At 27.8% G+C, this 72,089-nt stretch overlaps 2 protein-coding genes across 4 annotated transcripts in view; both read right to left on the reverse strand.

Moving 5' to 3' along the window:
• Positions 1–14,451: 14,451 nt before the first annotated feature.
• On the reverse strand, positions 14,452–56,472 carry LOC111677686 (uncharacterized protein DDB_G0271670). Of its 2 annotated transcripts, none has more exons than XM_046949485.1 (7): positions 55,011–56,472; positions 34,678–35,819; positions 27,035–27,615; positions 19,242–19,464; positions 18,703–18,830; positions 16,811–16,979; positions 14,452–15,797 (listed from the first exon to the last, which is right to left on the reverse strand). In XM_046949485.1, the coding sequence occupies exons 2-7, from the start codon at positions 35,117–35,119 to the stop codon at positions 14,899–14,901; spliced, it is 2,442 nt and encodes an 813-aa protein (XP_046805441.1). In that variant the 5' UTR covers positions 35,120–35,819; positions 55,011–56,472; the 3' UTR covers positions 14,452–14,898. The 2 variants fall into 2 exon arrangements, with proteins under 2 accessions (XP_046805441.1, XP_046805442.1); XM_046949486.1 differs by having other exon boundaries at positions 15,468–15,775; positions 55,011–56,471.
• Positions 56,473–61,296: 4,824 nt separating this feature from the next.
• The window catches only part of LOC111677687 (protein fem-1 homolog CG6966), a 22,411-nt gene continuing 11,618 nt past the window's right edge, over positions 61,297–72,089 (reverse strand). The window contains exons 2-5 of one of the 2 annotated variants that reach the window (XR_006940515.1): positions 63,843–64,804; positions 62,948–63,773; positions 62,568–62,822; positions 61,297–61,985 (exon numbers count right to left, since the gene is read on the reverse strand). Coding sequence is in view for 1 of the 2 variants with exons in the window: in XM_023438851.2 (XP_023294619.2) it covers positions 62,640–62,822; positions 62,948–63,773; positions 63,843–64,804 (1,971 nt within the window). In the remaining variant the exon portion in view is untranslated. Of the gene's footprint in view, positions 62,823–62,947; positions 63,774–63,842; positions 64,805–72,089 lie in introns of both variants that reach the window. The other variant, XM_023438851.2, reaches the window with a different exon arrangement.

Genomic DNA, 72,089 nt, shown 5'->3' on the forward strand with positions numbered 1-72,089 from the left:
CTCGAATAATTTAGAAAGATTTAAATTTTTCTTCAACAAGTGTATTAAAAAAATAAAATTTCTCTTTGCAAAATATAAATACTAGGAATATTCTCGAAAAAAAACTTAAAAACTAAATAAACGATTTGTAACTACACTGAAAATAATCCATGCTCAACTTTACGAAAAAAAAATTCGTAAATTCTATTTTCGTAATATTTACAAAAATTTCGTGTATAATACGAAATATTATTTAATAAAACCCTTTTTCTACGAAACGAAAAAATAGTACGAAAACCTTTCGTAATATTTTTTTTCTTAAATTTTAGCGAAATTAAACATAATGATATTAATTATATTATGATTAAATAAAACTACAACATTTTCACAAAATTTAAGAAAAAGTATAATATTATTCACGAATTATTTTCATAAAAAATTGAAAATTCGTGTGGAGAATAATTTTAAACTAAAATTAGAAAATTTATTTTAAAACGAACAAAAATGTTTGAATAAATTAATTTTTCTTAAATTTTACCATATTTAACTTACATAACAATGTACGACATTTTTCGTATATAATAGGCATGGATTTTTTTCAGTGTATAAAAAAGATGAAAATTAGGAAAATAATACATCATACAAGATAATGAAGTCTTAGATGATCTAGTTAGAGAAAATTCGAGACATTACCTAACTGAAAGTGACAGAAGAGTTAATTATTTGATTTTTCATTATTATTGGTTTCGAAACACTAGTTAGTTAGTTTAAAAGAAGGACAAACCTAGGCCTCTATAGTACCTATAGTTTACTCCTTAACCAGTGCCTCAGGTGGAAATCGAATCCACCAGCTCTTGTCTACCAGACTAGAAGACTAACTACTAGCTTACCTGTGGCCTCCGGTGCCATTAAAAAATACTTTAAGTTTTAAAATAAATATGAATTTTTTTTATGAATCTTTTTAATGATCTCCTTTTTTACCATGAAATAACATTTTTTAATAAACACTTCAATTACATATTAAACAAAATTTGCAAAAATTTACTTATACACACATATTTATGTTTTGGTGTATTAACACTGCGAGAAAAATGTAATCAAATATGGTAACAACAAATATTCTAACATGTTTTCAAAGAAATTCAATAACTATTGTAATTACAGTGATAATAGTATAATTAAAATCATAACAATAAACTCATAATAATAAGTGCAACCATATTTAATCATAGCTTTTCTCTAAGTGTACAAATGCACAAAGTCATTTAGTTATAAAATATCAACAAGAGAAAAACATGAAAACTTTTTTTTTTGTTTGCAAATTGACTAAAATTACAATGGAATTACGAGTGTATAATAATTGTTATAGTCAATTTAGTACATTTAACTCATTAATTATAATTTTGTCAATGTATGTGTATTATTTGTTTTCATGTATATACGAGTATATGAAAATCATGTATAAATGTGATTTACTTAATAACAAATCGGCAACAATATGAATTAAACAGACCAAAAAAACAAAAAAAAGGCAAAGATAATAATAAAATTACATATTTACACCCTTATTCATAAACACAATTTTATTTTATAAATAATTTATAAATCATATAGAATTTTTCTTTAATAAACCATTTTATAAAATAAAATTATTCTATGAATAAGGATATTAATGTTTAACGTTAGATAATTTTTAGTTTATATACTATATAAATATTTATTTATAAATATGTATAAACATATATACATTATGTATGTAAATTTATGTATTTATAATGTGTATATAAGGTAAATAATTTATGAAAAAAAAACAACAACAAGCAAACATATCAGGGATGTTGACACTAATTTCCAAATAAATTATCTCAGTATAATAGAGAAATAGAAATAAATTGTTTTAATTCACTAGTAGATCATATTGTTATTTATTTTTAAGGATATCATGGAGTTTCTATCAAAAAAGGACTAAAAGATGGTTAAAAGGTTTTACAAATCATTTTATATATAATTTTTTTTATATATAAAATGATTTTTATATATTTTTATATATTGAAAGACATTTTTAAAACTCCTATAAATAAAATCGAAACTCTGTAGTTAATCTATTTGGTGTTTAGCACCTACACATTTTATTACATTCACTTAAATATATACACAAAACATACATACTTACATATTCTTGATTATACATTAAGTAATTAATATTAAGGTTATATCATTACTTAACCCTTTTCTTTTAATGAAAACAAAGTTCAATCAGTTTAAACTTTGAAACTGTAGCCATTTCTTTACCCAGAAAGCACTTTAAACAAAACTTTCTAGAATGCAAGGATAACAAATGAATATCGAATTGCTCTACGTGAATACCTTCCGTGTTGGTCTTATATCTCGGTAATCTTTTTCAGCTGGATGAGCTTTTGTGACTACTCGCCTCCACCCCATTGTGATTCATACGCACCGGTATCAATTTACTACTATACGTGCACTTTGCTAAAGTAATTAACTATCTAATCTCTGACCATTGCTGCTCCGTTGCTTAACTTTCAAGATGCAAAAAACATCAAAAACGCAGACGGGTTATATGATGCCTTTCATCCATCTTTTTATTTATCCAACTAAATCATTCTAGGTATGTGGGCTAACAAGACCCAGTATTTGTTGGGTTTAAACTACATCCACTACGTGGATCCTGCGGAAACTGACCACCCGTAATACCAGTATATGTAGTTTACTGGACTTCACCAGTTTTTAGTAACGACAGACTAGAAATACTGGTTGCCCCTCTTTTCCTCGAAATTTCAATAACAGCAAGGTCTTGCATCAAGGTAACATGACCTCGGAGGCGAATTAAGACTAAAAGTTTAATTGAAAATAACCCATTAATAAACACTCATCCATATCGCCAAAAAACAGTGAGCATCTGAAATTTCTCTCAATTTTATGTTCCGTAAACTAAAAAACTCCTACAAAAAGGTAAGAAATTGTTGACTTATTAAATATAATGATAAAATATTTCCATTGACATTTTTCTCAAGATAAAGGTTATTGTAGTTTTTTTCAGAAATCATTGTTTGCTTATAGAATAAAATTAGAAATTTTTGTAATCAAATTAATAACATTATAATAAAAATAAAAACTTTAAAAAATTTTCGAGAATATTCCAGGAGTAAATATTGGAAAGCAAGCAAAGCTCTACTACAAACAGACAAACAAAGAATAGCATTTCTTGTAAACAGCGTCATACAATCGAACAATCGAACTCCATTACGATTAAAATACAAACAACAATGTTTTATTTTAAAGATTTTCGAGAATATTCCTGGAATTCGTTTTCATATTTTAAAAGAAGGTAAACTAAAAGAAAATATGTTGCATACTTTTGGACATTTATACAAATTAAGTTATACAATTAAGAATATCCCACGATTTTTCATATAATGAAGCAAACAAAGCTCCCTTTCAAATAGACAAAATTAGAAAAGTTTAAATTTTTTGTACTGTGCTATAACAATTATACAATTTATTATTAAAATATAAATAATAAGTTTTAAATTTAAAAATTTTCGAGAATATTCCAGAAATTTATTTATACAAGAAAAAATGTTGCATAATTTTAGGCAGAAAATTTATTTATTTTGAAAAAAAATTAAATATTTAGACTATATATCTTTGTAATCTCTATATATATTAAGTAATTATCTGTATTATATACACTTTCACTAATAATCCATATATTTGTTAAAAGATTGCTTAACCTGCTATAAACAGATCACTAGACTTGAACGACGATTAGTTTATAGGCTATTCGATAGGCTAAACCATAGAATTGTTTATAGAAATGTCAGACAAATAGTCAATAGACGAGTTCTTATTCAATAGACAAGTTCTTCTGTCAAAAAAAATTGTCAATTTCAAAAGACTAGTAAACTGAACTGAAGTTTATAGCCTAGTACACAGAATTGTTAATAGACTTGACATTAGCTTTGTGCTAGTCTATAGGTTTATAAATTGACTTGTCGTTAGCCTTCTCCATAGACTTGTCTATTACTTGGATATGTCAGTAAACTATTAAAGCCAAAATTCTTAAGCGTACATGAACCATATGCTTAAAAATATAGCATAATTTAAGGCGTCTATCGGCTTAAAGAAAACTGTTTTTTTTTTTTTGAAATAGAAAAATTTCATATTTGTCACTTTACCTCAATATGTTTGCTTGTTCTTTTCTCTCATTTCCTTTACCTTTTTTTCTTAATTATATTTTATATACACACATACATACATAAATAATAAATATGAATTCTATCTATGTTTTTAGATCTCTTATAATTAATTAAATTACTGTCATCTCTTATTATTATAATAATATAAGTAATCTTAAATTATCATCTTGTCATGTCTTCATTTTACCATTTAATTTTTTTCTTTTATTTATTTATGGATTTTTCTTCTCTTTTTTTTACGTAACTTTTCGTTTTCATATTTGATCATTTTTATCTATTTAAGAAAATCTTATATTTTTATATCATTTATTATATTGTTTGCTGTTGCTGTTATAATTTATACATAAATCATTCCACAAAATAGTTGTTTTTTTTTTGTAACCTAAAAATAAACTCCCCAGTGCATTAAGGCAGTTGTTGCTCAACTAAAAATACTACTTTATACCTTTGGATATTAATGAAATCCTTTAGCGAAGACGCACAACCATTAACTAAACATAACATGAATTTATGACCTTTTTAGCGGTAATAAGCTAAAAATTCATATTTATAAATGTATTTGTTTAAGTAATGAATAAAAATATCTAATTACTTATTTTTATAAGTAAATTTTAAAAGAATACCAAGAAGTATACATATCTGTTTGTTAAGCATTTTTATGGTATTGCATATTTTTAGTTGCCTTTTTTACACTGGGGAATGTGTGTTTATGCATATATATGTATATTTATTTCATTTGAACTAAACTGACCTTTTAAATGAACTTTGTTTTAATTTTTTGTTTATTTTTCATATAATTTTTATTATTTATCTAAGTTTTTTTTTTTATTTCTATTTTCTATTATTTAACAAACATTAATGTAGCAGAGATTTTATGAGTCTATGTGTGTATTGGTTTTTTTTGGGATTTTAATTTTCATGTCTGTCTGTTTGTTTGTCAATTAAGTTATTTTGTTTTTTTTATATTTAGAGCTATTTATTTTTATTTGTTTTCTTTTTTTTGCGATTTATTTATTTAGTAATTTGGTTTTAGTTAATGGAGATTGTTTTATATATTTTCCGTTTTTATTTTTTAGTAAAAAAAGGTTTTTTTTCTATACAAGAAATTAAAGGAGACCGGCTCTTTTTTACATTTATTTCTATAGTTTTAGCTTAAGGAATGATTTTTTAATTTAAAGTTATGCAAATGAAACACATTTTAACAGGAAGTTCTTATAATCATTAGAAAAAAATTATTTTAAATAAAAAAAAAAAAAAAATTTAAATGAAAACACTGTAGCACAAATTTGTATAAATACCTCACTGCTTTCTATATTTATAATTTTCTTTATTACTTTAAAGTATGCCGCATTTTAAAGTATATAATCGTGTTAAATTTAAGGAAAAAGCCTTAAGTTTAAAAGGAAATGAAGCAATAACAATAAAAATTCTTGAAATTTTTTTTTTCAAAAACTCTTTGAGGTGTAATGGAAACATTTGAAATTTTACTTTAACTTCATACTAGAAAACCACTTCTTCACAAATAAATATTTTTCTTTTCGCCATAAAGTATGCCACATTTTTAACACCAACGTATGGTAAATAGTCTTATGTTCTTTGTTAAGTACTTTTTCTCATGTACAGAACTTTTTAGTCAATTGATGAACAAGTTTATAGACAGTCAACAGTCCAGCTCACAGAAAAGTAAAACGATCTACTCATAGACAATTCAATGAACTACATTAAAGATATGTCGGTAAATAAGTTTTTAGACTAGATAAGTCTCTAGATAATTCCACAAATAAATAATTTGACTAATTCAAAAAAAATTCAGTCTATGATCAAGATGATAGGCTTGCTCAAGGACTAGTTAATAGATTCTTGAGTATTAGCTAGTAGACAGTATATAACATGATTATATCATAGACTAGTCAATGGGCAATTTTGTAGACACTTTCCCAGACTAGTCAATAGGCTAGATAATAAACTAGTCTATAGAGTCAATAATCTAGCTCATATAGAAGTACTCATACTCGTAATCAAGTCAAGAAACAAGCCTATAGATAACTCAATAGATTAGTTAATAGACAAATCAATAGATAAGTCTCTTGACAATTCCGTAAAGAAATAAATTTACTAATCTTTGGTCAATAAGATAAACTTGTTCAAAGAGTAGTAATAGACTTGTTCATATACAAATCAATAGGAAAGTTTATAGACTGGTTATTAGATCAGTTTTAAGGTCAATCAATCTATGAATCAATGTATTGATTCTTAGATCATTTAAATGATGGAATGGTCAATAAACTAATCAATAGCAAAGATAATATTCTTTTCCATAGATAAGTCAATAGATAAGTCCAACATCAAATCATTAGACTTGTTCATATACAACAGACTCGTTTATGATCTAGTTCGTAGCAGATTAGTTTCTGTAGTCCAGAGACTAGTTCGTAAACTAATCGATATATAAGTCGACATACTAAGTAGTCATGACACTAGTTTTATTATTATTTTATAGACAAGTAAAATTATTTTAATGTAAATTAAAGTAAAGACGATAGACTCATTCATGAACTAGTGTAACTAATGAATTTATCCATAGACAATTCTATGCACTAGTTCATAGAAAACAAGTATATTTACCCACAGGTTAGTCTATAGACTAGTTCATTTACTAAAACATAGACTAGACATTAGATAAATAAATGCGGTCAAGTAATTTAGTAAATTTATTGGTAAAAACTACAAATATTTATTATTCTTCTTTTTAGACCACTGTGCTCTATAAAAATTTGCCGCATTTTATTTCAACTAGTATATTATTATCTCTTTGTTCATTCATTATCTGCAGTACAATATATTATTTAATATAAAAAAAATTATAGAAATATGCTTTTGGAACAAAATTAAAGCTGTCATGGCGAATGATTAATATTTATTTATTTTAACATGAAAATATTACTAATACGCCTTGTCGGATTAAAACAAAAATGGTCAGTGGCGAATAAATCACAGATTAAGTTAAAATAAACCAAAAATGGAAGATAAAATGCAACAAAATTTAAAAAATAATTTAAAAATGAAAAAAAAAAACATTTAAATTGTTTTAAATAAAACAACAAACAAAAAACTAAAAATTAATTGGAAAATATAAAGGAAAATTAAAAAACAACAATAATATCAAAGAAAAAGAACACTTTAAAATAATAATAAACAAAAAATTTAACCCAAATTCAATTATGTTTAAAAACATTTTTACTTTTAAATGTTTTCAACTTAATTTACACAATAAAAAACGTCTACAATTTAAATGGAAATATATTACAAATTTATTATAACAAACTTTTAATAAATTCTTTATATATTTTAACAAAAGTTTTCTCACTTTTCTTCTTTTAAAATATATTTTAAATGACCGAATATTTTAGAATTTTAAAACTATGCATAACAAAATAAATTCTATAGTCACATAGCAAAAAATATTTGAAAATAAATTACAAAAATATTTAAGCCTTTTTTTCATAGTTGTATAGGAAAATATTAAACATTTTCTTCTTCATCTTCTACTACTTCTTTTAAACTGCAAAAAGTCTTTTTACGTATAATAAAATAAACTTAACAAATAAACAACAGAAAACAACCACAAATTTTTGGCAATTCTAATAAACTTCTTGGTACTTTATTGGTATTATAAAAGTGTTGTTGTTGAACATTTCTTAAGTAAACTTTATAGAAAATGCAAATTATTTATTTATGCATGATATAAATTAAAATTTAAGAAATAAGCAAAATATGAAAAAATAATTGATTTTTGTGTTTTTGTTAAACTAAATAAATTTAAACAATTCCTTTCGAAAATAGCAGCTGCAGTAAAGCACAATAACATTTGCTGTTGCCTGAATTTTCATCAAGTCTAAAGATGAAGGCCAAATATTTCGTAAAACATATATAGAGAGTAAAATAGATTATACTATATGTTTACTGGAGAAAATTTGATTATGACTACAAACGTTATGTGACCTTTGTTTGCCACCTACACAAACACTTGTAAGAACAAAGACATAGTACGCAAATATACCAGCAATTTTAGTTAAGGGGAAGGTATCCTTTTTATACAATATTTTATCATATTTATTTGGTTGATTGAGAAAAATTGTTAAAAAAGCTCTTTTTTACAAAAAGAGCTTTTTTACACAAGAAAGACATTTTATAATTTAACAAAAGAGCTTTTTTCCAAAAACTTTTTTATAGAAAATGTTTCTTTAAAGTGTTTAATACAAACGTAACTTAAAAAAAATTATTCTAAAATAACTTTTCTCAAAAGGAGTTTTATTGCAAACAAATTACAAAAGAAAGCTTTTTTCAAAAACTCTTTTTCACAAAAAAGCCTATTTAAAGAAAAAATGTTAACAATTTTTTACCTTACCTTAAAAAAGAGCTTTTTTCCACAGAAAAGAGATTTTTTCCAAAAAAAAGAAAGCTTTTTTAATGAAGAATTATTTAAAAAAAAAACCTATTGTAAAATAACTTTTTTCAGAAAATGGCTTTTTCTAGATGGAGCCTTTTTAAAGAAAAGCGTTTAAAAAAACAAAAAAGATCTGTTTCACAAAAAAACGAAGCTTTTTCCAACAATGGAACTTTTGTGCAAAAAACTCATTCTAAAATAACTTTTTTCAGAAAACAGCTTTTTCCCAAAAAAGAGGTTTTTTAAAAAAAGAATATTTTGTGCAAATCTATAGTTCTATCACACATACATTTGAAGCTTTCTCAGCAGTTCGTCAAAGAGTCAATGCAACCGAAATAAGACAAGGTCAAACCACCAGGCTGTCTCTAATTCGACTTTCGTCACGGATTTACTCTTTGTAAACTAAGGTAAAGATAATCATCACTTTATTGTTCCTTTTGTCTGCCCTTTCGTAATCGTTAAACAAACACATGTTTAAATATCAAGTCACCCCTGTACGTTTCGACTGTCCAGAGGTCAACCTTATTAATATATTAAATAGCTAGTTCGGGTCTGTCCCACCAAACTGCTGGGTTTCACCAAATAAACACACACATTCACACACTTATACAAACATCTTAGTTTATGCATGATAAATACTATGCTCTAACGAAAATTAGTTTTCAAAGGTCATAGTTCAAGTAAAATGTAATGTCAGAGATTATAAAAATGTGTAAGTAAGTCGTAGCTTGGCAAAAAATAATATTTTATTAAATAAATATTTGTATGAAACATACATATGCACATAAAATACCAATTAATAACAAACGAAAGAGCAAACAAAATTTATTAACTATACCTGCAGTATAAATATCATAATAAATATTTAACTTGTTAAAGGTTAACCCAAAAATTTACATTAAAATCGAAACAAAAAAAAAACAAAATATTTTTGTGTGAAAATTTTGCAATAAATCTCCTAGACTAATTCATACACACTTACACACATACAACCCACAACTCTTAAATGTCAATTTCAATTGAACATATGAACTTTATTTGATTATAAAGTTCAAAGTATATTTTATTGAATTAAAATCCTGAGAAAATAATTAAAAAAAAAAGATTTACATCATCACTTTTGCATAAAAAAAACTTTTGTAAAAAGTATATTTTCTACGAATTTGTCGGCTGCTGTTGTCCTATTTTTAAACAACAATGTTAATTTGTTTTTTTTTTAAGGAAAATTTGTGTAAAAGTAAAATGTTTTTGTCAGTTTTAATATGAGTTTTTGGGTTAAAGCAATCGTGTGTGTTAAATAATAATGTCTGTTTCAGAACAAAAAGTTTCAAAATCAATTTACTTAATCTTTACTTGGCAGTCGTTCAATTTGTTTAGGCATTACTAACCTTTTCAAAGTCTTTTTATTATATTAATTTAATTTTTGCAAATTTTATAAAAATCTTTGGAAAAAAATAATTGAAAACCTTTATATACTTTTCAGAAAAAGTAAAAAAAACACTTTTAACAAAAGGTGTTCTCTAGAAATAAAGAAGTTTTGAAAATCATTTTACATTAAAGTAGTTGCACAAAAATATCTAAAAAGCTCTATTATATACATAAAGCTTTTTTAACTTGCTTTGAAAAAAAACATATTTTTAAAATTTATTGATATAAAAAGCGTCTGTGTTTAAAAACAATAGTCTTCACTGTAGAACATGGAAAAACTATATTTATAAAAGCTTTTTTTTCAAAAAAGAAAAACTGATTTTCATATAAATTTATAATTTTCAAAAATACATAATCCACAAAAAGTGTCTTTAAAAAAGCTTTTTTTAAGAAAAAATAGTTTTATGAAAAGAGAAAGGGGTTTGAAAATCTTCCTTCAGAATAATTTCTTTTTCCAAAAAAATTGTATTTTACATTTTCGCTAAAATTGGCTTTTTAATAAAAAAAGCTTTTTAATCAAAATTTATACTTCCAAAAAAGCTTTTTCAAATTTGTTACACAAAACCAGCTTTTTAGGAAAATAATGTCTTCTATTAAATTGTTTACTACCAGAGCTTTTGAAAAAAGTATTTTTTTAGATTAATTGAAACAAATTCAAAACGTTTTCAGAAAAGCTGAAAAATAGTTTTTTTCAAAAATGAAAATTTTCAACAAAACTGGCATTTTAATCAAAATCTATATAACTAAAAAAGCTTCTTCAAATTTTTCTTCAAAACCGGCCTTTTGAAGAAAATTATCTCTTCTATAAATTTGTTTACAAACAGAGCTTTTGAAAAAAAGTTTTTTTTAGATTGATTTCAAAAATGTTTTTAATCAAAATTAATTTTTTAACAAAAACCCAAAAAGGGCTGTTAAAAACACTTTTGCTTTACAATAAAGCATTTTGTTTTTAAAAACAAGAGCTTTTTCAAAAGCTTTTAATTTTATAAAAGATAGCTTATGAATAAACCAAGAAAAACCCAAAAAAAAAACTTTTTTTAAAAAACGGTTCTTTTCTTAAATTTGCTTCATAACAAAGCTTTAAAAGAGCTTTAAAAAAAACTTTTCTATTCTTAAATTTGCTTCACAACAAAGCATTTTGATTTTAAATACAAGGGGTTTTTCAAAAATCGTTTATTTGTATAAAAAATAGCTCTTTGTTGTTTAACCAACAAAACATCTTTTAGTAAGAAACTAAAAAAGAACATTAACACAAAACAGAACATTTACCAAATTCAATTGAAATATTTCAATATTTTTTAAATATTTTTGAAAGCAAAAGAAGACATTAGGAGAATAAATTTCACAAAACTACATAAGTACAAGTAACTAAAAAAATTTTTAACAATTTCTTGTCAACAAACATATACAAATTATTTATTAGTCTTTAAATTAATATGAAATACACAAATAATTGATTTAAATCAGAGTTTTATAACCAAAAGGCAAATTTAGAAATAATAAAACAACAAATACATCGGGTTATTAATTAGAATGAATGATATTGTTCTATTTGAAAAAAAAAAAAAAACAAGAATTAATCAGTTATTTCACAATATCTATAAGTAAACATGACGTATGATTAATATTTAATTCCATATAAAACAATATAATCTTAACACTCATACGCCTTCTATGGATTTATATCAAAAAAAAATAATAATAATTGGTGCCAAGTGAAACAAGACTTTTGAATTAATACAACAAATCAGATATCACCCACAAAAATATTTGTTTAACAACTAAATCCGATTGTATGATACAAAAAAAAAAAAAAAACAACAAGTGAATGGTAACATTGAAAGTCCTTAAATCAAATAATATTCATACAAACGCCAATAGACACAAATGAGTAAGTATTAATTATTTAATTATAATTTATCAAAAATAATCTTTATTTGCCACAACTAAGTCAACCAATTATTTATAATGAGTGAGTAAATAAATGAATAAATGACTGACTGACCAAACAATTGAAAACATGTACAAATATTTAACGTGACTGGCATAAACAATAGATAAAACTTTATTTAGTTGTTAAGAGAATCAAATTCAAATTTTATTTTATTTGATTACAATGACATTTAATCCTGCACATATTACATGTTGTTGTTGTTGTTGCTATTCTAGAATTTTATATATTTTATGGTTTAGAACTAAAATGTTTAATTAACAGAAAAATATAAAAAAAAACAATAATAATAATAGAATTTTGTAGTTAATTAAAATCCATAGATGTTTGTTTGCTGAAATTTATACATTTTATTAATTTGCTTTAATAATGATTGTGTTTGTTTAACATTGTGCTACATTTAATTTTAGTTGCAGCACATAATCGTTTGTATTTATAATAACTGCAACATTAGAGATAACAAAAATTTGTGGTTGAAATAAATTGTATTTATATTATAATGTTAATATTCAAGTGTGTGTATGTACTTATGTGTTTTTTTCTTTATTATGTATTTAGTTTTGTTAATGACTTTCTAAGATTAAGCAATATAGGCAACAGATTTAGTTTTAAACTACAACACATACAACAGTACTTCTATAGTATGTTTTAATAGAAATAATGTATTTTCAATTATTTACAATTATAAATTAAGGGAAATTTTAAATATAGAATTTAAAACAAAAAAAGACATGTTTATGTACAAAATCTCTATTCTATACTTATCACTTACACTCATTTATTCATACACTCACATACATTCAATTTTTTTCTCTCACTCTCTCTATATTTTTCACACAAATACACTTCAGTTCAGTTCTACATTTTCCTTAATTCATTTCACTCATTCTATTCATATTCAGTCATTCGTATCTAATGAATTTAATGTAAATATTTATGTAAATAGTTTGTTTTAATGTAATTTATAAGTTATTTGCTTTTTCATAGATTTCATTTATTTTTTATGCAATTTATGTAAAAAGTACTTATTATTATACAACATAACCTGAAATCAATGTTAATAAGTTTGTTTTTAATGTATAAATTTGATCAAATAAGGAGAGTTCCATATTAATTGTTCTGTGGTAATAAAATGGTATTTCTTTCACTTCTTGGTAGAATCAGAAATTTATTCAAATATATAGTTTTATTTTTTCTATAGAAATCTTTCATTGGTGAAGAGTTTTCTATAGAAAACATTACTCATTTTCTATCAAAATGTTTCAATGGTGAAGAGTTTTCAATAGAAAACTGTCAGTCGTGAAAACTTTTTACAGAAAACTTTTACTGGTACAGAAAACACACATTTGTGAAGAGTTTTCTATTTTCTATAGAAAACATTTATTGGTGAAGAGTTTTTCATAGAAGGCATTTATTAATGATGATTTTTCTTTACAGAAGTTTCATTGGAAAATGTTTTTTATTGAAAACTATTATTGCTGAAGAGTTTTCTATACAGAAGTTTCATTGATGATGGATATTCTATAGAATACTTTTATTGGTGAAGACTGTTCTATAGAAACTTTAATTGGTGAAGAGTTTTCGATAAAAGTTTTTTTTTTATACAGAAGTTTCATTGGTGAAGGATAATGTATAGAAAGCTTTTATTGGTGAAGAGTTTTCTATAGAAAACTATTATTTATAAGGAGTTTAAGATAACTTTTTCTCGTGAAAAATTTTCTATATAATACTTTCATTGATGAAGAGTTTTCTAAAGAAATCTTTTATTGGAGAAGAATTTTCTTAAAAACTTTTATTGGCTAACAGTTTTCTATTGAAAAACTTTAATTGTTGAACAGTTTTCTATATAAAACACTGGTGAAGAGTATTAAAAAAAGTCATTGGTGAAGAGAATTCAATAAAAATGTTTATAAGTAAAAATTTTTCATTGAAAACTTTTATTTTTGAAAACATTTTTATTGAAAACATTCATTGATCGTTGAAATATTTCTTAAGGAAAACCTTAATTAGTACAGAGTATGTGAGTAATTGTCAAAAGTTTTTGCCGAAAGCTTTAATTGATAAAGCGATCTTTCTGAAAAACTTTCATTGGTAAAAACTTTTTCTCAAAAACTTTCATTGCCGAGGAATTTCATATAAAAAGTTCATTGATGAAATGTTTTCAGCTTCAGCTTTAAGCTAAATATTAAAATTTTGTCCAAAACCTAAAGAAAAGAAAAGTTTTAATAGAAGGAGAAGCTTTCAAAAAAACTATAATTGCTAAAAAGCTTTTGAAACTTTTAAACTGATTTTGAATAATATTTTAATATGAATATTATTCAAAATCAAATTTTAGAAAAAGATTTCAATATAAAATGAATAAATATTAAAACTTTCAAAAAGTCTTAAATCATAAAAATCACAAGAATTTCAAATACGAATGGAACTCTAACCTTAAGTATCAAAAGAAAACATCCAAAAACAAGGTGTTAAACTTAAATTTAGAACAATTTATTACAATTTAGATTAAGCTATTTTCAGTTTGGTTTTTTCTGTAATTTTTTTTTTTTAATATAAATTTCCTAGTTTTCTTATAATTTGGGTTTTTTTTCGATTCTTGAAATACACATTTACGAGTATGTTGTTATATGAGCTAAGATTCAGTAGTTTCTTTAATTATTGTTAATATTATTATTAATATTTTAGATGTTTTTTTTTAATATTAGTCGTAGTAGTGTTAGTTTATCTTTTTATGTTGTTGTTTAAATTTTATTTAATTTTGGTAGTGTTAGTAGTTTTTGTTTTAGTATTTAGTTAGTAAGAATACTAGTATAAAAAGGAGCGCGAGGATATTTAAACATACATCATCGTATTGTACAGGCCATAGATTGGACTCACCTTATATCGGATTCACAGAAATATGCTGAAGTAGTTGAGGAAAATGAAGAAAAACGTTTAATAACAGCTAAACGACAACATGAAGTTGAAATACAACTGCAACAGCAGCGAGTTGAAATACAACAAGTGTCTAACAAGCAGGGGGTAGATGAAAATGATGATGCTGCTGCTGGTATTGTTGTTGTTGTAACTGTTGCTGATGTTGCTTTTTTAAATAGATTATATTCTTTAGAATACAATAGGTAATACCAAATATCTACAGCGAAAGACAGAGTGTATGCTGCAGATAATGCTGGTGATAATGATGATGACGACGACAATAGAAACGACGTTGATGGAGATGGTGAAGGCGCTGACAATGATTGACGTTTACACGTAGATTTAACAATGGCTGTTGTTGAAGTGTTCGTGTTGATTCTGTTGCTGCTGGAGGTGGTGTTAGTTGTGGATTGTAATACTGTACGTGCCATATGATAATTTTCGCGCAATTGCATGTAATAACAACATGTTGTTGAATCTATACTGCTACTGTTTTTATTCACTTTTGTTGCTACCACTGCCTCAGCTGTTGTTGTTATAAATTTCTTATTGTTTTTATAACTGTACGTTGTTGTTGTTGTTTTAGCTTGCTGTCTTAACAGTTTGAAAATGCCAGCCATCAGTGTCAGTAGCATAAATCCTAACAATTGTATGGTTGTTTCTATCACATGACCACCGATTTTAGACCACGACACACTACAGCCGGTAGCTTTGTGTATTGCCTGACATATGCTAAGGTAAACAAGTACGTTAACAGGTACACTAAGATATAATGACTTTGAGACATTCGATGAAGTGCTAGTCCCGCGCGCTGCATTGCTGCTGGGAATTCCCCTGGAAACAGAATGAGAAACACCTGTTTAATTTACATCTTTTTTGCTGTTCTCCAACTCAAACATAGTTTTTTTTAATATTTATAGAATTTCTAAATTTAATAAAATATTTAAATATAACTTTCTAGTTCGGTTCAAGTTTAGTTCTAGTTCAGTTCAAGTTCAGTTCAAGTTCAGTTCTAGTTCAGTTCTAGTTCAGTTCTAGTTCAGTTCTAGTACAGTTCTAGTTCAGTTCTAGTTCAGTTCTAGTTCAGTTCTAGTTCAGTTCTAGTTCAGTTCTAGTTCAGTTCTAGTTCAGTTCTAGTTCAGTTCTAGTTCAGTTCTAGTTCAGTTCTAGTTCAGTTCTAGTTCAGTTCTAGTTCAGTTCTAGTTCAGTTCTAGTTCAGTTCTAGTTCAGTTCTAGTTCAGTTCTAGTTTAGTTCTAATTGAGTTCTTACTTCATAAAAAATCTTTTAATTTCATTAAGTTTTCTTACGGACCCAAAACAATTTATCCAAATGTAATTATTTTATTTAATTTATTAGATTTCGTCTTTATAGTTGTAGAACAAACTTAATAAAATTGACTATAATACCATTTAAGTCCTTTAGGTGTGAAATAGTAAATGATAATCTTTTGATTTGCCCATAATAATTTTCAATAATCACAAAGTAATAGGATTAACCTGGTAACCACAGCCAACTACAATTCTATTAAAAACCCAAAAAAGAAACGAAATCGAACTATATATTTCTAAAAGGAGAACAAAAATAAATCAATAATATCAAGTCTGAACAAAAGAAACAGCAACAGTAAAACCAAAGTAATCTCCCTTTATAATTGTAATACAAACTTGTATTTGGGTCAACAGCAATTTCATTAAGTGTTTTTCCCAAAAAAAGAAATACTGCAATTTTTTATGGTGTCTTAAAATCATTACTTTTTTATGACACTAAACATTGTTATTTTATTGTACCCATAATGCTGATAAGTAGTGGTAAGTATGCCATCAGTTGGTTCAATGTACATTGTGTTCAATCATTTTTTGAATACTTACCATTGAGCACGTGAACCGTTACACTTTTTGGTTTAGCATTCGATGGATTGCATTGATAATGGCCAGAATCTGATGGCCGTGCAGATTTGATCAATAGAAAGGAGGTCGTTGTTTCGCCTTTATTTGTTACAACCGAAACACCGCCACGCGGTGAATCATAGTTGATAATCTAAAAATATAACAAAGAAAATGAAAAAAAATGAGAAAGAAAGCTTAACATTTTAGATTAAAGATATCAAACTACATGCAAAAATAAGCTATGTTATATTTTATATAATTTTATAATTATTTTGAAATCGTTAGAAATAGTTTAGCAATCGATTGATTACAGAATACATATGTATATAATATAAAACTTTTACATATTTAGCAAAAAAAAATTTGCTAAATTTTACATAGACCATTTTGCAGTTATAGATTTTTAAAAATTTATAATTTTGTTTTTGCGTTGTACGTTTAGTGTGATGTAGCAGACTTAAAAGCTGATAATAATTGCAAAAATAAAAGATACAACAAAAAATTTCATACATCTTTTGCTAAAAGGTAAATGCTTTTTAGTTATAAATATTTAAATAGAAGATAAGAACATTTTGAAGGAAAAATATTTATCTTTATTAAAGGATGTTTTCATTATTTTTCCAGTTATAGAGTTTCGTACTACTGGGGGATTTAAGAAATAGCAGAAAACTTTCCGAAAATAAAATATTTATACATTTTACTTTTCAGAAAAATGTTAATTATCTTTAGATAAAGTTTCTTTTCACAGAAAAGTTTAGCTAAATTTTGTTTTTTAATAGACAATTCTAGCAAAATTTGTCTATTTTTATTCTAGTTCAGTTCTATTTAGAATTGTTCAAAATCATTGTTAAATTTTCTATTATTTTCAATTTTCAAAAAATTTCTCTTTTTACCAAAAATGTTCGACATACTTATATTATTTTCTTTATAGAAAATTTTTGTTACTATTTTTCTTCGATAACTTTTTCATAGAAAATTTTTGAAAATTTTCTCTTTGTTAAAAATTTTGTCTTTCTTTAAAAATAAACTTTAGATAATTTTTCTGTTTTTTTGATATAAAAAATTTTTAATAGTTTTTCTTCTCATAGAAAATTTGCAAAATAAATTTTCTTCTTTTTATAGAAAAATAAATATTATTTTCTTTATAAAACATTTTTGATAAATTTTCTTTTCCTTAATCGTCTCGCTAATTTTTTATATAAAATTTTGCAGTTTCTTTTTTATGGAATAAGACCACCTCAATATGAAACATCCCAAATCTGAAAGGATTACGTTTTCTCAAATAATAATGGGCAAACGAAAAAATTGGCTAAAAACTTACATTTGGCAAAAAAAGTGCCGCCTCGAAAAAAGGAATAAAAAGAAAAGGAAATCCATAAAATAAAATTAAATTGATGAAAAGAATGCCGGAACTATTAAAGTACAACTACACATCAATACCACCATCACAAGTGGGCACAAACTGAGCGAAATTTATACAATTTGTAAACGTTGGATTTTTTTTGCAAATTTTATTTATTTCTACACTTTTGCTAAAATGACAATAACACACCATCATCACATCACATTGAAAAACTTAAAAAACACATGCAGTAAAATAAAACTAAAATAAAGAATCCCTTGGTTTAAAGAAGCCATTGAAATTCAAAAAGTAAAAAGAAACAAACTACAGAAAAAAGTAAAAAAACATTTCAAGGATTTACAAGAAAAGATAAAAAAGGATTAGGTTGTATTTTAGACATGCATACAAGAAGAACTAACTGGAGCGAGATAAAATGTGGACTAAAATAAAAAGTAATAAACACTAAAAAGAGAAAATTGCTAAGAGTGGGAACGAGAGACACAGAGGAAAGATTTGTTTTGAGTCAACTTACCGCATTATTATGATTCCAAAATATATAGGCAGGCGGTTCGGGTGAATTTAAAATAACGCAGGTTAGATTTATAGTAGAGCCACTTTCTATATAAAGATCAGGGGCCCCTATAATTTCCGTAGAAGGTTCTGTAACGATAAAAGGAATTTAAAATTTATAAAAAATTTTATTAATTTTTAAATTTATTTTAAATAGTGAATGTGTATAAGAGAGACAGGCATGGAGGGTAATGATTGCATAAAGTAATTCATTACATGATCAATTACAATTACTTATAATGCCTATTTGATGAGTAACCAATTAAAATTACTTTTAATTGAATCTACCAATTAAAAATACATGTAATTGAAGTAATTAATTACAATTACATGTAATTAAAGTCTCCAATTACAATTACAAGTAATTGTAATTTGCAACACTTCACACAATTAAAAGCAATTGTAATTGGTAAAGCTTCAATTACAAATTCCTCACTACCCTCCCAATCTGAAGAGAGATAGAGTGAGAGAGAGAATGAGTAAATAATTTTTTTAACTTACCCACAACATTCAGATGAATATAATGACTCATGTGTGGCGTAGTAGATACTTGACACTCATATATACCCGAATCTCTATGCTGTGGATACTTTATCTGTAATATCCAGTCTTCTGTTTGTGGCTGATGTATGGCACGAAATCTTTGATCTGATGTGTATGTATATCGACCCACAGTTAATAGATGTATATCACGATGTCGTACCCATGAGACTTGAAGCAGCATCTGTAAAAGTTTTACAAAATAAATTTACATATTTTTAGTTTTATTTAATTTTCAATTTTAATAAAAGGCAAGAGGTGAAGTAAAGTTTTTATTTTTAAATAATTTATAGAAAAAAATTTAAGGGTAAAGAGTTTTCTATATAAAAAGCTTTCATTGTTAAAGCTTGCTAAAGGAATAAGAGTTTTATATAGAAGAGCATCATTGTTGAAGAGGTTTTTATCGAAAACATTCAGAAAACAAAGAGTTTCCAATAGAAATCATTCATTGGTACAGATATTTTATAGAAAACTTTCGGTATGAGCTTTCTATAACAAACTTTCATTGTTGAAAAGTTATACTTTAATAAATATTTAATTTTCGAAGAGTATTTGTAAAACAGTTTCATTAGTAAGGATCTTTTTATAGAAATCTCTTATTGCTGAACTGTTTTCAATAGAAAACATTTCTTAGTAAGGATTTTTTTAAAGAAAACTATTATCCATAAAAAGTTTTCTAAAGAAAACTTTCATTGGTGAAGATTTTCTTATAGAAAACATTTATTAATGAAGTGTTTTTCAACAAAGAAAACTATTAATGCGATGAGAGGAGACTTTCAGCTGTGAAGACTTTTTTAGAAAACTTTTACTGGTGAACAGCTTTTGAGAGAAAACTTTTTTTGAAGAAAAGTTTCTCTAGATGTTAAAATATTCATTGATGAAGAGTTGTCTATAGAAAACAATATTGGTGAAGATTTTCTAATGAAAAATTTGAATAGTAAAGAACTTTCCAAAGAAAACCTTCTTCGGAAAACAGTTTTCTGTAAAATGACTTGTGAAGATGAATGCGTTTTTAATTGAAGATGAATATAATTTTTAAAGAAAACTTTCAATCAGAAAAGTTTTAAGAGAAAACTTTTTAAACTAAAGATTTTTTCTCAAAGAGCTCTCATTGTTAAAGATTTTTTAAAGAAAACTTTTAAACCTAAAGAGTTTCAAGAAACAATTTTTATTGGTTAAATTTTTTTCATAAAAAGTTAGTTAGATTGTTTCAAAAGATGACCTAGACCACTAAAGCACCTACTGGACGATCTGTTATCAGAGTTGTTGGTAGGAATCAAATTCATCCTGAAGCACAGACTTGAAAACACCCAACCGGGGCCATAAAGTAAAGATCTTCTGAAGAAAACTGTCATAAGTATATAATACTCTTATTGGTTTAGGTTGTTATAAAATCATTAACTAACGTCTAAATATGGATAGTTCCTTACAAGCAACCAGTCACGGTACCACTGGTTTTGCGTTAATTCTTTTTCTTATTCCAGCATAAATTAAATTTACATTTAAATCAAATATTTGACAAACCTATTAACATTAATTTCATTTCAATTCTATTTACATTTAAATAACCAACAAAAATCGATTTCCTTTAACTTTTCCAAATAAATTTTCCACACAAACAAAAAAAACCAACAAACAAAATTTGAATACATTGTCCCTTCAAACATATGTTAAAATATGCTACACAATAACACTTTCAATTTCTAAAGCAAAATTTTATGGAATACAAAAAAATGAAAGTATTAAGTGTAATAAAGAAGCCACCAAAGATTTGACAAGTGTTTGCAAATGAAGCATAGAAGATTGAGTTTCTAATGTGTCTAAACTGACTTGAAGATTGACTAAAAATGTTCCTTTTGTAGTTATCTAAAAAGAAAAAAAACACGTAAAAATAAAAACTTATCAAAAAGAAAACGTAACAGAAAAGGCAGCTATGTATAAGATTTATCCTTAAGGCAAACTTAAGATATTTGTTGTTTGTTTGTTAAAGGGAGGGAAGGCAAAAAAAAAACTTTAAGTAGCATGAAATTAAATTTTGAGTACTTTTGTATACACCAGCTACTTAGGCCAAAACATTAAGCATTATAACCCTTGTCTTTTGAATGAGTTTATTTAGGTGTATCTTCAACATATACATACATCTACATACATACAAACATATTCCTTTACAAATCAAAATGTTTTACCTAGGGAATCTAAGTAAGAGTTTTGCTCCCCCTTTCTTTTGCAAAAATAAAGTTACATAAAAATATACTTATTTGTTATGTATCTATAACTACATATACTATATGTAGGTAGTATATATGTATGTGTGTAAGTATATATTTATGTTAATGCTTAAATATTATATAAAATACTATAATAACAACTAAACAAACAGCAAAAGAAGAAAAAAAATTATGCCAATTTTAGATTTATGTATTCACGTGTGGCATAGTTAATGTGATCTAATAACATACAAATATAAAAACACAGATACTTATTCGTTGCCACACACACAAACACATACACACTGACTCATACTTATACAAAACGAACGCAAAAATAACAAGACATAACAATAAAGTTTACAAAATAAACAATCTACAAATATGTATACAAAATAACATTTACAAAAAAAAAACTTATACAAATTTACATCTAAGTATAAGGATGTATGAATTGCAGTGTATTAGGATGTCCTTATTTTGAAAACGTAGAGAAAAGTTTTTTTACTAAAAGTTTTGTTTATTTTTAATAACAATTTCCCGGCATATTAGTACAAATTGTTTAAATATTTAAAGAAAAGGGCGTGTTACCACTACTTTTTAGAAAATGTTAATTTGACCTTAAAAAACGTTTGTAAATGTGAACAAACTTTATTACAAATATGTGGCATGTATTGATTTTGTCTTACTCATTATATGAATTATATAAATACGCATGTATGTGTTAGAATTATCTATTTATCAATGAAAATAAAGATCGGTATTATAAGCGGTAACGGACTATTGCGCAGAAAGTCAAAAAAGTCTGTGTCCGTACTTATCTGTCTGAGAAAAAAGTCTGTGTCTGTCTGAGAAAAAAGTCTGTGTCTGTCTGTATCTGTCTGTGTCTGACTGTGTCTGACTGTATCTGTCTAGGTCTGTCTGTGTCTGTCTGTGGCTGTCTGTGTCTGTCTGTGTCTGTCTGTGTCTGTCTGTGTCTGTCTGTGTCTGTCTGTGTCTGTCTGTGTCTGTCTGTGTCTGTCTGTGTCTGTCTGTGTCTGTCTGTGTCTGTCTGTGTCTGTCTGTGTCTGTCTGTGTCTGTCTGTGTCTGTCTGTGTCTGTCTGTGTCTGTCTGTGTCTGTCTGTGTCTGTCTGTGTCTGTCTGTGTCTGTCTGTGTCTGTCTGTGTCTGTCTGTGTCTGTCTATGTCTATGTCTATCTATCTATCTATCTATCTATCTATCTATCTATCTATCTATCTATCTATCTATCTATCTATCTATCTATCTATCTATCTATCTATCTATCTATCTATTTATCTATCTATCTATCTATCTATCTATCTATCTATCTATCTATTAAAAAAAGAATTTATCAAACTTTTGTTATTGAAATTTATTAGCAATAACTTTGTGGACCATTCTAATGTTTATGCAGGTGTTTATCAATGTATGGGAAAGGTAGTTAAGAGCAACATAAACATATTTGTCATGTTCTACAAGTCGCAGGTGTATTGCAAATACACTGAAATAAATGTTACTTATTTTATATCACACAAACTAGAAAAAAATATAATCAAGTCCCATATTTGGCATTAATAAAACATACACCTGGCTACGGATTTAGCAAAACTGATGTTCAAAGAAAAATTTAAAACAATTTCGGAAAATAAAAAGATAAAAAACTAAACATTTTTAAGAGTTAAAGATTAATGTGTTACAATTCTAGCCAAAGTACCAGTATAACTAACATACACAAATAATAAAAAATTTTCTAATTTAATTTTCACGAAACACCCGCAAAAATACTATAATGGCAAAAAAAAACTTATTTAATTTCTTTCAGTGTTTAATAAACCAGCATAACATTTCATGAGTGAGAGTACTCGTAAACATAGACGAGAGAGTGAGTAAATGTGTTTATGTGTAAAAAGCGTGTTGTAGCGATGAAATTGTTTTTATTTCTTTTTTTTTTAATTTCACAACATTTTTCGTCTGTCACCTGTGACCCATGTTAATATAACAAAAACAACAACTGCTGATACAATTTTATTTTGTTCACATGGAACTAAAAAAAATTATTAATTTTGCAAGAAGAAAATAAAAATTTTGTTTTCGTTGTAAACCAAAAACGTGTATTTTTGCCAAACTCACTCTTACATATACATATTCTCGCCTTGATACATATTTACAAACACAAGATCATAATTATAATTCCCGATAGTTCAGGATGATGAATCCAAACTAATATCTGTAATATATTCCTGCTTAACTGAAATTGTCAGGATCAAGCGGAACAATAAAGCAAACCCCATCGGTATGCTGTTGTTAAATGAATATTTCTTAACTGGGACGTTTATAAGATATCTCAGGAGACTATAATGCTTTTTTATTAACAAATAGTTCCAATTAAAAGAAGCATATAGCGTTATAGGTAACAAAAAAGGATACATCAGCGCCTCGTAAAACTCTGAAGTTGTTGTTGTTTTAAATACATACAAATACATATTGGCAAATTTATTTTTTAAAACAAAAATATTTCGTATTACAAACAAAACTCTCTAATACCTATGCATTTAACAAAATATACATACATATATGTACATATGTATGTGTAATTAATATAGACAGAAAAAGCGAAAAAGAAAGTGTTTGTGCAGATGTTGTTATTGTTTTCATTTGTGCAAAACCATAGAAACAGTTGTAACGTTTTTCTATAATTTTTCTCTACTTTTTCCACAAAAGAATAATTATCACCTGTCAAGCTAATACGAGCTAAAAGTACGTCTGTTGTGTGTGTATGCATGTGTACACAAGTGTAAGTGTTTCTAGTTGTAGATGTGTGAATATATTATCATCCACCACTTCCCATCGGTGCCAACCACTGATACCAACAGCAACGGTTCAAAAAAAAAAAAACAACATACATACATACATAAGTACCAAAAACAATATGATGGATGGATGAGTGAACTTGGAAACATTTGTTTAGAAATCACTTGAAAATATTTACAAGTGTTTGTAAGTGTGTGTCTGTTTAGGTGTAACTTTTCAAAACAACTAAAAGAAAAACATAACTGGAGTGTTAAAACATGTTGCATTTATTTTCTTTGTCAAAGAGGGGAATTTTATATTTGTTAAAGGGCTTCTCAATTGAAGGCTTAAATTAAGTATTAAAAAATCAAACGAATTTGAAATGATTTCTTAGAAATATACAATCATTAAATCGATTTATTTCATATGTATGCCCAAGAATATGACAATTTTCAAATATAAAGAAAACAATTGGAAAAAATTCTTAAAATATTTACGAAAAAAATTAAATAGAAATATATTTATTAATTAAAAATCTTACATTGTATTAGATTTTTAATGGAAAAGCAAATTATTCGTAACAAATTTTAATTTTGCCGAGAAATCTGATTTTTAGTGATAAATTTAATTTAATCTAAATTTTAATGAAACATTTAATTTTTATCGAAATTACAATTTTTAGAAAAAAATCAAATATCAATAAAAATTTATATATATAGTAGAAAATCAATTTTTTAGTGTAACATGCAACTTTTAGTGTAAAATGCAATTTTCAATGAAAAATGCAATTTTTAGTGAAAAATGCAATTTTTAGTGAAAAATGCAATTTTTAGTGGAAAATGCATTTTTTAGTGAAAAATGCAATTTTTAGTGAAAAATGCAATTTTTAGTGATAAATGCAATTTTTAAAAAGCTGATTCATGAATAAAAGAACATTTAAAAATAGAAAAACGATTCTGATTTCAATATAAAATAAATGATTTTGTATCTAAGTTAAAAACCTAAGAGAAAACCTTTCGCAAAACTTTAATATTTTCTACGCTCGCAACCTTCCAATTAAACAGATAAGTAATTTGAGGTTATAAACTTAAATTTAATGTAGTTTTATACAAACATTCTTTAAGTATTTTGTTAAAGCTTTCTTTTTTAAGAAAAAAAAAAAACTTTTCTACAAAGTAAAGTATTTGTTAAAGCTTTAAGCTTATTCGTTAAAAGATTTTCGCATTTGATGTTTTCTCTTTTATATATTCTATATACGAAACCTTCCGATGAAGCTTCAATGTATAATATATAAGAAACTTTACACTAAAGCATTGCTACAGAGAAATATTTTGCAAAAGCCTTTCAATAAAACTGCAAGCTTTTCTAAAGAATAACTTTAGAAAAGCTTTCTTGTTGAGGAAAGCTTTTGCTAAAACATTACTATAAAGGATAGCATTTGCTAAAACTTTCAGTTGGCTTAAGCTTTTAACATTCAAGCTTTCCAATAGAATAAAGCTCTATCGAAAAAGACAACGATTAGTTGGCAAACAAACAAATCTCTGCAATGAGACTAAGTAGTTCTTCAGTTATAAATTAACTATCAGTTATTGACTTAGAGCAGATTTCAAAACGATAACTTACCACTTAAAAAGGTTTTAAAAAAGTTAGAGTTTAACATATAAATTAAACAAGAAACTTATAGCTGTCAATATTATAATATTATAAAACGACTTTCGAATAATCGAACAATCGACTTTTTGTCGAAAAAAGTCGAAAAGTCAAAGTCGACTATTTTGTTCCAAAAAAGTCGATAACTCGACTATCGTCTGTCGAAAAGTCGACTTTTCGTTTCAACTATAGAACACTAATATTAATATTATTGTTGTTTCTCTGTACATATTTTTTTTTAAATACTTGCATTATGAACTGAAACTTCTCAAAAACATGCCTTATAAAATTTAAGCAGATTTGGATCCCAAAGTTTTGTCGGGTCTTTAAACAATTTATTTCAATAAACATATAGACATTTACAAAATATATACATACTATATAACTAATACATAAAATATACATTAAAAGAAAAAATAAAAAAAATCCACTATCAAAAAAATTATCCTCAAACAAAAATTTTACTTTATACAAACAAATAAATAAATTACTTTTCTAGATTCTATTCATTAATTTTCAAAGTTTTCCTAAATCATTAACACAAACTTTTATTATGACACATTTAAACGAAATAGGAAAAAAAACCCGAACCTCACCCTTTTGAAATAAATGTTTATTATTGTCTTTGTACATATAAAACTATTACCGGGAAATGCCTTACCCTATCTATGTATATACACTTATACATACAAAAGTTAATGTTTTCTAAACAATTGTCATTTGAATGCCGGGCAACAAAACAACGTGAAAACGTTGCCATATTTGTCCAACTAATTAATCATATAGGCGGACATATTGCTTCACAGCTACAAAACATTGTTTTGTTGTTGGGGTTTAGGTGTATAAATAACAGTAAATGGTAAATGTTTTCCCTTTTGAAATTAATTACAGCAATCAAAAACTGATTTAAACCAATGACTCTTAACAATTGTTAAAAGGAAACACATATGTGTGAGTGAGTGAATGAATGAATGAATCAGTGAATAAGAATTAATTAGAGAGTGTTGGCATACACAATGAATGTTAGAAATTAATAGTTCATTAGGGAATTAGAAACATATTTTAGATTATTGTTATGGCGAAAGGTGTGTCATAAAGATACTTACAGTTTTATTGCCTAGATTTTTAACACGACAATTCAAATACGCTGTCTTGCCCAACAGAGCGGTGACATTCTTTGAAGCAGCCTTATCGAAATAGGGACCATTCTGTTGGGTCTCCTGCAGTTCTATAGAATTGCGTTGTGAGCTGGATGTTTTGTGAGAGCTACTGCTGCCACCACTCGAGCTGGAACTGGAGCTAGAGCTGGTGGTGTGCGTAGAAGTGGTGGTGGCATAACCACTGCCACCATTAGCAGCTGATGTGCTGGTACTGGTTGATGTGCTGGTGGTTAGACTCGTTGTGGTTTTTTGTGATGTGCTTAAAGTACCCGAACCAATATTTTTGTTATTATTGTTGACATTGGAATTTCCGTTGCTTATATTATTGGCATTACTATGGCTGACAGCATTTCCGTTTCCGGTGCTGCTACTTAAACTACTACCACCACCTCCAGCATTAACACTGCCTCCCGCACTACTGCTACTGCCAATTTCATTGAATATGGCATTTGCATTATTATTGTTGTTGTTGTTATTGATGCTATTTGTATCTTTGGGTTTAAAGGATTCCCTTTGAGCGGCTAAAGCTAAACGAAAAGAAAAATAAACAATTTTTTTTATTAAAGATTGATTTGAATTTGAGATTAACAAATTTATTAAAACTAATGTCAAAGGACGTCCTTTTTTTCTTTTTTGTTGGTTTTTTATTGTCTGCCTTATAGACAAAAATTATATATTGTATGCGTTTGCTACACGTGTATAAAATTGTTACTTTATCTCTCTCTCCTGCCAACATATTAAACTCAGCCGTCAGATTATCCCCTGATAGGTATGCTTTAGATAATGCTGTGTATAGAACAGCCTTAAAGCTATACCAAGAAGCGTCATAGACAACAATCATTTATTATTTTTTGAACCCAAACAATTCCTATTATTCATCTCTACTTAAAACACACTCTCCTTCATACTCTTACGTTGATATTGCTGAGTTATTGTTAAAGACGTAAAAATAGCAAAAATTGTTTTTCTCGGACAATTTAATACACTTGCACATAGGTTATGGCCAAAAAGGAAAGAATAATTTTTTACCATTAAATTTATTAGAAATATTTATTTGCTACAGCTGCCTTTTGACTTTAATTGTACTCATCAAAAGTTCAAAGAAAGTTGTTAGATTTTGCCAAAAAAAATTATTATTTTTACACAAAAATGGTGCAAACAAATAAATTTTGTTTGGTTTAGAAATTATGGATTAATTTTGTTTTTTAGTATAAAAGTTTTAGTTAAAGAAAAATGTGTTCCTAATTTGACCTTAAAATCATTGTCAAAAACTTTTTTTATTTTTAGCAATTAAGTAGCCCACACACACACACATGTATGCATTTAATTTTAAAACACAATAAAAATAATTTGCATACTTTTGGGTTTTTAATTTGTTTTTTTTTTTTAATTTTAAAGGGTTTATTTACAAAATTTTTCAACCCTTTAAAAGTGCACGATTAATTTTTAATTATTTGTACTTTATTTTAGTTGATAAAACTTAATATTTTTAAGGTTTTATTTTAAATTGTATAATTTTATAAAAGTTACTTATACATACTTAATAATGGCTTTATACATTAAGAGCAATAATTATTTTATATTAAAAGTTGAGAATCTTTAGTATAGTTGAAGAAGAGTCTTTTGAACAGGCAATAGCAGAGAGTTATACAGTCATATATAGTGAATGATAACCTAAGAGTATTCAGGAGAGGGAGTAGACAATATTAAGAAGAGAGAGTAGGGAACTGTCTTCTGTTAAAACCTATATATTTCAACCTATTGTAGGAATATAGTGAAAGATGAAAGAATGATACTTATACAGGCAAGAGAGTAGACATCAAAATTTAAACGAGAGAGTAGTGAACTGACAATTGTCAAGAGAGCAGAGAAAAGTTTTAAGTCGAAAATTTAAAATTGAATTTATAGTCGAAAAAGTATAAAATATTTTACAGTAGAGATGCTATAGACCACTTTATAGTCAGAAGGCTATAGATAAAACTGTAAGCGAGTGGCCTTATATCTGTCTATCGTAGAAAGACCACATATCAAACTATATCTGAGAGAGTATAGAGCAATATTTATAGATGTTAGACTTTAAATTAGTTTAAAGTCATGAGACAATAAATCAGACTGCCATCAGGAGACAAAAATTTTTTTTATAAATCAGATCAGTAGAAACTAATGGCAGTTTCTACTCTGGAAACTATAGATTAGTCTATTCTCTAGAGACTATAAATCAATCTATTGGCTAGATCAAAATATATTCGAAATATTCATATTGTCGATATGGTTAAGAGATCAGTCTATGCTCAGAAGACTACATATCAAATAATAATAATAGAGTAAATATCAATCAATATCAAAATCGAATGATATTATAGATCAGTTGAGATACTACAGATTACTCATAATACTAAAGATCGTTTAATAAGCGAGAGACAACTGTGGATTAAGCTATAGATCGGTCTGTAATCGAAACAGTATAGATCGATATATAAGAGAGTATAGATTAATCAATGGTGAAGATCAGTTGAAATACTGCAGATCGGTCAAAATACTATAGATCATTTTATAATCGAATGATATTATGGATTGTTTAAGATACTACAGATCAATCAATTACTATAGATTATTCTATAATCGAGAGATAACTATGGATTTATCTATGGATCGGTCTATAATTGAAATAGTATAGATCGATCTATATTTGAGATACTGCAGATCAGTCAAAATACTATAGATCATTTTATATTCGAATGATATTATAGATCAGTTAAGATATTACAGATCAGTCGAAATACTATAGATCATTCTTTAATCGAGAGGCAACTATAGAGTAAGCTATAGATCGGTCTATAATTGAAATAGTATAGATCGTTCTATGTTAGAGATTAGTCTATAAGTGAGATATAACTTTTAAATAAACTATAATCCAGGAGCCATAAATCAGTCTACAGTCAAGTCAGTCTACAGATCAAATATTAGTCGGGAGAGTATAGATTAAGTTAAGATCAGCCTATAGTCCATAGATGATTATAGTCAAAAAATGTTTATAATCAAGAGATCAAACTGTAGTCGAGTGGTGTAATAAATCCATAGTCGAGAGACTATATGTTAGACAACAATCCGTAGATCATTTTCTGGGAGACTAACAAACAGTTTATAGTCGGAAGAGCGCAGATCATTCTATAGTCGAGATATTGTGAATCTTTATTTAGAGAAGATTCGTCTTTAGAGGAAATAGTATAAATCGGAGAGATATTACACTCTATAGTTGCTGGACTACAATTGTCTACAATCGAGAGCTTATAAACATAACTATGTATGGGCAAGAGACTTCAGTACAGTCTAAAGCCAAGAAAAAATATGACATATTTTAGTTATTCAACCTAAATAAATCATAAATCTACAATTAATGTTAAGCTATAACAAACTTAAAAAGCTTTTACATTTATGATATTTACAAAAGAGTATATATATATATATAAAAAGCTTTATGTATACTTTGAATTCCTAATTTAAACATCATAAAATAACATTATACACTGAAAATAAACCCAAATAAAAAAACATCCGTTTTTTTCTCCTCTTCCTAGAAAAAACAAAGAATATAAACGAATAAATTGTTTATATTTTAAATGAATTGTTTATATTACCCAATGATAACAACTACAACAAAACAAGAGAAATACATTGTACTATTGTTTACTTAGTTGTGTACACAGTATATATGTATGTATATTTTTTCCAGTGTATATTTTGTATACAGACATTAATAATTTTTTTTTTTTTGGTGTTTGAGTTTGAATTTTGTTAGCATTTTTATAGAACTGTAGTCTGTTGGTCTGAGCAAGAGGTAGTATGCTGTCAAGGCAGGCAGGCAGACAGACAGACATCGAAATAAACCAATTCCCTGCACTATTTGCTGTGATGTGTCCTTCTGACTGTCTATGAACGAACAGAGAGCAGTCAGCCTGGCAGCAGCGGTAGCTTTATGTCCATTTTGTTCTATAATGTTCGTCCTTTAATTTGTTTTGTGTGGAAAATTTATTATCTTGTCATCTTTCTAGCACCAAAATATATTTATTTTGTTGTCAGTTTTTGTTTATATATGAATGGTTGGTTATATAAATAAAGGTAAATAAAATAAAATGAAATAAAAGTGAAATGGTATGAAATTAGTTTGTTTTTTTATTTTATTTAACAAATTTTTACATAACGTAACGTGTAAAAACAACGTTAACGTAAAGTAAAAGTCAGCACAACATTTATATAGTTAGGGGCACAATTTGTTTATTTGTTTTTTTAACATATTTTTTTTTTTGTTCTCATATAAACAATAAAAATGTTTAAATTATTTATGAAAAATTACAAAAAAAAGAGTTTTTCTCAATGCTATTACAAAATTCATTTATTTGCTTATTTTCTTGCTAGCATTTTCTTTTTAGCATTTTTTTCCATTTTATTTTTTTATAATTAAATTTTCAAGGTTTGAGGCTATAAGAGCAAAAGTACAGAAAAATATATAATCGAGTACTTTTTTTCCTAAAACATATAAAAAGTCAGTTTTATTTTAATATTTTTCCTTTTTTTTCGAACATATTTTACGCATCCTTTGTTAACGGTAACGGTTTTTGACTACGCTGGGGAATTGTTCCAGTTTTTCATGCCATTTGACTTTGTTTCATTATAAATATTTTTTTTTATTCTTTTACTTCTGTTGATGAAAAATGCTTGGAGTATTATTCTGTCCGTTTTTCATTTTTTTGCCATTTTTGTTTTTGAGTAAAATCATTCTCATTGATATTGGTATACGAACACACTCACACACAACTATTGGACAGAAGTAGAATATGAACGAACAAGACAGTTGACAGATAAGATTACCAGCTTGGCTTTGATGTTAATTTAAATTGACAATAACCTGGGAATACAAACGAAACGTATAGCAAGCTATAACAAGTATTGCAAATATACTATAGAGTACAATATTTCATATATTTCTCAAACTACTACAAAATATAGTTTCATTTCTTGTATGTGTGTGTGTTAGTGTTTGATTAAAATTTCATTTTTTGAAAATTCTTGTTAGTTAAGCTTTTGAAATGTTAATTAGACTTAACTAATGACAGATTTTCAATTAAATTTGTTAATAATTGATCTTTGACAAAATATTGCTTTTAAGCTAAATTATATTTGTATAGCAAAACATAAAAGACTTGTTTGATATATCAATCTATACCTCAGGGTTGAGAGCAACGTCACGTAACTATGTAATTGGTCCCAAAAAAACTTTTATTAGAATTATATGTAAAACAAAAGAGAGACTATATAACAATATATAGCCATGAAACAATTGAAACAGATTATATATAAAAGTCGAAAGACTAAAGAAGAACTTTAAACACGAGAATCTATAGCACTTTTTAAAGCCAGGACACTATAGTACAGCCTAGGGACTATAAAGAGACTATAGAACTACTGCAGCTAAAGACTATTAAATTTCGATAACTTCAAAACATACAAGAGATATAGATATAGATCAGTCTATAGTGGATAGGCTATAAAAATGTCTTTAGCCAAGAGGCCATAGATCAATCCATAATCCAGTGACTATAGAATTGTATTGGAGAGCCATCACAACTGTTATATTCGAGAAACAACAAAGCTTTTTACAATCGAGATACATTAAACATTCTACTCTAAAGACTATTAAACAGTCTTGACTCTAGAGTAGAGAGACAATAGACTATTTTGTAGGAAAGAAAGTAGGGATCGTATATATATTCAAGAAACTATTGAACCGGTAACAATAGATAGAGTATAGAATAGTCATGAGTCTAAAGATCATTATACAACTGAGAGATAACAAAAAAGTTAAGTGTTAAGTTATGCAAGTCAAAAACTATTGAGCTTTCAACAGTGGCAAAACTATAAAACTAAAGGCTACAAAACTATCTACAATCAATAAACTTTACTTTAATTCTTAGAGAATACTTCAATCAACAAACTATTGAGAAAGAGATTATAGATCTGTCTATAGTTTAGTGACTATAGAACTACTCCTGGACTATTGAACTATTCGACAGTTAACAGTTTAAGCACGAGGGGAATGTGTGCGTCCAGAGACAACGAAATTGTCGAAAGAACTCCTCCAGTCCAGATATTATAAACTCCATGCAGTATAATTCCTTCTACACAGAAATCGTTTCTCATTCGAAAAACTATAGAATGGTTAACGATAAAAAAAACTACAGAACAGTAAGAGCCCACGAAGCAGTCTTTCATCGATAAACAAAACCTATAGAACTGTCTACAAACAAGAAATTATAGAACTATCGAGAATTTGAGAACTCCTCCAGTACAGTCTAGTATCTATACAGTCTAGCATCTATAGAATTGTTATAAGTCGAAACACTATGAAACTTAATAATAGTCAAAAGAACTCCCCAAGATTAATGAACCCTATGCTGTCAGGAAAACTATCCATACTTGAGAGAGTGCAATCAATATACTAGCAATCTAGCATCGCTTTTTACAGTCTAGAATCGATAACATATAAAACAATCTACTGTCGGGGAACTTTAAAGCATCCATTATTCGAGAGACAGAACTGCAGCACCTGGGATACTATAAAACTGTCTATTGTCGAGAGACTATTGAACAATCTACAAAGAGACCATTTAACATTCAATAGTTCAGAGACTATAAAACTGTCAGGAGTCTCGAGGCTTAAAAGTCTGAAGTCTAGAGATTATAGAATAGTCAATAACAAAGTCGAGAGAAGATAGATATGTATTATAACATTCTCCAGTCAAGTAATTATGCAACCATCTACATTCAAGGGTCTATTAAACATTCATTTAAAATTGATCTTCGGAGTTTGAATAAAACTAAGACTATGAATCAACTTAGAAATTCATCATTTGTTTGCAGGTTTTCATTACTATTGCAGACAAACATGAAGGGTATGCGACTCTATTACAATATAAGTGTGGCATATATAGCTGTTATGTAATATTTATTTGCCGTATAAAATATAATATTACCCTAGTGATTTATATACTTTATAATATCAGGCGTTTTTTTTATTCTTTACTATAAATTAATGAGACAAATATTTTAATTACAACATTAAGTTATAATTAAAATTTTAGACTCTATGCTAATTGCCTTATTCATAACAAATTATCAAAAGTTTTATGAGAACCTTATTCTTACAAAATTAGTTTAATAAACCTTTGATAAAAATTTATTTTGAATAAGGTAATAAAGTTATAATATAAATTTAAGTAGCAGAACACATGTGTGTGTATATTGTTTTATAATTTGCAATAAAGTAAAAAATTAATTATAATTTTTTACGAGCAACTAACAAGTGCTTGTTTTTTACACACGTGTAGCATACTTTACAGCGCCTAATGAATTATTAAACAACACAAAGTAGATTTTTTTGGTTAATAAAAAAAATACACAAGAAAAAAACAAACAAATCCCTTAAGATTTTTTTAAACAAACAACACGCAGGCAAATTCCTTTCTTGAATGTTTTTTAATTTAAATTTAGATTGAAAGAGCGAAATAGGAAAAAAAAAGCGTAAAACTCACCTGAATTTCCCGATAATACAATTGATATAACAAACAACATTGTCATCATAATACAGGTTAAATCATGTCTTAAATGAAAACAACTCCATAAATTTCTACGTCGTATATGTGGGAATATGCCTGATGATGATAATGACGATGATGGTGGCGGTGGTAGTGATAGTGATAGTAAATGTTGTGGTATTTGTGTTCTACTACTCCCCGATGAAGGCGATGCCAATGATGTTGTTGATGTGAGTACTGTTGATTTTATAGTTTCTATTGAAGTTAATGTCGTTTCCGTTTTCGTCGTCGTTGTTAAAATTTTATTGCATCCCAGTGACGCCGCTCTAATTTCACTATCACTACTAGCACACCCTCTCTGTATATCCGGCCTTCTGCTTCTTCTACTGCTTAAGAGCGACTCTGCGGGAGTTGGACGCTTAAAATGAAATGCTTCCATAATATTTGCCAAAAAAGGTAAAAGCTGCCAAGTTTCTTTTATTTCGACACCTGGCTAAATTTTTTTAGGGGGATCAACAAACCAAAAACAATTTCAAAAGTTGTATTGTTTATTTAAAATTTTCACTCTCTCTCTCTTTTAGCCACCGTCTGCTTACACTGCTTTACTTTGTTTGTTCCTTTTTGATTTTTTTGTAGGATCTAGGCAATTTACAAATGAATCCTTGTTTATTTATTTATACAGGAGGCTACTAATGGCGATTGTGCTGTTTGTTGTTGCTACTGCTGTGGCATGACTAGTGCTACATCTCATTAATACTGGAACTGTTTGTAAAATATGATGAGGCCAATGTAAAAGCAGGAGGCAATCGTTATACAACATGCTGATGCTGGTGGCTTTGGCTTTCTCAAATGATGAATGTCCTGGTGTCGTGTTGTGTTGTTTTTTTTTATTTTATTTGCGGTTGAAATGGTTTTCCTTTTATTCGTTTTGTTGTTTATTTATATATATTTTGTTGTTATTTTTTTCTCGTTGGCTTTGTGGTCTTGGTATTGTTATTGTTGTTGTTGCTATTTTTATAGCTTAATCATAAAATATTTATTTATTCATTCATTTGTTTATTTATTTTTGTGGCTCTGTGCTTTTATTTTTCTGCTGTATAGCCTGTGTCCATTGTATGATTATTGATTGTCCTTGTAATCTGCAAATACAAAGAAAACAAACCACCCAAAAAAGGCTTTAATTATAAGCTCAAGGTTAGCAAAGGATCAAAAGTGAAAGGATTTTATTTAAATAAAGTTGTTTGTCCTGCAAAACGTATGTATGTCCCGTTGTTTATTTTTATTGTCAAAGGATTTTTTATTTTACGAATTTTTTTTTCTATGTTTTAAAACTGAAAAGACTAGACTATATACTAGACTATAGATTAGACTATAGACTAGACTATAGATTAGACTATAGACTAGACTATAGACTAGACTATAGACTAGACTATAGATTAGACTATAGACTAGACTATAGACTAGACTATAGACTAGACTATAGACTAGACTATAGACTAGACTATAGACTAGACTATAGACTAGACTATAGACTAGACTATAGACTAGACTATAGACTAGACTATAGACTAGACTATAGACTAGACTATAGACTAGACTATAGACTAGACTATAGACTAGACTATAGACTAGACTATAGACTAGACTATAGACTAGACTATAGACTAGACTATAGACTAGACTATAGACTAGACTATAGACTAGACTATAGACTAGACTATAGACTAGACTATAGACTAGACTATAGACTAGACTATAGACTAGACTATAGACTAGACTATAGACTAGACTATAGACTAGACTATAGACTAGACTATAGACTAGACTATAGACTAGACTATAGACTAGACTATAGACTAGACTATAGACTAGACTATAGACTAGACTATAGACTAGACTATAGACTAGACTATAGACTAGACTATAGACTAGACTATAGACTAGACTATAGACTAGACTATAGACTAGACTATAGACTAGACTATAGACTAGACTATAGACTAGACTATAGACTAGACTATAGACTAGACTATAGACTAGACTATAGACTAGACTATAGACTAGACTATAGACTAGACTATAGACTAGACTATAGACTAGACTATAGACTAGACTATAGACTAGACTATAGACTAGACTATAGACTAGACTATAGACTAGACTATAGACTAGACTATAGACTAGACTATAGACTAGACTATAGACTAGACTATAGACTAGACTATAGACTAGACTATAGACTAGACTATAGACTAGACTATAGACTAGACTATAGACTAGACTATAGACTAGACTATAGACTAGACTATAGACTAGACTATAGACTAGACTATAGACTAGACTATAGACTAGACTATAGACTAGACTATAGACTAGACTATAGACTAGACTATAGACTAGACTATAGACTAGACTATAGACTAGACTATAGACTAGACTATAGACTAGACTATAGACTAGACTATAGACTAGACTAGACTATAGACTAGACTATGACTAGACTATAGACTAGACTATAGACTAGACTATAGACTAGACTATAGACTAGACTATAGACTAGACTATAGACTAGACTATAGACTAGACTATAGACTAGACTATTGACTAGACTATAGACTAGACTATAGACTAGACTATAGACTAGACTATAGACTAGACTATAGACTAGACTATAGACTAGACTATAGACTAGACTATAGACTAGACCATAGACTAGACTATAGACTAGACTATAGACTAGACTATAGACTAGACTATAGACTAGAACATAGAATAAACTTGGCTACATAGAAACCCTACTGATAATTTAAGGGTTAAAATAACAAAATGTCCTTTAAGTACTTAAATCAAAATAAAAGTCATATATATTAAAATATAAGTTTTCCAAAAACAAATTACATAAATTTAAAATTATAAAAATGTTCTAACCCTTTCGAACATTCTAAAACAAGTTGTACACATATTAAATTATTTTATTGACATTAACATTTATGACAAACATTTTGTATTAAATTAAAATATTTCAGAAATACAGTTTAAAATGTTATATTTTTAGGAAACTAAATTTAAATATTGTATATCATTAAAAAGTTGATTAAACTTTTTAACACAAACATACTTATTCTAGAGAATATTTGTGTTATACCCAACTATCAGTTGGAGCTTTTTAAAAACCTCAGTATGTTAAGGATTCAAATGAAGTCCTTAAATTAACTGAAATCCTTAAAGAAGAATTATTTTTTTATTAATATGTGAGTATTATATTTAATCTAATGTTGTTTTTTTTATACATATTGATTTAGGTTATTTAATTTTTGTCTTAAAATGTTATCCCCATTTTGTCCTATTTACAAACACAGCCTTTAAACTCAATCCTTTGTTCTTTAATACATTTTACTACAAAGCATTCTAAAATATGCTTTTTTGCCATGAGCACAATTTAATAAATTTTTTTAGATTTTTTTTTTTTAATTTTGAATTGTCGGCAGTTTCCATTTTTTCTCGTTTCGTCGTATTTTAATATGCACATTTGTTCATAATGCCAATGTCCATTTTCCTTTTAAAAGAAAATTTTTGGTGAATTTAATTTTTAGAGAATTTTTTTAACACAGACCAACAACATTTGAAAATGTCGTAATCCTGAGAGCAAGTTAGATGTAGAGATACAAGCCAATGCAAAATAAAAGCGGCGGCGCAACCATTTAAGGTCGGCGGTGGCGGCGGCGGCGGCTTATAAAATAAAATATCGGAGGCGGCTAAATTTTTGGCTTAATTAAACTTTTTTTGCAAAAATTGGCCTTATAAGCGTTTATTATATTAAAAAAATCTCTCTATAATAGTCTGTTATGTAGAAACCTGTCATTATATAAGTTTTATAAGCGGGCTTAGCTTTTGAGCCGAAAGAAGTCGGCGGCAGTTTGCGAAATATTACCGGCGGCCACCCGCCCTATTTGAGCCACTTTTCTTTGTATCTATAGTTAGACGTTTCGAAAGGATAAGTTAGTTAGTTAGTTAGTTAGTTAGTTAGTTAGTTAGTTAGTTAGTTAGTTAGTTAGTTAGTTAGTTAGTTAGTTAGTTAGTTAGTTAGATAGTTGGGGCCTTAGGTGAGTATCATATCTTCAGCTTCCGGTCTGTCAAACTAGAGCACAAGCCTACCGAATGCTACACACTTATTTTATAGACCCTTCTTAAAGTAAAACTTAAAAAATCGGTTTTCAACAAAAGTCATTCAATACCTTAACCTTAAGCAATAAAGACATCAAAATCAGCCAAAATCCTTTACCATAAATTTTCATATTTCCATTATAAAGTCAAATGTGTTCCTTTTCTTTTGTGTAAATAAATGCTACCTTTAAAAATCTTTTACAAAACCTTAAAATTTTCAAAAACAAAAAAATTAAAACCCCTGTAAATTTCCTTCAACTTTAAGAGGATTAACATTAAGCTCTAGCTGGACATTACCTCTCATATCAGTTTCTTTTGTATTATTTTTAACACTTACTGTAAAATTTCCATTTCAACTCTTTTTATATGTTTTCTTCTTTCATTTCTTGCATTCCCTACCTCTTCATATTCTTATTTATTTATGTATGTACATAATAATATTCATTTTATTCCTTTTTTTTTGTTTAAACGCGTTCATACAATATATAATTATTCGTATTATGATCATAATACTTCTATTACTACTACAACGACGTCATGGCGTCAAGGTTGTTGTGATTCTTTTCGAAAGATATGCAACAGAAGAATAGATATGAGTGAAGGAGTCCAACCGTGCTATCCATCCATCCAACCATCCTTTATTTGTAAGTATTAAGCTCAACCATAGCCAACAAGCAAACAAATAAGACCAGAAATTCAAGCCCATAAGCAAACCCTTAACACTCCATTGATATCTGGTTGCCATTCATTTTCATTTCGTTTGTATTGTGTTCAGTTGTGTTGCATTTGTCCCTATAAAACGAGACTATTGTTGCTGCCAAAAGACAATGGGTAACAAGGGATACATCTACTTTTTTGTCCTTTTTTGTTATTTTACTCTTTTTCTGTCTTTTTGTATTTGTTGTAACTGCTGTTATACAGTAGACTATGTCCTGTCATTATCTTAACATTTCATTGTAGTCACAACCATTTCATTATCATACGTACTATATAATGTGGCATATAATATACATAGAAAAGGTACACCATTTCCAATTTACTTTTTATAAAGACAAACATTAATTTTCTTTTTCGTTTAATATTAATTTTATAAAAAACTTTTGTCAAAATTTCGTAGTTTTATTTTTATAGAAATTGTACCTTTGTTTTCTTTTGAAAATTTTTATGGAACTTTCTTTTAAAAAAATTTTTTTTTTAATTTTCTTTTAACAGAATAATTTCATTGGATTTTCTTTTAATAGAAAAATTTTGTTGAATTGTCTTTTATTAAAAAATTTTCATTAATTTTTTTATAGAAAATATTTCGTTCAATTTATAGAAAGTTTTCATAAATTTTCTTTCTATGGAAAATTTTTATAAAAATTTCCTTTTATAGAAAACTATCGTTAAATTTTCTTCCTATAGAAAATTTTCGTAAAATTTTTTTTTTATAGAAAATGTTTCGTTAAATTTTATAGATATTTTCGCTAAATATTCTATGTAAAGCAAATTTTCGTTCAATTAATACAAAGTTTTCATAATTTTTCTTTTTATAGAAAGTTTTCATAAAATTTTCCTTTTATAGAAAATTTAATTAATAAACATTCTTCTAATAGAAAATGTTCATTATTTTTTATAAAAAATTTTCGGCTCTTTACTTTAGGCGAACTGGCCAAAAGCGGTTATAGGACACGTCATCAATGTATACTGGACAAATTGGAAGGTTAACACAATCATCGAACGTGCCTGATCGGATACCAGACACAGAATATGTCGGAAACTTTGAAACGCTGATCAAAGATAAAATGTCATGGTCAAACGGAACATTAGAGCAAATACCAGTAGGAGTCCGTTGTTACAGGGATGGCTCTAAATTGGGGAATAAAATGGAGCTGGGGTTCTATATTGAAGATCCAGAAGCAAAAATATACCACCTTTTACCAAATCATAACACAAGCTTCCAGGCAGAAGTACGAGCAATAACGGAATGCGTAAATTGGATTGGACTAAATATGGCGCCCACAGCGCTTAATATATTTACCGACAGCCAGAAGGCAATTAGGGCGATATCAGGAGATTGTACTAAATATAATACAGTATTGGATTGTAAGAAAGTTTTAACTGAATACTCTCCCAGAGGTAAGGGTACCAACCCACTCGGGAGTCGAAAGAGCGAATGTAATAACTTTAAAGGGAAGGGAGCTCGAGGCAGTTAATCTGACAAACGCAAAACCATTCGACGCAACAAAAGCTAAACTAAAAATATGGGTGAGAGAATCCCATAAGACCTCTTGGAATAATTAAACAGTTGGTCGAACCACGAAAATCCTATGTGGTGACCCTGATGAGAGCAAAACGAAAAATCTCCTCAAAATGAGCATGACTGAAGTTAGTATGATAGTACGTATTCTGAGTGGACACACAGGTTTACGAGCACATTTATGCAAAATTGGACATGCGGATTCAGCCGGACAGGGAAACTCTGGAGCACTTTCTTTGCTACTGCCAGGCATTCGTCGAAGTTATATCCAAGTATCTTGGAAGTGATGTTTATCCGGAAATAACATTCCTGACTTACACTGATTGGAACATTCTTAGGAATTACGTTCAGGAAACTGAGTTTCTGAAAAATAATTCATTCAGTTCCCTTTTTCTTCTCATGAAGAAAAATGTGGCCTAGGTGTATTTCTTCGGATTTGATGTAGTATACATACTCCTATCAACCTTACCTTAATTTTCGTTAAAATTAATTTTTAGAAAATTTTTTTTATAAAAAATTTTCGATAAATTTTCTTTTTATAAAAATTTTTGTTAAATTTCTATTTTCGTTGAATTTTATTTTTATAAAAATATTTTTTATTAAAAACCTTTCTTAAATTATCTTTTAATATAAAATTTTTATTTTATAGAATTTTTTTGTAGAAAATTCTTGGAAATGGTGTTGTTGAAATTCTACACTTTGTCGCTTTCACAGTTCTTTTTTTAAGTTCAACAGCCATTATAAATTTCATTTCTGTTTCTTTATTCATGGAATTTTTATTTAATTTTTCTTTTTATTTATTTCTTTTATTGTATGGAACTACTAGGAAAATTAAGAAAAAAAATTAAAAAGGATTTTCTTGTAATGTGTTTCACAATCTCGATGTAGAATTTCGTTATCTCCAAGTAATAAACATGACTAAATAACCGGGCTAAAAGACTCGAAAGAATAGAGATAAAATGTTGGCAAAAAAAAACAGGAAAAAACACACACAAAGTGAAAAGAATATTTTAGCATAAAGAATTATGTAACAATTAATGTTCATAAAAAATGGCTAAAGCTCCATTAAAAATGGCCTAAATTGTGTTGTGTCGTTAAAAGCCAAGCACTCCAACTGGCAAAGAAACTCATAAATGACTTAGAAAGGCTGGTGAATGTGTCAGTGTCTCTGTCATTGGTTCAGGCTCAGTCTCAGGCACTGACACTGTCAAAGCAGTCTGTCTAAGCGTTATACTACATTTAATTTACTTTATAGTGCCGCATTGTCGTTAATATTGTTGGACTAAAAAAAGGAACAAAATAAAAACTTAAGAAACATCTTTGATTGTTAGAAACAACTCTGTGAGTTTGTTTGAATATTAAATGTTTTTGTGTGAGTAAGCGGTAATTATTGAATTGTCTAGATCAAAGGCACGAGTTTAACATTTAAATGTTTGAATTAAAATACTTTTCTGGTTGTTATTTATAAATAACACCCGGTTCCCCTTATCCCCTTTTTATTTTTATTATAATTTATTAAGAGAAATAAAAGATAAAGGAAATAAGTGTTTGAAGTTTTTTTTCTAAGAGGGAAGGGGTTATAAAACCGGGTCATTTCCGGTATAACTGTTTATATTTTATAATTGATTTAATTTCTCTATTAATTAAATATACACGGTCTTTATATTTTTGTTATTTTCGTCCGTTGGTACATTACCTTTTCTTTTTTTTGAAAAGGGAATAAAAATATTTTGCTGTTTTGAACATTTATCAAGAGTCCTTGGTTATTTAATTTAGCTTCAAATCCTAAATAAATTTAATCATTAGTATAAGTTATTTATGGTTTGTTTGCTTTTCAAGTTTTTTAATGTTAAAATTGAAATAAATGTTGTGTTATTATTGCTTAATTAAAGATTTAATAAAAATTATATATTTAATAATTATTCATTTTATTAAATTGTTATAACAATAACAAATTAATAAAATTTTCTTTTAATAGAAAATTTTCGTTAAATTTTCTTTTTATTGAAACTTTTCGTTAAATTTTCTTTTAATTGAAACTTTTTGTTAAATTTTTTTTTATTGAAACTTTTCTATAAAAAATTTTTGTTATATCTATAGAAAATTTTCGATAAAATTTTCATTCTATAGAAAATTTTCGATAAAATTTTCATTCTATAGAAAATTTTCTTTCTATAGAAAATTTTCAATAAAATGATTTTCGATAAAATTTTCTTTCTATAAAATGATTTTCGATAAAATTTTCTTTCTATAGAAAATTTTCGATAAAATTTTCTTTCTATAGAAAATTTTCGATAAAATTTTCTTTCTATAGAAAATTTTCGATAAAATTTTCTTTCTATAGAAAATTTTCGATAAAATTTTCTTTCTATAGAAAATTTTCGATATAATTTTCTTTCTATAGAAATTTTTCGATATAATTTTCTTTCTATAGAAATTTTTCAATAAAATTTTCTTTCAATAGAAAATTTTCAATAAAATTTTCTTTCAATAGAAAATTTTCAATAAAATTTTCTTTCAATAGAAAATTTTCAATAAAATTTTCTTTCAATAGAAAATTTTCAATACAATTTTCTTTCTATAGAAAATTTTCAATACAATTTTCTTTCTATAGAAAATTTTCAATAAAATTTTCTTTCTATACAAAACTGTGGAAAATATTTTCTTTTTATAGAAAACTGTCGAAAATATTTTCTTTTAATAGAAAATTTTTGATAAATTATAAAGTCCTTTGTTGTTTAGAAAATGTTTAATTTTCTTTAATATTTTGTATAGAAAATGTTCGATTAATATTTTTTAAATTTGATAAAATATTGTTTTCAGTTTTGACAAATCGTTTCATTCAAAATATAAAAGTGAGAAAAAATATCCAAATGCATGAGCTGGATACGCGTCTCTTTCTAAAGATTTTAAAATGGGCGCATATTGTATGTGTTATGCGCCCTATTTAAATGAATCCTTAGCATAGGTTAGGTATTCGCAAATGGTTTGAAATTATTGCTTAAAAGCTACCTTTAGCTTTAGGTCTTTAAAATTCAGCTAATCTGTGTTATCTGTGTCATCTGTGTAAAATACCTTTTCATAAACGTTAGTAATTTCCAATTAAAAAATCCATTAATCTTCAAATTATACAACTAATAGAAAACAAATTTCTTCTTAAATTTGTCATTTGTATAAAACTTTAATTTTTTAAGTTATTTAAGTTTTTTTTTTAATTTATTTACGAACATCGAAATTTAATTAATTTGTCAATTTTTTTTTGTTATATATATAACATTTTTAAGTAATCAAGGAGAAAAAATATGTATAAAACTGTAGTTTTTTCAAACAATTTAATATCGATATAAAATATTGCATTTGTTTGTGATTTTTTTTAATAAATGCAATTATATACAAAAAATGGATTTAATTTATATATTCAATATATTTAAATTAATATATGCAATATATAGTTTTAAAAATGTAGTATTTTTTTGTTATTAAGTCAAGCAAAAAATTTGACAATGAAGTATGATATGAATGACAACTATTTACTGTTTGCATTACTTTGTTACTATTAAGCGATAAATGATTTAATGAGTTTGTTTACGTTAAACTGAGTTTACCCAATAACCTCATTATCTTGTGTAAACGATTATGAAAGCTTTACTTCTATCTTGCTTTTAACATAGAGTCTGTTCTTTATCTCTGGGCATTGAATGTTAAACTTTTTGCTGGTTTATTTAACGTTTAAAATTATGACGAATATTAATACAAAATCATATTTATAACAAATGGGAAACAATTTTTATCGACATTTTTTTAAATAAGTAATATCAGTTTGTATTAAATCTTTAATAAGTTATTATTTTTATAATATTTTTATCAATTAACAGTTTTTCAATATAAGTGTTTAAGTGTTTCTAAGAAGGAATTAAAAATGCAAATTTTTAAATAACTGTTAACATTCAACAGGTGTTATGAACTTTATAAATAATTTATTGTTAAGTTATAAGTATTTTTTTTTTAATAATAATGTTACCATAACACCAGACTCTTTTTATCTTAGAAAACTGGGGCATTAAAATAAAAACAAAAATATAATGTAAATTTTAAATACCAAAAATAAAAAAACATATGATGAGATAATTGCTTTTTCAAGAAATAAATAATTATATAGAAATAAAAAAACATGAAAAAATTTTGTATGTTAATATGTGATAGCTGAACAGAACATGTTTTATTTAGATAACGATGACAAACGTTTCCTTTAATATATCAAAGGTGTTTGCTGTCATTATCCTCTGTTGAAAACAAGCTTAACAATTCTCACTAGTTGTCAATTTTTCACTCTACTTGAGATAATAATGATTAACGATTCTTTAAACATATGAATAATGTTTGAAAAATGTATTCGGTGTCGTTAGCTAATATTGTCACATAAAAAAAAATTTAAATATGTTCTTTTGTATCATAAAACTCGAAGTTTGTCTTTTCTATAATATTTAAATAAACTTTTTTCTATTTTTTTTTTTTTGTTGGTTAAAAAAAGAATAGGAAGATAATGTTATTATTTGATATTCGAGAATATTCAAAGAATTATATTCTAATTATAATTGATTTGTGAAAAAACGTGGCATATTTTTAGGCTTTAGTTATAATACCAAAATGCTGTTATAATGTTCCGACATTTACCCTAATATTTATGAATGCTTAATAAAGTTATTGATGGTTTGTTGTAGGAATTTTGTATGGAAAATGTGCGTAAGAAACCTAAAATAAGCGATTCATATCTTAATGAATACGGGGGTTAGCCAGCACCCTACTTTTACGAAGCATTGTGCTGAAACTAGGAAATTAGGTTGTGGGAAGGAGGATAGAGTGAGTAGTGTATGTGGACATTTCATTTAAATCTTCTTATATCGAAAGTGGTAGAGAATACCTCTGCAAGAACTTTATTCTACATATGAACAGTGCAGCTGAATAATGAATTTTCCCTTTAGGGTGTTATGCGGTCCACTGACCAATCTACATCAAATGGGTGTGTTCTTAAAGAAATATGGGTGTATTGCAAGAATATACGGGTATGGCAAAAAGTTCTCTAATTTCAGAAGAACATACTCCAATGTAGTATCGATAGAATAGTGAAATACTAACTGGGCCTGTTGTGGGCTTCTTAACCAGTAAATTTTGAAAATTAATACAGGAACAAATATTACTAATTTTGAATGAACCCGAACTACTACATTGACTTGCTTACATACTACAGCAGTCCTTGAATAGGACTTTGAACGTTATTATAACCTTTATACTTGTATCATGGTTTTATAACTTCAAAAAATGGGGATTTACAACAGATGATTTATCTTTAAAAATGCAAAACTCAATAAGTGTTTGCAATATCATTGGGAGCTATTCCAGCTGCAATTGGATAGCTTTTTAAAGTGGCAGGATTCTTACAAATGTAAGAAAATTTAGTATCATAGGAATAGTAACCAAGTGATATTTAAGGACGACTTTGTCTGTGCATATTTAAATTTATTGTTTCTAAATGCCCTCTATCTCTTTCTTTATCTCTCTCTCTCTCATAGTTAGTTGGTTTGAAAGGAGGATGTATATACATGTATATACACCTAGGCCTATATCGGGCCTGTTGTGCGCTCCTTAACCAGTGTCTCAGATGGGACTCGAACCCACCACCTCCGGTCTACCAGACTAGAACAGTAACCACTAACCTACCGGAGGCCAGGAGACCTCTCTCCCTTACTCACTCTCTTGAAAACGCTTCACTTCAACAGCTTTCTATTCCCAAATCTTAAGTGATTCTCTTTCTGGAAATAGTTATATATAAAAGTACGAAGAAGTCCTATTTCAACAATTTCATTAAAAAATGTAAACCCCTTGAGGCGTATAAGTAATATTAATTAAAAACACAAACAATCATATAACTTATACGTTCTATTAACTTATAAGGCTTCCTTAATCAATATACAACATCAAAGAAAATATTATAAAAGTTTTTTGTTTTTGTTTTTTTTTTTTCTCAAATAAATTCTTAACAGTAATTAACATTTTCAATTAAACTTCTGGGAATTTTCTACAAACATATTCTTTTAACCCAATTAACTACTAGTAATATAATCCCTTTAAAACTTTTTTTTTCTCTACTTTATTCAAAACCACAAATAAACTACAAATAATTTAAATAAAATTAAGCTTAATATAAACATATTTACATATGTATGTAAGTATGTATTATTTCTATAAATTTCAATTCTTAGAATTTTGTATTAATTGTATTTAGATTTTCAATAAATTGACAATTATTTTCCATTTCCCAGAAAAATAAATATTTTGTTCATTTTTTTTTTCTTTCCTAAAAATGTCATGTACATCCTCTTTCTTCTCTCTATCGGTTATTCTGTCGTTGAATCAAAATTTACATTTCAAATACAACAAAAATTACATCATGCCCTGCAGTTATAGTCAAACAATCAGTGTTCTCTTGAAATGTCATTTTATAATAGATTAAATTGAAATGGATGTTGTTACTATTTTCGATTCACTTCTCTTAATGTTTTCATTTTCAATTTATAACGAATTTTTTTTTAGATTTCTAATTTTATTCTTAACAGCATCAGCATGCAAAATACATAGTTCATATATGTCAAAGGTTATATTAGGGCTAAAAGGCATATTTGAATTTGTTACTAATTTCTAGTGATTATTTCATTTCAGATAATTTGTAATCATTTTACCTCAAAGCACACTTTTTGTGTATTTGCTTAAATAGGTAAATGAGATTGTGTTAGAAAATAATTAGAAAAAAAATTTTCTTAGAATTTATGCTTCTAAAAATAGTTTTATTTTAACATTGTATAGATGCCTTAAGGTATGCCACGTTTATATTTATAATATTTAGCACAATAAACAAGTTCTTGGAATATTCTCAAAAAAAGTAAGGTTATTGGTTTTTAATTAGGAGAGTGACTGATTTTAAAATAGGATTTTAAAAAAAAATTTGATAATATAAACAAATTTATATCAAATATTGGCTACTGCTAAATTTTACCTTTTTCATGCATTGTGGCAACATGTGGATTCCTCATAAAAAGAACCGCTTATTTTCTGAAACCTTGTTTCGAAGTGAATCGTATTCCATAAAGAGAAAGTGTTCTGTATCAATGATAAGAAATGGTAGACGAAGTGTGTAAGGTCTAAACTATAAGGAATGTCAAACATTACTGAGCTGAGCATTGTCATGGTGGAATAGTTCCCCTTCATGTCTGACTGCACATTCTAGGCATTTGCGAATCATTTGCATTCTATACAGATTTTTTGATGATTTAGCCAGATATCAGCTAATAATAGGTATCATTCTTTTATTCGCACTAAAACGCTACTTGGTAAAGCTCTGTAACCTAGTGCCGATAATTTTTGGTTTAACTTTTGATTTGTCTAATTGACCGAACTTCGCAAAGGATCGATGAAGTTTGGGGTTAGCGTAGTGGATTTATTACCATAAATAATGATTAGATGAATGCTTCGATTAGCTTCCAATGATATATTGAAAGCTCTTATTGAATTTGACAACAAGCCATGCATGCAATAATTGATCTTAAGGATGAAAGGAAAAACTACAAAACAAAAACAAATTTAAAATAACGAGAGAATTCTAGAACAAGTCATGACAAAACTATTCGCAATTGAAGACTATATACACAGTTAATGCCTAAAAGTATGCAACCTTTTTTGTTTAAATAATAAAAACAATGTTCTCGAAATATTTTCGAATTTAATTAAAACAGAGAAGCTCAATATTGTCATTACATGGCACGAGTGATAGGGTAAGAAAATTCTGCTGACGCTAAGTTGATACACATACACTAAAGGTTTAATTCTTCTTCTTTTTATAATGAGCAATATCAGTTGGTTTGCTTTCAACTTAAAAAACAAAATCAAATCAGTTGCTGCTTTACCAACACAAATGAAACTATGGTAGACTATGGTAGTATTTGTTTGAGCATCTCTGAATTAAAACTAAACTTTTTAACTAAAGGGTCTAATAAACCATTTTACGTTTCGTGTTTGTGCGAATGCTTGCGTTTTGTTTGTACAAAGTTAAAAAATTTAGATTTTTACACAAATTTTTGTCAAACAGTTTGTTGTCATTAAAAACATTTTTTATAAAATTTTAATTTTTAGGAAAAATTGCATGTTCACAGCGACGTGAAAATATCGGTGTTTGTAAGAGCCACGTGTGTGTGTGGGAATGAAAAAGTATGTTTGTCAAGCCACATGTGTTATATCTATTCCAATTTTCAACCATACATAAAGAATTTATTTCCGTTTCCTATTTTCAACAAGTCAAAGATTCTCATCAACAAGACTTAAGGAACTTTTTGTTTAGATTCATAAAATTTTAGATCAATATCTCTACAACTAATCATTTTTACCCAGTATGACATTCTTTTTAAACAAATTATAAAAACCTATAAAAAAAAGTTTCATATTTCAACATTTTCTTTTCACATTCCACTTAAAAATATCTCTCATATACAAATTTTTAATTAAACATTAATAAAGCTTAAAACTAAAACAATCTTAGACAGTTTAACAATTCATAAAATAATATGTTTATTTCATTGTTTAATAACAAAATACATAACAACAGCAAACTTATAACCCATATATATGAATATAAAAATATTAAGAATATTGTATATTTTACACATTATGACATTAAACCCTTTTGAACCCTTGATTATTATTTCTTATTAGATTGTATTAAATTAAATATACTCTAATAACAAACGAACACACACACACACGCACGCACACTCACAAACATCAGTATAAAAAGGTATAAAAAGGGATTTTATATAAATTTGCCAAACAAGAGAAAAAATGATAAACATTTAAACGCTAATATTAAGAAATGGTTTAGCTATTAAAGTATTTGATAAGGATATTGACAAGGAAATGGATAGAAATCAAAGTGACATTAAGTAGGTCAATGAAATAATAATAATAAAAAAAGAAAAGAAAAAGGAAATTTATTGTGAAAATTTATAAAAATAGATTTTTAATCAAAAACTAAAAATTTAAATTTGAATTTTTTCGAAACGTTATAATAGCGCGAGGTGAACTTTATTTAAGAAATTTGTTATGTTGCCTACACGTACTTCTCATTAGCTTTAAGATAAAGATTTAACCTATTTTCTATCTTGTTCATTTTTTAGATATCTTAATAAATCGCGTCGAATGTAGAGAAAAACGTTTTTTTTTTCAAATTAGACTTCAGTGTAATTCAATACTTTGGACTAGAGTTTAGAATTTGTTGTACCATGTAAATTTTAAAACTTTTAAAAAATAGAAAACTTTTTAGTGAAACTAACATAAATAATATAACTATACGTATGATAGTTATTATGGAATTATTTATAACTCATACGCACCCGAAAATAAAAAAAAGCAAAAACGTAATGTCTTGAAAGTTTTCTTTTGTTTAGATATTTTTGTAAAATTAATATTAATAATATATAATAATACGTATGATTGTTATTATGAAATTATTTATAACTCATACGCACTTGAAAAGCAAAATCATTCTAACCCAGGAAAAATTGTATTAGTTCTACAACTAGTTCTAGAAAACATGATTTTAGCCGGACCTCGTTCTACTTTGGCGTTGCGACCAATGATTTTTGTTCGAAATTGTCATTGCCATTGGAACTGGTTCTGAGGAAAGTCGACACTCGTTCTGTGGAATGCTTCTAGTTCTTTAATCAATGATTTTTTTTTTAATTTGTCGACCTCGGAACTAGTTCTAGGAAAGCTGTAGAGAACGTATATACAAATATTTCTTTTTTAGCGTTTTTATTTCAAATTATTAAGATAAGGAGCAATTTTGAGAACTAGAACTAGTAGTATTTAGAACATGTTCTAAAATTTTTCCTGGGAAGTTATTTGTAAAATTTTTTTATCAAAACCTAATACATACAAAACTATTTACTCAATTCCAGAGTAGAGTAAAAACTTGAAGACATTTTTTACAACTTTATTACTCCACTATATAAACTATACAATAATTACAACAACAACAAAAATTTAATTAAATGACTCCAAAAACCTTAACCAAAACTTCTTTATTATTTAAATTCAAAAAATATATACTATTTAAATTCTCTTCTGTGTATAAGCCAATCTATATAGTATCTGCTTTTGAAAGAAATGTAAATTAGAAATATTTTACTTAAAACAACAACAACATAAACAACAAGACATTTTCTTGGAATTTCCCTTTTAAGAATATAAATAACTGCTAGTTAAGAAGTACATTTCTCTAACTAGAAAGTATTTTGTAGAATTTAAAAGAAAAATTCTTAGACATTTTTCATACTACTTACTTATCCAAAAGCTGTTTAAGACAAGTGAAAAAAATTTAAATTAAATAAAGTTTTGTAGTTTTTAAAATGAATCCACATTTCAATCTGTAAAATGATTAAAATGACTTTAAATTGTTGTTTGTCTAAAAAGCCTTTAGATTAGATTTCAGGCCAAAACTTATGGGGAATGAGTTTCATAGGTTTCATAGCTAAAGTCATATTCATTTGCCTATCAATAATGATGATTTTAATACGGATGATTAATATCTATAAGTTCATGTAAAAAGTTTGAGATGAACAATTAAACAATTACGATAACCAAAATCATAAGAGATCGTATGTGACTCCTAGCCAATCAACCAAATCAACAATAATGCCATATTTTCCTGATAAACGTCCAAGTTGTCATAGTCGAACAGTAACAACGACAACAAAGAGTCATTGTATCCAAAAAAAGACAGTGATTTCCACCTACTTGACTCTTATTCGTCACGGATGTATTCTTTGTAAATGAGGGTGATGATACTCGTTAAAAAATAAACTTAAGTTTTTTGTCCATCTCTTCGTAATCTATGAGGTGACAATTGACTAGCATATAAAAAAATAGCTATTCACTTCGACAGTCGGTGGCTAGGTAGTTCAGGACTATACAACCGAACTGCTGGGTAGTTTGTTGATTTTCCTTTAACAATTATTATTTTGAAACAATTTTATTGATTTTCAAAACCCAAACTGCTTGAATTAATGACAAAAATATTGTGGTTAAAAAATTATTTATTTTAGTTTTAAATTTGAGACGTGATCTGTGGAAAACACAGAGTGATAAAAACCGTATATAACTATAGTTTAGTTTGATAAATTTTTTGTAACACATGTTATGATATTAGAATGGTGGATAAAAGCAAAGATAGCTTTCTCAACTTTTGTATTCTTTTATTATTTAGTCAAATTTTGGAGAAATTGGATCTGAAATTTTGGGTTTTTCTATGTTTAGTTTGGAAAATTATACATTAAATTAAAACAAGTAAGAGTTCAGTATTCACCTTTGCAGAATCTTATATAGCCTTCACCATAGACTGTTTAAAATAAGTTTAATATTATAACATTTCCATTTATTTCATATTTTCCATCTCTGCAGTTTACCAATAACTAAACATAAAACAACAAAAAAAAAAAACTAATGCCAAACAAAACAAACTACACAAAATACAAACAAAATCTGCAACAAAGAAAACCAACATACAACCACACATACGCTTTTTCAATAATCGTATGTTGTTGTTGATTTTTTTAAACTAATATTTTCTTTTTTATGAAATTTTCATAGATTATCTCGAATTTTTTCGTATAACTCTGTTATACATGGACAGATATTGTTAATTTCAAATAGAAAACTACTCGAAAGCATGTATGACATAAAGGTAGCTGGGAACTTCAGAAAATGTATTTAAACAAACATATAGACAGATAGACATAGCTTAAACGACTTCATTGTCTATCAATACTCAAAATATATGGTCGGAAAATTATATTAAAGAAATTACAAACGGTATGATAAACTCATATATACCCTTCTCACGAAGGTAAAGGGTATAAAAATAGTACTGAAATACAACAGATTTTGGTGATTTTAAATAACAACTTTTCGATAGAAAACTATTGAATTTTAAAATCCGAAAAAATGTCTGGAGTTCCCAAAAAATTGTAACATACTTACAGACGGACAGACGGAGAGACAGATATGTATATAGAAGGATATCTATTCTAAATTATTCAGTTTTTTCCCATATAATTCTATTCTCTTACTCAATGCTTCATTAACAAGTTATTTTTTAATTTTACCTAAAATAGATTTAACACATATGGGCAATTCCACGAAAAGGTAAACCATGACTGAAAACATAAAACCCTTATAACTTCTGAATTTTTGAAGATAATTCAACATTATCTTTTGTATTACAGACAGACAAATAGACATATAGACGGATATCGACTCTAAATCGGTCAGTTTTTTTCTATATAATTCTATTCTCTTACTCAATGCTTTATTAACAAGTTATTTTATCATTTTACCTAAAATGGAGTTTACACATATGGGCAATTCCACGAAAAGGTAAACCATGGCTGAAAACATAAAACCCTTATAACTTCTGAATTTTTGAAAATAATTCAACAAGACGAAGACTTTTAAAAATTTTTGAGCCTCCATACAAACGGACACGAAAATATCATTTTATAGTTCATAATTCTGTTAATTATGTATACTTATGCCGATTTTCATAACGATTAGATCTCATTTGACCCTAGTTCCATTCAAAGTTAGGTTTCCAAATTAAAAAAAAAAAACACCTAAACGTCCGTAACTCACCTCTAATCACTAGTATTATGATAAAATTTGGTACAAATAAGCTTTATATGAATTTTATGAGGTTTGGTCTATTTTTTACCCTAGTCGCCATATAACTCTAGTTTTATTATTTTTATCTATAACTTGCTTATAGTTCGGCCATGTCCAACTGCACTTTCCTACTCCTTTTGATTTATTGAAGTGTGTGTATACATATATTTCCAAAATATATATTTTAAAAAAAAAATCAGGAGAAAAATCTGTCACATACGATGTGTCAAGTACGATATTTAAAAATGTTTATTATAAATTTATATTATTTTTTTATGTAAAAATTATGGATTACTAATGAAAAATATGTCCCATAGTGTAAGAAATTAAAACAAAAAAGATACACCTACAAAATTCGCAGGATTTCGTAAATATTTATATATATATACTTTTGAAAACACATCCGTTTTTTGTCATGTTTGATATTGCCATATTTTTATCCATATTTTAGAAAACAACGTTCCGAATGGGATGATTCCTTTTGCAAATATAGTATTCTATAAATGGAACAGAATGACAAAATTGTTTTCCAAGTACTCCTAATTTTACAAAATCTGTACCACTCTGAAGGCGTGCGAATGGAATTGCCCATATGTAAAAATCATTATTCTTTTTAAAAACTTTTTATATCGACTAGGGCTACAACCACTTCCTAATCTCTAGTACGCTATAGACAATTAATAAATCTAGTTGATAACGACCACTCATTAGCAAGTAATGTATGAAATAACTACATTACCTAGAATACCTATTACCAAAACTTTGTTTCGACATTTTTTTTTGCAATTATAAAAGTCATGTATAATGGTTATGTCTTTTTCTTAAAAAACATTTATAAGATGTAAACGCATCTGAAGTAACCTTAAAAATACGACTAAGAATCTGTTTATTTAATTTTATGTTAAAGAAATTTAATGAATTTCTTTAAACATAAGAAATTTAATGAATTTCTTTAAGCATATAACAAATCTTCAAAAGAATGTAATAATTTAAAAATTGTTTATCAACAAAAGTTTAAAATTCCTTAAAATTAACGTTGACAAAATGAGGTATTTTCTTAAATAAACTCTGGTTGGCAAAATTCCAATGTAAAAATGTTATTAAAGCAAAAACCAGAGAAAAAAATTAAATACAAAATTTTTTTGTTATTTGTCATAACTACCTGCAGTTGTCTGTTTATATGCTTAATATTGTAGTTGTTTGTTTGTGCTGAATATGAGTTATATCCTTAATTACAATGGCGTCACAACAACAACAACAGCAGCAGTAGAAACGGCAACAAAGTTTATTTGTTGTTTTTGTGGGTTTCGTTGTAATCCGTTGTGGCTGGTTGGGTTGGCTGACATACATTTGCCAACATTTCTTAATAATTCAAAAGTATTTTAAAGTATTCTTCTACACACATACACAAACTCACTTACACATACAGAACAACTTTTTCTTTTTTGAGATTTTTTGTATAATTTTACTTTATTTTATGCTTCTTCTGGCTGTTTTCTTTAGCAGTATTCAAGCTGGAATATTTTTACAAATACACACGTTTTTTAACTTTTTTTTCTAAATATATTTCATTTTTTTCACAATGTTTTATGTTTATTAGTTGTTGGCAGCTGCCAAGGCAGTGCTTGCTGTAAAAAAGCTAACTAGAGTTTTACAGCCGCTTATATTTTAAGCTTCAGTAAGTTATCGATTGTTGTAAAGTAAACACACGTTTTTCATAACTAACGTTAAATACTGTCATTGACACGTTTACAACAAACACTAATATAGATTAATTATTTCCACACACATATTTAGTATTAAAATTTTTAGTTGTATTAGTAGTAAAATGGCGTTTTAAACTGTATATATATTTTTTTCAAACGCCCCTTAACATATACTTTGCTTTTTTATTTCCTTTTCATTTAACAGTATTTAACACTTGTTTGTTGTTGCTGCATATTTTTATCTCACTTGTTTTGTTTAATTATATCACTGACTGCTGCTACTGCAGTTAGTAGATATGGTTGGGTTGTTGACAATTGCTTTGCCCTTGGAATATTTTTATATAGAATTTTTACTCTTCGCCTTTTAAATTCTTTATGTTTTTTCTTATTTCTTTAAGCTTTAATTTATATTTTTCACATTTTACTAAATTTTAAAGAAATTTCGTATTTTTTTTCAATAATTTATTCATAAACAATTCGTGCCTGCACGTTCCAATAGACAGACTGTCTTCCTTTTTTTCTTTGCTCTTAAATATTTTATTATGCCGTAACGCCTTGGCATAGGCCACAGAATCTGTTTTGCCAATGATTTATCTGTATTTTGCACTTGTTTTTCTATATTTTTTAATTTATTTAAAATTTTCTAAATTCCGTTTTTTGCCTCTCTAAGACACCTTTCAATTTCTTTAACTTTAATAAGTCTAAGAGATTCCTTTTAATTATTTTTGTATTAAGTATTTTTCTTAAAAAAAAAAACACACACACAACAACAAAATTACCACATTGCTTTTGACTAAGTGAATGACTAAAATGTTGTGGTGGTCATATACTTTGCTTTTAAAAATTTATACTTTTAACGAAATTCCGTTTTGAGGCGAGACGTCTTTACTACACAATTGAACTAGAAACACTGCCAGAAGGGATGAAAAATATTGCATGAGTTTGCATGGAAATGGAAAGTGAGCTAGCAATAATGATAACAACAACATCCAAATGTTAATGCTCAAAAAGCTTTTGTTTCATTTACAACTTACCAAATAAATAGGAAAATCCAACATGTGTGTGAGTGTGTGTGAAGCAAGGCAAAAAAATTGCTTTAATTTTCATACAAAAAGAGAAAAAGGAAATTTACTTCCCATCAACCTCTCTTAAATAAAACTAACTGTATATATAAAACCATCCAAATATATTGTTTTACAAACCATAACCTTACATTTAGTAAGAGTAATCCAAAAACTAAAGAAAACTTTATTTTGATTTCCTTAAGAGCTTTATCTATAACTCTTTTTCCAATGGAAATTTATCCATGATTTTTTTCTCTCTTAAATCTCTCTTTTTTGGCTAAAGCTTCTTTTTACAAATTTCCCTTTAGTTTCCTCTTGTTTTTGAAATTACCTTTTGCCGGGTATTTTTTCACCAAGGTAATTTTAAAGGAAATATTTAGTAAAGAGAAAAAAGTTCTACTGTGTTGTGGCAGTACTTAGTCTATATTTTTGTGTTAACCTTTGGAATATATAAATTGACCAGGATTTCTTAGAATTTAAAAGAGCTAAAGAAAAAAGTTCTATAAAACCTAAGAGCATTTAAACGACCATGTGTTGGCCGTAAAAGCACTATAAATTTTTAAAGCTCGTTTACTATTTTACAGAGGTGGGAAAACTTGAAATATAAGGGACCGCACAAACATTTTGGTTAACTTAACCATTTACATATTCTATGCATTAAATTGTTTGAACTATAATTAATACTGTAAACGGGACTGTACTTCCGCCACATGGTTAACAATCTTGCCGCGATGTGGCGACTTAGTGCTGGATATGATTCTCTATCCTGCAATTAAATGCTATTGAAACGTAATCTGATGGCATGGAAGCATACTAAAATAACCTATGTACATAACCAAAGGTTAATCCATCCCATCCTCAGTTCCTATTCCCTGTTCAATCTCCTCCTTTCCCCATTATACAGTTCTCCTACTTGTAAGGTAAGGGTGGTTGGTAGCAGTGCCAAGAACATGAATGGCTTATTAGTGGTTTAAAGAAGATTAGCCGCTAACAGCTCCCCTCCGGTGCCATGACAAGGGTCGGTTGTAATGCCTAGTCTTATCCATGTATGCAGCCACTGCATGGATCGTCCTTTCCCTTACGCGCTCACTCCTGGGACCAAAATTATGGCGAACAACAAAAAAGTAAAACTGGATGGTCCTTTCCCTTACGCGCTCACTCGTGGGACCAAAATTATGGTGAACCACAAAAAGGACCACAAAAACAACTAAAACTACATCAAAGCAAAACTGATGATATATGCTCATCATCAGAATATGACCTTCAGGCCTCTAGCGAAGAGACCGTGATAAGGATTGTTAAAGATAGCAAAACCACTCCAGGACCTGCAGCAGCCAAAATCACAGCCTGGAGACCATTTAATGAAGTGATGAAGGATCACCTCCTAATGGCACTGCCGAACGTCAAAGACGAGTCTTTAACCCTTTAGTAACATAATGAGAGGGTGTGGAATCCAAACTGACCTGATACTATGAACTATAAGTTGGAGGACTGGATTGTACCCAGGACTATAGACTGATCTATAGAATGGACGACTAAAGTCTGGACTATAAATTGGACTATAGTCTGGACTATAGTCTGGACTATAGACTGGATTATAGTCTGGACTATAGACTGGATTATAGTCTAGACTATAGAATAAACTATAGTCTGGACTATAGACTGGACAATGGTCTGGATTATAGACTAGACTATAGTCTGGACTATAGACTGGACTATAGTCTGGACTATAGACTGGACTATAGACTGGACTATAGACTGGACTTTAGTCTGGACTATAGACTGGACTATAGTATGGACTATAGACTGGACTATAGTCTGGACTATAGTCTGGACTATAGACTGGACTATAGTCTGGACTATAGACTGGATTATAGTCTAGACTATAGAATAAACTATAGTCTGGACTATAGACTGGACTATGGTCTGGATTATAGACTAGACTATAGTCTGGACTATAGACTGGACTATAGTCTGGACTATGGACTGGACTATAGACTGGACTATAGACTGGACTTTAGTCTGGACTATAGACTGGACTATAGTATGGACTATAGACTGGACTATAGTCTGGACTATAGTCTGGACTATAGACTGGACTATAGTCTGGACTATAGACTGGACTATAGTCTGGACTATAGACTAGACTATAGTCTGGACTATAGACTAGACTATAGTCTGGACTATAGACTGGACTATAGTCTGGACTTTAGTCTGGACTATAGACTGGACTTTAGTCTGGACTATAGACTGGACTATAGTCTGGACTATAGACTGGACTATAGTCTGGACTATAGACTGGACTATAGTCTGGACTATAGACTGGACTATAGCCTGGACTATAGACTGGATTATAGTCTGGTCTACAGACTGGACTATAGTCTGGACTATAGTCTGGACTATAGACTGGACTATAGAATAAACTATAGTCTGGACTATAGACTGGACTATAGTCTGGATTATAGACTAGACTATAGTCTGGACTATAGACTGGACTATAGTCTGGACTATAGACTGGACTATAGACTGGACTATAGACTGGACTATAGACTGGACTATAGACTGGACTATAGACTGGACTATAGACTGGACTTTAGTCTGGACTATAGACTGGACTTTAGTCTGGACTATAGACTGGACTATAGTCTGGACTATAGACTGGACTATAGTCTGGACTATAGACTGGACTATAGTCTGGACTATAGACTGGATTATAGTCTGGACTATAGACTGGACTATGGTCTGGGCTATAGATTGAACTATAGTCTGGACTATAGACTGGACTATAGATTGGACTATAGTCAGGACCATAGACTGGACTATAGTCTGGACTATAGAATAAACTATAGTCTGGACTATAAAATAAACTATAGTCTGGACTATAGTCTGGACTATAGTCTGGACTATAGACTGGACTATATTCTGGACTATAGACTGGACTATGGCCTGGGCTATAGATTGAATTATAGTCTGGACTGTAGACTGGACTATAGTCAGGACTATAGATTGGACTGTAGTCAGGACTATAGATTGGACTATAGTCAGGACTATAGATTGGACTATAGTCAGGACTATTGACTGGACTATAGTCAGGACTATAGACTGGACAATGATGTGGACTATAGAATGGACTATAGTCTGGACTATAGAATGGACTATAGACTGGACTATAGACTGGACTATAGTCTGGACTATAGAATGGACTATAGTCTGGACTATGGATGGACTATAGTCTGGACTAAAGAATAAACTATAGTCTGGACTATAGAATAAACTATAGTCTGAACTATAGAATAAACTATTGTCTGGACTATAGAATAAACTATAGTCTGGACTGTAGAATAAACTATAGTCTGGACTATAGAATAAACTATAGTCTGGACTATAGAATAAACTAAAGTCTGGACTATAGAATAAACTATAGTCTGGACTATAGAATAAACTATAGTCTGGACTATAGAATAAACTATAGTCTGGACTATAGACTGGACTATAGTCTGAACTATAGTCTGGGCTATAGACTGGTCTATAGAATGGACTATGGAATGGACTATAGTCTGGGCTATAGACTGGACTATAGACTGGACTATAGAATGGACTATAGACTGAACTATAGACTAGACGATAGACTGGACTATAGACTGGACTATAGACTGAATTATTGATTGAACTATAGTTTGGACTATATAATTTACTTTAGTCTGGAATAGAAACGTTTCTGTAGACTGGACTACAGAAGGCTATAGACTGGACTATAGACTTTACTTTAAACTGGACCAGCCGCGGATCCCGCTCATGCATTTGGGGGATGATTTGTACTTATTTTATTTTTTTCAATCGTATATTTTGTATGAAAAATTTTTGGTTTTTTGGGGGCTGATAGTATTTCCTTTTTTTAGAAACATTGTTAAGACATGTTAAGGCAATAGTCTCTCTTTAAACCATAGTATGAACTGCAGTTAAAACTATGAGATTCTTAGCTCAGCTATCATTTAGACAATGTGAATTATAGTTAAGTCTAAGTCTAATGTTACACTTTTATATTAATTAATCTTTCATTTTTTTAATTATTGAGAATAAAAATTGAGCCAAATAACTTGCCTTTAATGATTTCTAAGTATAAAATGTTTACAACACTAGGGTTTGTAAAATAAGGAAATGATAAATGAAATGAATTACATATTGAAATAAAATAACAAACATTACCAATGTTTTTTTTCATAAATTGTTTATTCTAGTTATAGTTTTATTTTGTCTTAATAATTAGAAAAAGAAAACTAAACCTTTTTTTAAACTTAATCTTTTAGACATCTTAAAAAAAGCCTGCTCTCCCCCAAAAATTAGCTCTTAAGAGAATAAAAATGGGGGAGCCAAATTCGACTTTTAGCTAAATTTGTTTCAAAAACTAATACACACTTATAAAATATCGTTTATCATTACATACGTAGTATTATAATTAATAATTAATATTATTATGCTTATTAAAAATTATGATTATTAAGAGAAAACAAAAAGAAAGAACTACAAATTATACACTTGCCTAACACAAGCCTAACTACACACATATACAAATACTTATACATACATACATTTCAATTTAATTTAATTAATTTGAGTAGATGTTTTGCAATAAATATTGTATAGTTGTAGCGTTTTTTTTTTCTTTTTTTTTTTTTTGTAGTGGAGAGGCAAGTGTAATATATTTTAATATTTTCTTTACTTTTTTTGTTTTTGAAATATTATTATCGTTATAATTTTATATGATTTTAAATATGAAAGAGCTGACTTGACTCGGTTTCACAAAATAGCAATTTATGCCTGTAGATAGATTGTGTTCGAGAGTGCACTAGGGACTCAACACATATTCTAGAGCTCTAGCTAACTTAGAAACTATTGAAACACAAAGCGTTTGCTAAATTTAATAATTAAATATTTATATACTTTTGTTTAATACATTATATGTTTGTTTTTTGTTTATGTTTTTTGTAATTTAAATTTAAGATATTAAAGAGTAGAGACTAATGATAAACAGTTCCAAGAGATAGAGAGTTAATTAAATATCTACAGTTAATACAAACGATGATAAACATTATAAAACGATTTTTTTTGTTTAGAGAGAAATAAAAATAACGAGAAACAAACAAACAAATCAATGTCCTGTTGCTGTCGTTACTTTTCTATTCAATAGTTATTAAATCGTATTTTTTTAATTGGTTTAAGATTGCATTAAAGCAAATTTAAATTCATGTCTGTTTCATATTATTTAGTATTATTATTATATTTAATGGGTATTTACATGGTATTATTGTGGCCTAATATGTCTGCCTCTTATAAAGTATTGCTGCTGCTTATACTCTCCACTCGCTACTGTTGCAAATAATTGTTGAAACAAAATAATAATAATAATAATAATAATAATAATAATAATAAATTTAATAATAAAAAAAAGTACAAATAAACAAATAATATAAAAATAGAATATACAAACATAAAACATTTATACAGAAGGAGTGAGTAGAGTTGGTAGCTGTTTAAAGGAGACAGCAGTGAAAAAATGAATTTCAGAATTTTCCATTTATGAGCGTGTTTAGATGAATACAAAATTTCACTTTTCTTTGTCACCAGCTAAAGAATAAAATAAATTCTTTATTTTAACTGTGTGTGTGTATGTACGTAACAGATTTGTTTAGAAAAAATAATTCGTTGATTGCAACTTCGTGACTCTTTTTTAAAGAGAGAGTGAGCGTAGGAAAATTGTTATTTTAAAAAATAAACAGGAATATTTTTAAATGTATATATAAATGTATAAATATAGTCGTTGTTTTTTCTTTTTGTTTATTTTGGTAGGTTCGTTTTTATAAGTGAGTTAGTACGCTAAAGTTTGCTTAAAACAGCCAACACAGGATACAGGAAACACAAAAAAAAAATAAGGACAATTTTTTGTTTTACCTCTGCTTTTGTTTTTTTTCTTTCGTTTCAATTATTACTGCTTGTTACAGCTGCAGTCAAAAACGACAAGATTTAGTGAATCTCTATAAATTTATGTAGAGCTGTGGGCACTGAGTCATATTTGATGTTGTATTTTTGTATGGTTTTCGCTGCTAGACAGGCCAATGTGGTGTATTTGAGTGGATTGCAGATTTCATGGATTTTCTTGGGTTTTATAAGAGATTCAAATGTGTCACCAGCATTATTACGGGCATCCTGTAAATAAAAAAGAAAATATCAATCAAAAAGTATTTAACAAAAGAGCAGTGAATTTTAGTTAAAGATTTTGAAAATTTCTTTATAGCTTTGTTTTTGCAAAACAAAATGCCAACCTAACTTACCAAATGAGCGCCATGATCCAGCAATATCTTTGCCATATCCTTTTGACACGGCTGGGCAATAGCAGCTAAATGTAAAGGCGTATTACCACCATCATCGATTGCATTGGGATCGGCACCAACCTCTAATAAAGCCTTAGCCAAAGATGGAGAAGGAAACTGACAAGCCGGATACCGGCCAACAAGAGTACCCTCTCTATAGCAAGCATAATGCAAAGCTGTGCGACCCGAACGTACCGCCACATTAAGACGATTTAATTTATAAAGTGCCACCAAAATATCACGACGCATTTTCGGGCAAAAAGTCTCATCTTCAACCAACCAGGCCAATAGACAACCAATATGTAAAGCACTAACAAGAGCACGACTTAAAGCATTGGGATCATGATTGCAATCGTGTACATTTGTAACAGACTGTTGTGACTGCTGTTGAGACGGTGTCGATGTTTGCTGCGGTGTCTGATGTTGCTGCGATGAGGTTGTGGCACTTTTCTGCTGTTCCATCGACCAACTTTGTCCTGCAAGTGAGGAGGAGACGTTTGCACCGGATTGTAGCATTTGATAGTTTGACAAACCTCTCTCAACCTCTAAGACAGCCTTATTGAAAATCATAAGCATATCGCAAGCCTCAATGGGAGGCACCACACGGCCACGAGGCAGCAAGCGGCCAGCTTCCATCAACATAAAACTGAATAATTCAGCAAAAGACAAAAGAGAAGACTGTGTCATGGGACTGAGGGGTGGTAAGATTTTTTGTTGCATAGTTAAAGCATAAGTCCAAAGATCAATACAACGGTCAAAACGACCTGCGTCGGCATAATGGGCCCCTCTGCAAGAACAAAGAAATATATTTAATAATTTTTTTTTAATTTCCATTACCTTAGATAGTTATACTTACCTAAAACGTATATAATAACTTGTGTCGGGATGTGTTGGACCTAATATTCTCTGACGTATGACCAAAGCTTGCATACGCATTTCGTCCGGATCCAAAACCAGCTCTTCTAAATCCTCAATTGTTGTCACTTCTGATACATATTCGTAGGCCGCAATAGGCTCATTCACTACTTTGGGTATCTTTGGCTCCTGATTACGTTCCTCCATGGCTCGTCTCCACAATGATAATGCACTAACCATATCACGTTTCTTATCCACATATGTGGCACCCAATAGTTCTAAAGCATCAATACGACTTTCACGACTAACACTGGGCAATGTGATAAGATGTTCTACAATCGGCAAATGACCTGTAACACTAGCTGCCAGCAGTGGTGTCATGCCATAATAATCTACCTCCATTGTGGCACCATGCTTCAAGAGCAACTGTAAAATTTCCAAAGAACCCGATTCGGCACAATCGTGCAGGGCGGTATTACCCTTAACACTGCAACGATTCACATTCGCATTTAACGATAATAAATACTGGGCAATTTTAAAATGTCCCTTATAGCAGGCAATCATTAAACAAGTATGGCCATGACGATTCGCTACCTCAAAGTCAGCTCCATTGTGTATTAAAAATTTAACTATTTCAAAGTGACCATCAAAGCAGGCCGCTCTTAAGGGTGTTGAATTTGTACGTGTTGTACTATTAACATTAGCGCCATGTCTTACTAATAACTTTACTATGCCCAAATGACCGGCAGCCGAAGCACACCAGAGTGGGGGAGCATCTTCAATTGGTTCACCATCAAAACTAACGGAGCCGACCTGTTCAACATCAGCTTGACACCATGTCAATAAATATTCTACAATTTCACTGTGTCCATTGCGGCAGGATATAACCAGGGGTGTGGCCCCGTTAACTTTTGATGATATAAGCATTGCAATCTCTGAAGCTGATCTGCCATTGAGAGCATTCTGAAAAGATAAAGAAAGAATAGGAAATTAGTTGATCATTTTTTATTTTTAATAAAAATTTTTCAAAAAAAAATTAAAATTCAAAATCATTTTTCTATATTTTAACCAAATTTTGTTCTACATCACAAGCATTACATATGTTTGGCGCATGTGCCCCACGGGCAGTTCTGGGGTTTAGTTTCAATTTTTTTCGGGCTTCAAATTATATTATCGAAAATTTTATTATGTCTTTTTGTTCACTATTATTGACACTCTAATACTGACCAATATATTTTCTCTATCACAAAAACCAAATAAGTTAGCACAAAAAGTTCACACAGTGAAATATTTTCACAGCCCTTTGAAAAACAATTAATCATGTCTACCTCCCATCATATGTAAAGTTAATGTTTCAAATTTTCAGGGATGATAGATAATCGATAAACGAAAACAAAATTTAATAATGCGATAAAATCGATTACTCGGTTTTACAGTTATTTGCATGTGCCCCTATGGCGAATGATCCCCCTTATACCCTATATAAGAAAAAAAAAAACATTTTTCGATATATAAAGTCCCCTTAATTTTTTTACAAAAAAGGAAAAATTAAATTTATTCTCCATGAATACTTAAAGACAATTGTTATTTTTTGATGATAACAATCAATATTTATAGAATTGTTTAAATAATTTGTATTCTTCTATCATTAATTACAGGGAATTTACTTGAAATTTCTTATAAAAAGCGGAAAAAGTTTGCAAGTGTTTTCTACAGAAAAAAACGCGAAATTATAAATAAAATAAATACAAATTTTAAAAGTAGTTTATACAATTTTAACAAAATTTTTTCTAAACAATGAAATCTCGACAAAAGATAAGATTTTCTAATGACTAGAAAATCCATATTAAGAAAACATCATTTCCAAAGTGTAACTCAAATTACCTAAGGGGGGTTTCCTATTATTTGTTTAGTTTAACGACATTTAAAAATATTCATAAGAAACAATACATAACGATTTATTACTCATCATCATAATTAAACGCTTCCGTATTGTCTCTCAAAAAAAACATATATTCATGGCAACAAACTGCCGCTAAATAAAACACTCTAATAATACTAATAATAGCACATAGTCGGTGTAAATGGTATCGAGTCTAGTTTTATTTTTAAAGCCCATCCAACAAATTAAATTAACCAACCATCACTACTGTTTAGCTACACTATTACATATTCATCTACACACTATAGGAACGACACAATTGTTTTCTAGTTTGATTAGTCGATGGGTCTTTTGTACGCAATTTTTCGGTCTGTTTTAGTTATTTTTTTTTCTTTTAGTTTATATTGTTTAGTGTTTTTTTTATTATTATTTTATTCTTATTCGATTTTCAATATAAACTTGGCAATGAACTCGTACAATGTCAATGCATTGAAGAGTTGAATGAAATAAGAAGAAAAAAAAAACACAACAAAATTTACAAAACAGAAGAAGAAAAATACTATACTAAAATAAAAACTATTTTGTTTGCAAAAACCATGTGTATCTAAAAATAAAAATGGGTGAAAAATAAATTAAAAAAAAAACAATAACAAAAAACGCAAAAAAAAACAACATTTTGCAATGAAGACAAAAACATCAACACAGCTCGCTGCCAACTTTAATGATTCTTACGTTACGTTGACAAATTAACTAAAAAGAAAATACTTATTTTTAAATTAAATATTAGGAAATTGTTTAAAATGTAAAAAATTTTAAATAACATATTAAATAATATTATAATTAATTGGTAACTATAGCAACTTTCAAAAAAGTTTTAACTAGTTTGTTTTTACCACTAAATTCTCTTTTGCTTTAATATATTAGCCAAGTTGTTTGCTTGACTACAAACTAGAATATTAAAATATTTATTTTTTTTTCTACTTTTTTCATAAATTAGTGAATATGTTTATTTTTTTATCCACTTTCATTTTAACCAACTTTGAAAGTAAGTAGGTATTTTTAGACTTGTTTTTAATTTAATAAAAAGTTTAAGCTTAGGAAGTCTTTTAACTAGTTCCTGAGAAATATAAATTCAAACTTAAGTTCAAGTTTTAGTTCTAGTTCACTAATAGTTCAGTTTTAGTTCAGTTCTAGTTCAGTTCTAGTTCAGTTCTAGTTCAGTTCTAGTTCAGTTCTAGTTCAGTTCTAGTTCAGTTCTAGTTCAGTTCTAGTTCAGTTCTAGTTCAGTTCTAGTTCAGTTCTAGTTCAGTTCTAGTTTAGTTCTAGTTCAGTTCTAGTTCATTTCTAGTTCAGTTCTAATTCAGTTCTAATTCAGTTCTAATTCATTTCTAGTTCTAATTGTTCACCATTATTAATTTTATATCTTCAATATACTCGTTCAGAATATAAACCGATCGAAATTTTAAATTCGAAAATCAATTAGATTTGTTTTTAATTTATGTCTTGTTATGGAAAAAACATACATTCGAAATTAAGTAAAATCCTTTTAGAATTTAAATAGGAATTAAGCACGTGATTTAAATAGGTATCAGACACTTTATTTAAAACAAATTTGTTAAAATGTGAAAAAAAAATAGAAATTTATGTTTTAGAAAGGCGCATATACTATTTTGAAAAATTTCCAAGATTTTAGCACCTAAAATAAAAATGGACTTTTTAATTTGTTGTTTTTGTCTGTTTGTAATAAATTTTGTTATTAAACAAACAAATTTAGACAAAGAAGATATTTGTACCGAAGAGAAATATAAATTTTATTATTGTTTTTTTTAAATTTTCTAGGAATAAAATATAATCAAAAATTAAAGTCAAAGTTTTTTTTTCAAAATTCTTTATTTTTGAAAACATGATCGAATATAATAAACAATTTCAAATTGAGCCTGAATATATGCATTTATTAAACATTTAAAGCTTGATTAGAATTTTAAGTTCAGAATGATAAAAATACATATCACAAAAATTTTATTATTCTTATTAATTGTTATGTATACATATTTATTTTTATCGAATCTTTATTTATAAAACAATAAGTAAAACGCGTTTAATGACATTTAATGATTCATAAATATTTAAAAGTAAAATATGCAAACTTACGTATGCATCATGTTATATTAAATATTAATAATTATCCCAACAACAAATACCAAAAAAAATTACCGAAAAATTCACGTTTATTTTCTTAAGAATTTGTTTTTTTTTTTTAGATAATAAAATTACTAATAGATAACGAGTGAAAAATTGATTAATCATGCAATTAAACAAGTTTTAATGAAAATTAGTTAAAACAAGGAACCAATAGAAAAATCTTAAAAAAGAGGCAGGTATTTTTTTATTAAAAGTAATTTAACTAGTTTTTGCAAAAAAAACAAAACTTAACTTTATCTAAATATAACTTTCAATTTTAATAATTTAAATAATTATTGAATTTATAATTTTTTTTTTTCAATTTATATACTGTTTCAAAATTCAAAACAGCATGTTTCATTCTTAACGATCAGGAAGAGAAAATTGAATTCGAAATTAAAATACAATCAATCCTCAACTTTGCATACACGGGTGTTAAGACAGACAGACAACTAGCTAATAGTTAATGAAATGAAACTTTTAAACCAGTCTGTAGTTTATACATACACTCTACTGGATAGTTCGACTAGTTTTTAATAATTCATAAACGATTCTGGTTTATATCTCTATCAATATGACTCTCGAATGATCGACAGAACCACTTTAATAAATAAGTTATCAAAATTGCGTTGCGTATCTATTGATGTGATGATTAACATCTGACTGTTTGTCTAGCGGTCTTTCTATTAAATCATTTCAAGTAGAGTGCACATGACCTTGATTGTTTTAATTTTTTTGTTTTTGTTTTAAAAGACAAATAATTAAGTACTTGCTCGTATAAGTTCTCACCTATAAATAAACTTGATACTCATACAATTCTTAAAAAGTTTTTCTGTTGACTTTTAGGTTTTTGTTAGTTTTGAAAGTATTCTTCAGTTTATAACAGTTTTAAAAATTTTTCGAACTTAAGTTAGAATTATACAAATTTTTCGAACTTAAGTTAAAATTTTTGTAATAAGGTTTGGTTAGTAAAGAACATAATTGGGGTATTCACACGGTGTGCTATCAAGTCGTATTGTCATAAAATACTAAAGTTTTATGATAGTTTAAAAAAATTGTTGTTGTGCCTCAAAGAAAAAAGTCTTAAAATAATAATAATACCATGTTTATAGTTTTGTCATAACTAAACTGTGTAAATCAAAGTCAAAAAGTAAAAGCTCTTCATCGAGCCGGTGATAGTATTTAGAAGTGACCGCAATTGAAAATATGTTTTATGTACGTAAACATGACACAAATTTGTGCAAAGTTCTATAACTTCAAAATTAATTAGATTTTATTAATATATTTAAAAAAGTTATTAATTTTTATAAAATTCAATTAAAAAAAAGAAAGAATATTTAGTTTGCTTTTTTTCTGACTGGCGGCAACCGAACGTATTAAAAATAACAGGGTTGCTTACCGCAGTCATATTTTTTCGTGTTATATTTTTTTGATATATGACTTTATGACGACCGTGTGAATCCCCGTAAATGTGTTTTACATCGTAGAGCTTGAAGATAAAGAGAAAGACAAACAAAATACTTGAAAAAAAACCAAAAGAATATAGAAGTTTTACCGTAGAAATAGTTGTGACAGAATCTGAAACTCCCTAAAAAACAGTCAAGTAAAGGTTTAAGTCCCGCAATTTCCCCTAGATATCATATTCTGTACTCTAGAAAATTGAACCTTAGGAGTTAAACCGTCTCTAGTTCTTCTGCATCTTCTACATATGTAAGTGTCATGGAAGTCTTCAGATCAAGTTTTGGTCATTTTCGTTTTGCAATACATTCTACTACTAATTGATAATGTCATGTATTCTCTTGAAAATCAATCTACAATTCTATCAACCTCATTACCATGTACAGTGCTTCTGTACTCATCACAGTCTATTATCAAACATTCTATTAATGTAAGATTTATAAGCATTTTTACAATCTGCAACCATTTCTACAATTAATTGTCATTGGAGCTAAAAGTAGCTCCACTATCGTCATAAAATGTCACAGCCAACCCTAGATCGATATAATTGGCTAGAGGATGACTCCTTTTTGTAAAAACCTATATTCGTCAGTCTGAAGGATCGTTTTATAACGGTAACAGCGATATTAAGTCTAATACTCGTGCTGATAATCATCTTGGACTAGACCGTAAAAAGTGCACACCCATTACATAGTCTGGAATTCCATTAGAGGAATTTTCCTGAAGTCTATTTTTCACAAGAGAAGTTCTAGTAGACGTACTTGATAAGTTCTAGTAGACTACAGATAAGACAGATGAAGAATGATGTTCAAGGCTTCTTGTGGATTACTATTACTGGAACCAGTAAGAGAAAGAGAGGTACAACTTGGGTTTATTGAGCATCTTCGGATAGCTGTCCTTTTTCTAACTTTCAGACTAGGCCTAACAACCAATATTTAAATCTTATTTACGATATCATCTTGCAGACGCCAATACTTTCCTTTACAATTCTTGCATATGAAGTAGACATTGAATCTCCTTTTCATCCTTATAAGAGTAAATTCTTTCCATGAAAACTTGCTAACAAGCATAGTCCTTAAATACTTAGCTTCCATCTGGTAATTAAAAGCTCTTAAGTTTTCCCAGTTTTAACCACCATTAAGATAGTTTAGAAAAAAGTATTGGTTGGGCTAATTACAATACCACCACTGCTTAAGTAAAAAGAAATTTGTAAAACATTTCTCATTAAGTTCTCCATAACTGTAGTATAAATCTAAGTTAAAAAAAAAACTGTAATCTCTTAATATGTACTTTTACTTTCCTCAACCCCCTTAAAACAGAAATCTTGCTTAAAATCAACTTAGTTTGACCTTTAATTGTTTGGTGCTTCAATATATATTTTTTTCTTTCTTTCATTTAACCTTGACATTTTGCTAAAAGATAAATCTCAGCGACAACAACTTTAATAAATATGCATCCTCTTAAATAAAAACCGTTATTTGCTTACAATACATGCAGCATTGTAGTTATAACAAAACAGTTATACACCACCATTTTGATTTAATGTTATTGAATTTTTTATTTTTTTTTTTATATATAAAATTTTTAAATCTTTTAATACAACACTAAAATTAATGTTTTCATTTAAATATTTAAAGGTAAACTAAGGTCAAAACGACCTAGACCATTTAAACATACACCTCTGAATGCTTTAAAAAGCAAACTTTAACATATGACTAAATTTACCGCCTAAATACTGTGCAGTTAACAGCTACTATGTATCATAATAAAAAGTGTTTTCTAATGTTTTCTTAAATTAAATTAATTAATGTTATTTTTTGTTTATCACAGAATTCAGACAAAATAATTTTGTTTAATTGTGTTGTTAACTTTGAGTAGGTAGTTGCTATTAATTAAAAAAAAAATATATACTACTTAAATGTGTAAGTTGCAAAAAAATTATAGCAATTGTTTATTAATTTAAAAGAATGTTATTGTAACTTTTTTAAAAATAAGATTTCCTTAGTATTTTTTTAAAAAGTTTAAGTTTAAAAGTTTATTTTATTAAAATGTTGTCGATTATAATTTTATATGCTAGAAAAATTAAAGCTTTTAAAGTAAAAACTTTTGAAAGTTTTTTTTGCAAACGATTTTAAAATAGTTTTTGTCAAACAAAAAATTTTGTGGAATATTTATTTTATGTTAAAAAGCTTTAATAAAAAAGTTTTTCTTTTTTTAAATTTTTTATAAAAAAGTAGTTTTGCAAGAAAGCTTTCAAAAACTTTTTTGGAGCTTTCGAAAAAAGCTTTGAAAGTATTTTGAGAATATCGTTTATATTTTTTTTTTTTTAACCTTAAGAATGTTTTTCTTTTTTAATATTTCTGAAATAAAAGCTTAGCTATTTTCCAAAGAACTTTGGAAAAAATGTAAATTAGAGCTTTTTAAGAAAAACATTTTTCAAAAATTTCATTTATAAAAATATACACTTAAATTATATGATCATATACATAAAAAAGCTTTTTATGGACAACTTAAAGACTTTAACTTAAAGAGGCTTTTTAGTTAAAAGCTTGAAGAAAAAATTTTCTTTATGAAAAATCCTTTTTATGTAAATAATCTGATAATGCTATCTAAAAGCTTTTTTGTGAATATCATTGGTAGGCAAACTAAAGTTTGTTTTTTTTTTTTTTTGTAAAAAAGCTTAAAAATTTTTTTATATAAAAAAGAACTCTCAAAAAAATGGTTGTG

This window comes from Lucilia cuprina, chromosome 4 (assembly GCF_022045245.1).
Source record: "Lucilia cuprina isolate Lc7/37 chromosome 4, ASM2204524v1, whole genome shotgun sequence".
NCBI lineage: Eukaryota > Metazoa > Arthropoda > Insecta > Diptera > Calliphoridae > Lucilia > Lucilia cuprina.

What these genes read in the sequence shown, in the direction of transcription:
- LOC111677686 (XM_046949485.1), bottom strand. Translation starts at nt 35,119, where the DNA reads ATGGAAGCATTTCATTTTAAGCGTCCAACTCCCGCAGAGTCGCTCTTA. An exon ending in AAAATCTAGGCAATAAAACT is followed by an intron (nt 19,465 to 27,034) that starts GTAAGTATCTTT and finishes AAACTTTTACAG; the next exon opens with ATGCTGCTTCAAGTCTCATG. An exon ending in TTTGGAATCATAATAATGCG is followed by an intron (nt 16,980 to 18,702) that starts GTAAGTTGACTC and finishes TTATATTTTTAG; the next exon opens with ATTATCAACTATGATTCACC.